Here is a 72,089-nt window from a genome sequence, read left to right as displayed (position 1 = left end):
TTGACACCACTGTGTGATTTCGGCATTTGAAAACAACAGGACGGGTACCAAGGTACTTGCTGACATGTAATGTTGGTCCACAATGCTTGTTATTAACAACCAATATTGGACTTCGTCAAGAGACATTCAAAAGATTTATAACTTTCGAATACTTACCAGTTAAAGATCTTATCATTTGGTCAAATGGAGCTCCATCCGGGTGAATTGTTTATGTTGTGGTATTATTTGGGCCGGAGGGCCTCCATGGCTCAGTTGGTTATCGCGTTAGCGCAGCGTAATTACCCAGGAGTTTCTCACCAATGCGACCAATCTGCGGATGGTCGTGGGTTTCCCCTGGGATGTGCCCGGTTTCCTCCCACCATAATGCCGGCCGCCGTCGTATAAGTGAAATATTATTGAATACGGCGTAAAACATCAATCAAACAAATAAATATAAGGGCTGATGACACACTGATTCCCTGAAGTTCTCTTAAGCGGTAACAGATTTGATTTGATTTGATTGGTGTTTAACGCCATACTCAAGAAAATTCTGGTTCACAACATGGTGACCCCAGGAGACATCCAACCTTTGCTTGTTTTTATGGTTTTGGAGTCTTGTCTTAAGAAAAAATCGCGAAAGAAAATGAAACTTATTGTTGTAGAGACCATAGGCTATGTAGACATTATTAATACCGTTTCTGAGCATGCGTATCCAATGACATTTTGTCGCCTTTCTTGCTTTGTTCAGAGTGTTTAAAATAAATGAAATTAAACAAGACGTACACCACTTTCGGAAAAGTTTTCGGGAAAATCTGAACGATGTGTAAACAGCACGTGATGTTGACCAATATAAAAAAATAAAAACTGGGCACAGTTTTATTACATTCAGCTATTTAGAGGTTAACTACTTCTCATTAGAGATTTTCATCTCACCAAAAATGAGTAAAAATATTACCATTTGAACATTTCCATTAACAGTCACAAAAAATGCACATCGAATCGTAATGTGTAAATAAACTTGCTTTTGTGCTCGAAACACTAATAACGCATGTCAATGCTTCCTGAATGCTCGTATTTCTACAATCTCTCCTATTGTCTATATATATTCTATATCTGAGATGATTATGTTTATAACTGCAGCTGTTACTTCATACTCTTCGGCCTAAATCTTAATTTACTTAGGCTGTATTATCAATATATCGATGTCTCCGCTAAGTAAATATATCCCTTCACTTTATCACTACTCAATCGAAAAACGTTTGTCCACAAGATAATCAGGCTCGGAAAGATCACAGTTTCCGTCCGCCATAGCTGATGTAAAAAAATATCCTTTCTTTAGTGAGGAGCGGGGGGGGGGGGGAGTCGAACGGCTTTCTTTTCCTGAATACATATTGGCTCCGGCGACATATGGTCCGAGCACTGGCACATCACGGACCTAGCGGGTGGATTGCACTTCGGTAAACAGTCAAAGGTGGGCATCGATTAGGGCTATTATGGTCAGCTCGCTAAGTAGTGCGCTGAGGCGAATATCAGAAGTTATATTCCCTCTCGGTTTAGTTTAGTTTGATGTGAGTACAAGTCCGGCTCATGCTGGCTTCCTCTCCGGTCGAGCCTGGGAAGGTCTGCCTGCAACCTGCGGATGGTCGTGGGTTTCCCGCGGGTTCTGACTTGTTTCCTCCCACCATAATGCTGGCCGCCGATGTATATGTGAAATATTCTTGAGTATGGTGTAAAACGCCAGTCAAATAAAATAAACAAATACTGTATTGTTTAAGAAGGCATTCGAAGTTGTAAATGAAGTTGAGGAATATGAACATAAGCGTTTATATGAAATGGAACATATTTGGGAGAACACCATTCAAATAAATAAAAAATCATCAAGACAACCAACAAGCTTCAGTAATCAACGGATAAAGAAACATATCTTAAATCTGAGTCGACGCCGTTATGAGTTGACAGTAACGCTTGAATAAATGATTTTAACCTTTAATAATGAGCAGCCCATTGATAAAGGTTATTTTATGTCTAGGTAGAAATTCCATAATAAGATTGACGCGGGTTCTTTTTCGAGTGACGTCGCCAACTTCAAAGCACCTGTCAATCTCCACGAGGAAGAGACAATTCATCAAACGACCGATCTGTATGAGTTCGATATTTGCGCTTCTCATCCACTCACTGACACACTAATGGTATACAGTAGCAAACAACAGAACGTCATTAGACTTCAGGCTTTTGGGATATTATTTTTTTCTCCTCAAATATTGGAAAACGTGATCTATTCATTCTAAAAGGTTTAATCTGATGACGTATACCGTTCTCTATCGATCTAGAAATAGCAATATATTTATCAGCTTATTCTTCAGCAGATCTATCGGATCTCAGCTGCAGCTTTATCACAAAGGGAAATGGCAGACTTGATAAGTGAGGCTACTTCAGTCGTTCCTTGTCTTGGGAGGAAATCTTAAGGCTCTCTGCAGACAGTTATTAATAACCGTTATATACTGCCATGCATGCAAACTCCACTGTTCAAATGTCGCATGCTATATATATATATAAAAAATCTAATTGTTTCTATGCCCTACATGGATAAACTTTCTTCATATCGTAGGATACTGGAGTGCGCTCTTATATTACGGTAATAAAATTTGGAAAATAAGATTAATACTTACACTGATTTATTAATGCATATCCTCTTGCCTACTGCATGTATCAGATCAGCTCTACTACATTGACGTCAACCATTATAAAGAATCAAAACCACAATGATATACAATCTGTGAATCTTGATTAATACACACGTATTGCACTGGCGCGCCGGGATTAGAGATAAATGTGTTTACTGGCATGGTTTCCTAAGATAATCAAGTTTAAAAAAAATTCGAGTGGTATATGTAGGCCTACAAACGGTGTGTTATTCTAGTGACGAGACGGTAAACACATTGGAAATCTATGGAAGAAAAGCACACTTTCTAAACGGTCATTGACCTCAGTATGTTACAGCGCTGAGTTGTTAGGGCATTCCTGGCGTTAGTTCAAACAAATGGCGCTGAATTCTTCTCCTATGAGACGTTGTCAGACTCTACCTGGTTCTTAACTACTCCATGCATGCGTCTAAATATCTGATATTCGGAAACTTTTCTAAAGCCTTTTATGGCTGAGTCACAGTGAGGATAGCACCTCGGCTCTGTCAGTTGTAAGTCAGTCGTCTCACCACTTGGACGGTTTGGTTAACGAGCCCATTGTATAGGTGTTAAGAATGTCTACATGTGACCATTCCCCAAGTCGGTGTCAAAATGGATGGGCTGGTGAAACGTTTACCCAAACACATAACCAGGAACTCGGTTAATCCTCAATTACAGAACCGATGAATAAAACATCCTGACAAGGCGAATCAAGCCATGCGCCCCACAGGCAGACGTCTGAATAGAGTGCAGATGAACATACGGGATATACGAGCGATTTCTGCACAGACTATATAGATCCACCTCGCCATTACCTGCCTATTATCACAGCTTATGATAGTTCATACTCGACTTGTATCATTATGCATAGCCGGGACAGAATAGAATTGGTAATAGTTCCTGTCAAACGAAATACAGCAGAAGTCACTGACAGTGTGCTCGATTACTAAGGTTTAAATAGCTCCACATTCTAAAGTTTCTCATGTAGAACAAGTAGAACTAAGAAATAAAATTCAAAAGCTGGATTTTATAATGAACTGTTACGAACGTGTACATGTACCAATGTATACTTGTATACAATGTATACAATGTATACTTGTATACAATGTATACAATGTATACTTGTATACAATGTATACAATGTATACTTGTATACAATGTATACAATGTATACTTGCTTGCTTCGTTTCTAAATAGTAATTGGCTTCATTGTTTCATTCAACCCCTTTTTCACATTCTTAACTGTTTTACTTTTCCAGGTGATTTATTACCTGTTAAATTAGTTCCGACTATATTTTAACACTGTGATCAATGACTGTGTCGGTGTGAAAGTAAATTTTGTTCTGAATTAGATTGCCAGCAGTAGTACAATGCCAACTCGTGCTGGGTTCTCCACAACATGGCCATATTCGACATATAACGAGTCGTTGTGAAGAGTCAGAAATCGCGTTTGATTGATGGGGTGCAGACGTTGCTTGTAATGTTAACGCTTTAGTATTTTTTCTTTCATCGTTCATTTCTTTCCCTGTACTTCATGCGAATTTTTGTCATAATTTTTGCGGGTTAGGAACCACAAGCTGTCTTCTTGTATATATGTTGTTGGGCTTGATGTTGCCTATCACCAAAAATACCTAGGCAATCTTCTCAAGATAGACACCAACATAGTACAATCCTTCCGAGCACCGGAAGAGAGGCACTGGTCACGAGTGTCACTCCACATGAAATCAGGCCTGCCATTACTTTGGCCACGGGTAATCAACCTAGTTCGGGTTACTATGTGATTTCAGTACTCATTCTAGAGGGATAGTCAACTTTAAGTCGGAGACAAACCAGTAAACAGGTTCCTGCGAGATTACTCGATAATCATAGGAGACAGAATGGCGTGGCGGTGTGAACTGTTTCGACCTTCCAGTCAGAGCCATTTGCTGACCACCTGTAAAATAACATCTATCTCAGAGAGCTGTTTCGCCCAAGCAATTGTTCGTCGTCGTCCTGAAACTTATACGTATACGAAGGACGTGATCAATATCGCTTCTTAGTGATATATCCAGTAAAGAGCAAGCTGTATTTCCAAAATAAGACAGGAGAGCTATCCTTAATATGTCTGTCACTTCTACATCATTCACCCTCGAGTGAAAAGCGGATTAAATGAAACGTAATATTATGGATGACGTAGTAAATGAAAACCAAATGTTTGTCTCTAAGACTCCAGTATTTTATTTGTCTTTGCACTTACAAGAAAGTATCAATTATTACGTAATCCAAAATTACGGCCACGTGGTTTCAAGTTGATAACTGCTGTTAAAGTATATGTTCGGATTTTTTTTTTTCACATTAATATCAGAGATGCAAGGTCCTACTAAGAGCGAAGGCAGAGCAATGTCAACTCCAAAGCGGCACAGTGTAGTATTTCGTACATCTGCTGTAAGAGGCGGTAATGGCTAAATGTGACACTTTCAAGAAATACTAGAAATATACACATTCAGGCAAACCGCATATGGAAACCACGAATTTATTTCGAAGTCGGTTTTCATCTATTGCAAAAAACTTTGTCTTTACATTCTTTCTTTTCCATTCCTCTTGGTGGCATTTAGTATAGCCCTAAGTATGGCCTAAACAGTGGTAAGTGGCTGGGTTTAATGTTACCTGGAGAGTTTACAGGAGGAAACGTGCAGGAAAAGGTTGTATCAGGCTTGTGGTTATTTGGAATCTCCTGTTTTAATATCTTCTCAAATACATTTCATCTTTTCACCTGCCGTTGCCCTATTCCAAAAGATGGCGTTTATTATCTGTGAAGAGAGCATTTATTTTAAAGTATTCTCTGATTAAACCGGAAGCTTCTGTCTGCGAACCAATCGTGATATCGAACCCGTGATAAAACCTGCTTGTTATATGTCAGGTCGTATGATATAGGCTAGGCAAATGCCTCGGGAGCTCAAAACACAATTCAAAAGGGTGATAAAAAGACTGTCAGATAAAGGTCGCAATAAAGTGTCAAGGTGGACACAAAACATCTGCCTTAAGGTTTCCGCGACACAGTTTTCAAAGGAAAGGTTACACAGCCGAAGGCTATCGGACAAAGTTACTAAACCTTGGCTCATATCGGTACATTTTGTCAATTATACAATACCTTATCCTTAACGGGAAGTTCGCTATATGGACGCATATACAATCGCAAATAGAACTAATGGCTACGGTTTTAGACACGTCCGAGTGGGGAAAATGTGTATCGGAGACAATAGTATCTTACATTAAATGCCACCACCATTTCTACGGATTCGGATCGCGCGAACAAAAGAAACTTGCCAGAAGACTAGGCCTTTATGACAACGAGACTGTGTAACTTCACTCTCCAATCAAAGAAGGGTGAATCTGTGAACAGATCCCATAACACTTTTATACATAAGCTATCCAGGTCGCTGGAAGGTGTCTGATTTTTTGTCATCACTCAGTCCTTCACGGTGACACTCTGTGGTTAACCAGTCCGCCGAAGAAGATATTCAACTTCCTTTCCACACGTTATATTATATAAATAAACATTCTAGTGAAAACGGAACATCTATTTTTCTAGGTTTTTAGTCGCCTATTGAGAAACTAACTGATGACCACGAACTTTTCGGAGAGCGCGTGTTAACAACCGAATGCCTAGCTTCTCCATATTCGTCCCTTTATCATATGTGCGAACACGCTCTTTCTATTACAGTAAATGGTCTGCTCATACAATCATTTACATTAAAGGTTTTCTAAACAACTTCCCAAGCAAATGGTCTAATATAAACGACTATATACATGCAGCAGGGAGAGCAAAACCAGAGCAGCTCCGCAGGGTGATAGTTGGCAAAGTGGGCACACGGACATGTAACCGGTGAAATCCGACCTCTTCCTGTTTCCATCAGTTAGGGTTTTCTTCTAACTGTTCACTTGAGTGTTCAAATAGTAGCAATTCATACGCCCCCTTGCACCATTACTAACGCGGAATTAGGTAACCAAATGCAGTGACTGATGTTCGCTGCAATTTATTAGATGTGACCGGTCAAGAATTACACACGATGCTGTGTTGCCATCACATTTAACTATTCAAAGGTACCAAGGGATTCCACAGTATACTACATAATCCTGGTTTATTCAGGAATATTATGTAGAACACAATTAAGGACGCACTGCACACAGAATGAAACCAGAGAAGTGACGACAGTGTGATAACTGGTAAATGGTCACATGTAACCGGTGAAATCGAACCTCTGGTCATTTTACCTCATTTAGGGTTTTATTATAAAATAAAATATTATTCTAGTGGCGCCAGGTGTTACAGTCATTTAAGTCCCTCAAAAACTACCTTGGTGTCGACTGGCAAGTCTATGCCTCGTCCATACCACCGCAAATTGAACCTTCAGACAAGTACTATCTTGGTACTGACTTCACATGGTTCACTTCTCATCTAAGGCCCCCCTGCGTTTATTTCCAGTCTTCATGGTGTCACTTCCATTTTTGTCTGCTTCACAGACTGAAGTAGATTCACAGTTAAGCAGTTACTGGTTAAGTCATCTAAATGGAGAAGATTCCGCTATTATTGCCTCGTCAATAACAAAAAATAGACTGCACTTTCTATTTTGAACTTCCATGAAGACTTACTGGTGAACGTAAAGCGATCAATATTTGGTCATACGGGAAAACTTGTTACCTGACCAATGTTGACATGCCTTGCTAAACCGTATAATGCGTAATGTTTCAAAAATACTCTCAAGGCTGAGAACAAGGTGGCCTTGGAGTTATTTTGGACGCCGTGAAATGTCAAGAGGAAGCTATATATCAGGTCTGCAAATTGTCGCAGAAATCTTCAAACAAGCCTCGCCAGAAAAAAACAGCACGTATTTAGTTTCAGTTTTAACTCAAGCTGTGTAATTTCAATCGATGACCCGTTTGAAGTTCCTAAGATCAACACAGAGTAATGCAATAACAGGCCGATCGTCTAGCAGGCTGGAAGCTTTTTGTTTTAAATACCATTTCTATATTTAACCGGTCAGGAAATGGTGGTCTACATGGTTTGCGTCTAAAGAGTCGGTCTCGCGCTATAGACGGCAGACCATTGGCAACGAGATTAGCTTCATCTTTACGCAAAACACACCAGGTGAATTAAGGGCTCTTTATCCATCAGTCTCTATCCCATTTCTACAATGTGAAATATTTTTGGATGCACAAAACAGCTAAATAAGCTTTGGACATAGTCTGTCACTTCTTATGCAGTCTTTCGTTGAAATATTTTTCGTTAATTTGAAACAAGTTCAAATCAGAAGTTATTTTTCTACTTTTCAGGAATCAACAGACAGTGTAACACGATGCCCCACAAAAGTCAATTCCACGAAGTTAGAAAAGAAAGGCTTGTCCTCTCATGGATCCAGAATACCCATGACGACCTGAAACAGGCCCTTGGCTGCCTGAAGAATTATACCGATTAGCTCGAGATCGACATAATGTCACCTATCGGAGAAATCAGCGCCATGCTGCTGAGCTATGACACTCATTAGTCTAATAAACAGTATACATTATTATGCATAACTGAAAAGTGACATTGGCAAACAGGAAATAATATCTTTATTAACATGCCTTAAATAAATGGAATAGACTGTTAGTTTCGTCATAGAATAACAACATGTTTATATAGAATTTCTTTATTTAATGAAATATTGTATCACACTTCCGAACTGACTACAAATTTCTGAGGTACTGGATGTAGTGCGGATTGTATTCACTAAGCTGAGTTATCAACGTGGAAACCAGCAGAGAACTGGCCTGGTTTTTTCGGGCGGTCACAAGATGGACAATGAACGGTGCCATTAGACCAAACGACCTCTCTCCCAACTCTTACTTTTAACTACGCCTTTATTCTCGTGTTCACTTTAAAGACACTTTCAAAAGGCTGAGGTTATACAATACATTTTCACACAGACAGAGATTCGTGGTGCAGACAAACTAAAGGTTGTCATTTGCTAATGAACACACTTGTTTTCCTGTCCACCATATCGGATAATTCGTTGGTTTTCGTCCTGGCAATAAACTTGGCAACTTTTACGTCCCACTTTCTCCACAGTCTGTCGTGTCCCACTTAGCACCGATTAAGATTTACATATGTTATATTCATGGGTGTGTAGCAGTGGTCTAAACTCCAGGTGTCGGAGCGTTCATGTCATTTATTTAACCGAGATCTGCTTACAAAACACGCACAAACGGAGAGTGCATGCAGAGTACAGCTTTGGTAGTAGACAAGGTATGCAACTCTAAGGTGCGAACAGGCTGAGAATCCATAACGCATAGAAATGGAATGAACAAGAAAAAATCCAAAATTAACGACTAAAGTTACGGTAGCATATACATGTACATGCACATGTACATGAGTATATCCCAAAGTTTGTATACAGTATTAGGGAATATATATTGCCTTCTTAAAAACGAATTTTGTATGTGCTGCACCCAATTACCTCCCTTAAAGTCGCTCTCCCGTTAAAAAGGTACGATTTTAGGCGTAAACTGTTGTTACGTAGGACCTCAGAAAATGGCTGATGGTAAGTTTCGGAATTCAAGCGGCATAAATCAGTTGAATATAATTAAGACGTGCAGCATAAGACCTAGCTTTAACACAAATTTTAAGTTTGTAAACGGATTTGAAAAGCCTGGGATAAAAGTTATGTATGTTTTAATCCATTGGAAGGTGATCTTAAAATCCTGGCCATAACTGAATGTAATAAACACCTTCAGCTGACTCTTAAGCTGAAAAACATTTACTTCATTTAAAATCTCTGCATATTTCTGCGACCCTCAAAGGCTGATATAATGTTTTTTCACATTATGTTATGTAGAAAATATTTGTCACTGTCGTCACATAACCTACATAGTGCATGCTTTAATAGACGAGGTCAAGAATCGCAAGGCCAATTCCCAGAACGACATTTAGCACAAACTACCAAAAAACGATGAAAGTATATAAAGTACGAAAACAAGACCAAGCCATACAAGGAGAAGCAGTCAACAATTTTGAATGATGTAGGAAAGACGCAAGGTATGTTCTAGGCGACTGAGTGAATCCAGTATTCAAACCGTGTACCATGCGAGAATATAAGTTAATAAAATAAAATATAATAATCGGTAATAAAATGTGCAAAATGTTGCGCTTTGGCCTCAACTGTTTGTTTTTTTTTTATCCAAAATGGCTACCCAATTCCACATGATGAGTATATCATCATTAGCCCTGGGTTAAGCGGAATTAGACACAATCATGAAGCAGTGCCAGAGATTCTGAACGCTCTGTCCACATTCACTGACAAGAGAATTATACTCACTGTAAAACTTAGAGTGAAAGAGTTTGGAGGAATAACCATGACACACAAGTTTTTGCAGTAATAACTTGTGACGTTGATTGAAATCGTCACATAACACACAGGATCTAACAGATCCTACAAGGCGAGATATGTACACGCCATATGGAGGATCTTTCGGCATATTACTGTCCAAGTAAGGTTAATTTACCATGCCAAATTTGAAAGTATCCCTCTTGTCGCACAGTCTGCGACAGAGGAAAGATATACCATTTGGAGAGGCTGTGGTTTCCTGTAAATCAGGTGAAGGTGGATATATATCTTTCACAGCCTTTGCAATATATTGATTGTTTAAAGCTAGCAGATCATCAATATAATTTGGTAAATGGGAAAGATCGGGCATGGTTCGACTTACTCCTTAATAGTTTCTGCATATAAACGTGTTCATACGAGAATAGGTATAGGTCAGCCATAAGGGGGCACACAATTGGTACCTATCGGAATACCTATACACTGTTGAAATATGGTTTCCCCGAATTTCACATATATGTTATTAATGAGAAACTCAAGCAACTCCATGAACAACGAAACATTCCATGAATGGTAACCCATGTATTTAGTTGAACTGAAGAAGGCTTTGTTGCCACTGGCGTTAATGCAGCGGTGACAAATTTGAAATTCATGAAATGAAATTCTGTCAATTACATCTGTGTGAGGAATTATAGTATAAAGAGTGGAGAAGTCCCAGTCAGAGATCTCCTACTGTAAGTGTATTTGAGCGTTTAGTTTTTCAGTGAGACGTTTTCAGTTTTTAAAGATCAACATACAGTTAACACCAGAATGTTTTTCAAAAACAGTGCTTTTTCCAAAATGACTGTACTTCTTGTAGTGCCTTCGTTAAGAAGGTAGATGGCTTTATGGCACAGCTCCTCGATCCTGCTTTGCATGGGGATTTATGCATTTTTGGAGACAGGGATAAGGAATCATGAATAAAGTCAGCATTTAACTTCACGCCTGTAATTTAAACCAATTTGAGGTGATCAAAATCTGAAATGAGCAAACCGATTTACCCTGAAAGGGATAAACCTCTTACACATCCAACGAACACTGACGCTGAGGTTAGTGTAAACCATCATGTGTCTGAAACAGTATCTCAAATGTAGTAATATATCAGAAGGAGTTTACGTCATATAACGTCCAAAACAATTTGTCTTCCAAAAATAGTAAAGCTTTTAAACTCCATAATGATTTATAACTGTATTTCACGCAACGATTTTTTGACAATGTACTTCCTGCATTCACATATCTGTGTGATGCAGAAGAAAGAAGTACCGTCCATGCAGATTCTGAACATTGTCAGTAAATCTCTTAACCTAGAAGAAACGACTAAATCTCATCCGCCTTACGGGAACTAGGCTAGTCATATCACCATAAAGTCAGTGGCCTGAAGGAAGCTATATAAAAAATCTAGAATGAGGTAAAGAATGGAAATGCAATCATCGGCAAAGGGGAAAGCCACTACGAACACATAATATGGCAGTAATTGTCATCCTGCTCACTCACCCACATAGCGTTCATCAGGCGGGAATACTGGCTGAAGATGCCAGGCATTCTCTTGGTATAGTGTTTGTTCAAGAAAAAACGATCAGTTCATTAATCAAGCTTATCTCTGACAAAACCCATGGCACTCTGACTCTATAATTGCCAAACCGGCTATTTGATCACCAGTGTGTTAAATGCAGTCCCGCACAGGAACAGTAACTGTGTAGACTGTACCCTTCAGATTAGCAGGTTTCATTTCTTGTGTGAAATCATAAAATGGTAGACCTTTACAGCAATTCCCCACTATAGCTACGAAGAAGTACAACCACGTGATCTTCAATTTGGAGAACTGTTAATTTATAGTTTAAATATAGAAAAGAACTTGGTGACAAAGCATGTTTAAGCACATCTCGGGGCATGTACGGGGCATTAAGAAACTTGAAGGGCTCTAGAATCTAGTTGTATGTCACCTGGCTTCTGATCATCCTTTCACTAAGAGTTCAGCAAACTGTACAACCATTTTCGCACGACAGTGTCATTAATTTATGTGGGCATGTCGATTTAAAATATTTTACAAAAGAACACACGAACAGTTTATAAACGTATCTGACTGGGATTTCTAAACTTACATATACTACCATTCATGTCAAGATTTAATAGATTTAGTTGATTAGTTGGTGTTTTGTTGAACTCATACACCTCGTATATGTTTTGAAGAGTTAAACATAAATATCCACCATCAAGAGACAACATACCTCGCCTAGATCTATATTTGTAGAAGAATCACAAGGGATTACTCTTGTGCAATGTCCCATAAGTACACGAGTTTGATATTGTCCTCGCAAAAAGGCTTCACTTTCAGCCATTTGTTATATACCGCCTACACTTCGGAATCCTACGACAATTGTGGACAGTACCGTGCATCTATGCCCCGCTTAATACCATTTTATGTGTTTCGTATTGTTATCTCTAGAGATGTCAACTGTTCGAACAGTCACATTTTTTAGCGACAAGAGTACTGCATCGCTTTGCAATTTTCACTTGTTGTTCGCACGAAAACGCGTACAATATGGCACACGTCCCGAAGGTATCTTATACCCGCATCATCCCGCTTTTTCTTCACAGAATGCTTTCATTTTATCTTCACTGAGTAATCAGTGAGTTCACAGAATGAAGGCACCTCTTTGCCCTGAGCACTAACGCCTGCCAAAGTGATACCTTTGTCCTTCCCTTCTCCCAATTTTCGCTTATCAAAGAGCACTTTAAAAAATAAACCAGGTTATTGGAGCATTGGCATGCTACGAGGTGGTTTGTTCATAACCAGCGGCCTGTGCATAGACTAACGGCCAAAGCCGGAAGTCCCGTGTGGCACAGCCCTTTCATTATGTCTATCGATGGATGAAGCCATATGACAAACCCTTCTAATATCTTCTGAAATGGTGAATAATTCAGTCGTCTATAAGTCGGGTGTCCATTGGGAGAACTCGGATTAATTAAACAAGTATGTGATTTGTATAGTTGAGATCAGTTCCTACTCAGACAGTTTCGACTCCATGCCCCATCTCACTGACCTGTTTCATTTTGCAAAAGGAGGAACGTGTGGCAAAACGTGTGACATCCTATATCTCCCCATGCCATGTAACAAAAGCTCCATGTATGAACAAAGTTAAGACGAAGTTCTTCCAATTAAAGTACTAGTATGAGCATAGAGAACAGCTCTACTTTACTCTTACCAATGTTGGAAGTACATTCAACAAAATCTTGCAGCTATGCATTAACGACGCTTTGAATATTTTCCTAGTCTTAGATGGCACAAATTCTCCATATAATCGGACGTCGTTGTGTAACAGATGGGCCATCAGCGGTCTTGTTTGACTGCTCGTCTATAGTCTTTTCTCTCTGTCTGTCTGTTAGTCTTGTAGTAATATATACATTCGTTGTGTCTTTCAAAGAGTTTTTGAACCATATCAGGATGTTACATATATATAGGGGCCTCCGTGGCTCAGTTGGTTAGCGCGTTAGCGCAGCGTGATGACTCAGGAGCCTCTCACCAATGCCGGCGCTGTGAGTTCAAGTCCAGCTCATGCTGGCTTCCTCTCCACCATAATGCTGGTCGCCGTCGTATAAGTGAAATATTCTTGAGTACGGCGTAAAAACACCAATCAAATAAATAAATAAATGTTACATATATGTTATCATGTAATATGTATTGCATTTTCAACATCAAGGAAAGGAATGTTTTGATTTGACTTGGTTTTCCCGTGCATTGTTTATTCCCTAATCTCATTATAGTCGACTTGATGTGTTTGATTGCTTTTAGGGTCATGTTGAAATTTTTTTTTACTTAAACTATGGCGGGAAGTTTTATTTGTGGATGAATGAATGGGAGTGCATGGGGTAAATTCCTTACCTTCCGAACTCTACTGATGAACTTCTTCTGGTGTGTTGTAAAGATACCCACTCCATGTTGGTTGAAGACAGGTTAGACTATGTAGACCGTTTATTTTCATCAAGGACCTATGAACAGTGAGAGTGGGGAAATCAACAAATTTTCTGACAAGGACGGAATTGAACCCGCGACCCCTAGTGTCCCACTGTAATGCTTTCCTTTGTAACAATTTCCTAACACTTTTCCCACATACTGTATCGAGCGAGGATAATGGTAATTCTGTTCAATTGTCAACATGACAGACACAACACCATACACATGAGGGAACCTCACTCTATTTGATCACTTTAGGTCAGTCCATACATTAGTGTGTTTAGTTATATAGCCAAAAACCTTTTTTTATTATAACAATATAATACCATTTAATGTACATTACGTTTTGAAGATTACAAAGGCTTTCCAGTTATCAGTTAGAAAGATATAAAGTTTCAACACAATGTATATATCCATACAAGCTCAATATTGTTATTAAGACCTGTTCCTAAAATTACCCCATTGCCTAACTCCAGGTGAGAGTATCATCACCATGCCAAATAGGCTTAACTGCTTTCAGGACCGGTAGTAACAGACCGATGTCAAAAAACAAACTTAATTTAACACGTGATTCAAGGGCATATATTTGTACCCTTATTTTTGTTTTACCCGGTTGACATTATGAGCGCTACACTGAGATAAAACCATTCTTGATCTGTGACCATAATATAATTTTTTTTAATGGTGGTTAAAACCAAAAATGAAGAGCCCGCTTTTACGAAACTTTGCAAACATTTTTGTGACTCTTCTTGTCAGTCATGTCGGCTTATAATGTGTCGTAAGCTTGTAGCTGATTTACTAAGTCTTATTAAAGAGACCCCAGAGCTTCGCAGGTACACTGTCGAAATCCAGTAAAAAGTTAACTGTGTGACAGAATAAACTTCTGCAGAAATTGCTATCATAAGTAGACTACAACGATTATTCAGCCATAGAATCTTCATCATTATGATTTTTTTTATGAATGTGATACTATAGTCGGATTCCACGTAATTTTTGATGAATCTGTCATGTCTTTTAGCTCCGGGCTCAACCATTCACCAAGCATCATTTTATAATAAGCGCAAAGCGAATCTAACACCCCAATGGCCAAAATATCATTTACGGCTTCATCGATGGAGTCTTTTACAGAGCGCAATAAAACAATAAACAACGTCATTGTGTTTGGCTTGGAAATTAAAGTTTTGTATAGAGTTGCTGATATCCACACGTACAGTAAACCTTTCGGGAATGTCAGAGAACCGCTGATGAATTTTCTGTAGCAACATAGTTGTCATGTTAGCCACTTATACCTTTCCGCTCTTTCTATGTTCAACACTTACGATTATCACACGGAAGCATCTGTAGTCAAAAGGGGTGCAGTCACATGTTGTCTTTGGCGATTACCTTGATGCCGATCAGAACACACTCAATAAAATGTCATATTATTCCCCACCTAAATGAACTAAGAATGGGAAAGTCCACAGTAAAACAGCCAGTTCCTATCTAGATGTTTAGACTACTAGTTTAATATCCACGCCTCTTTTTATCTGCAATTAGACGGCATGTGGATACTACATTAGTATCTACGCCTGTTTTTTTTTTTTATCTGACATTTGACGTCACAGAGTATGGTGTTGACTAGTGCGAATCAGCTTGACATGGTGGAGTTAATGTTGTCCTTCATGTAGTGTACAAACCCGCTGAACACCCTGCATGGATAGGCTGTGTATTACAGCCCCAAGCGGAACATCCGAACGACCATCTACACTTTGTACCATTACCTGTACGTCAGTGCCGAAATATTTATTCTACAGTTACACACATATATATATTAGTTAACTATCAGATTGTGTCTACTTTTAAACTACTATCAGTAGAGACGTGGGTTCGTGCTATAAATCAGCACCCAGGTGTTCCTTATGGGAAAGGTGTCCAAGTGTTTTTACAGTTTACCAGGTGTTACCAGAAATATCACAGCAGATGATGCATTTGACAAAACGCACTTGGCTCTTGCGCAAAGTAAACAGACATTAAACCATACCGCAGTCAAAACAGCGAGGGCTGGATGCAAACATGCGGCCTCATCCCCGCCAGATTGTGGCAGCAGTACAGTGCTTTGACGGTGTTAGCCAATGGTATTATAATTATTCATGTAGGTACACTTCCCAAAAGTCTAGGAGCATTTAAGTTTATTGTAATATGGAAGACTTTACAGAAAAGAAGGATAAGTGACATTAACATCAGATACATGAAATTTACTTACCCTTCCTGAGCGATGATGCGTGTATCTGGTGCATGTAAATTTCTGGGAGTTCTATATTCCGTATAGCACCTTCAGAAAGGCTACACCTCGTTAATCAAATGTCTACGACTCCTTTCACTGATGGTCGCGGTCCGCAATATTCACGGTTTATGCGAGATTCAAGACGCTCGAAATCAGAGCTATAAAGCTCCTTGATGATAGAAAATGGTATTGCCCTCCACCGCTGTCCACATCGATATTTCTAGTACAAGGAAAACATGTGACGTGTCTGGTTTATGGACTGATTATTTCTGTACCTGGCCTTAACATATATAGGTCTGATAGCGGGTATCCCGGGGACCGGAGGTATGTGGCTATCCACTTCATATCTGTAGTAGGGTCAGCGCCACTACACACATAGCCCGCTTATATACATGTGCATATTACATCCAACTGATACATATCGATGACACAGAACCACAAATGACACACATGACGGCAATAACACATTGCTCTTGATTTTCAGATTAATTTCATTTAATTTTCAGAACCTTGCAGATCAGATAAAAGCAAAAATAAAGAAAGCTACCTAGGAATTGCTAGGAAACCATCTGTTCACAACTGATCTTAGCGATTGGAAAAATTAATATCCATGGAGAATAATATGCAAGCAATGCCAGAGCCAACTTGTAGAGAACTGCCTTTCTAATATATATATATATATATATATATATATATATATATATATATATATATATATATATATATATATATCATTGCAGAATATCTGATTAAATCATCATCAAATGATCAATTACATCTGTTTCCAAAGTCAAAAAAAGGGGGGGGGGATCAAAATATTGTTCAGTTATAGGACCGTCTACATCACAGACCGACTGGATTCTGGGCGAGTGGAGAGGCCTACGTTAACACAAATCTAAAAGACAACGCTACCTTATTGGCCGCGAAGCTCCTTAGTTGCCCACTTCTCAATTTACATGGCGACGAAAACGACGAACGTATGGCGTCGAAACATGTTTTCGGATTACTTACGGTCTGTAGCATATCACCTACATACATCAAGAATCGCGAAAGAATCAAGGCAAGAATGTGGGAAAAGGCCTTTAAGAAGTCTGTCCGAGTCTGCGCGCTATTAAACCATCCAGGCGTACGACAACATTTACACTTTATTCACATCAAGTTCTAATTCTTTATGGGACCAGCGGTGCACAGACGAGCTAGACACCAAAACGAACCATGGAGTCCCAGCAGTAAGTGTTATTGCTGTAATAACATCAGGGCAGAAGTGAAAGCGGACTACATGGGGAGCTGCACCGCTCGGGACTCCATCGGAGCATCCAGTCAGCCCTGCGCCATTGGCAGAAACCCTTATTTATTATTCATACGTAAGAATCTCGCGGTGGGATTAGTTCGCCAAAAGCTTCCAGAATCTAACGTAGTATGCTCTCGCGAGCTGACCTTTATTTGAGATTCTAACGCTTTCTAATTTCATTAATCTTCCACAACTAGGGGTTTGGAGAGAACACGTCTGTCTGTATGATTTTGTGAGGTTATTGTCCCACGGTCACAGCTTGACAGCACGGATGGGAATCTCAAAGCAATCGCCGTAATGAACAACCCGATGTTAAGAGAAATCTCTGGGCAGAATTGTCTGCTAATGACTATGTATCCCTGCTCGACTGCACAACTTGATTAACCACAACCATCCACCTTTAATTATCGATAGAAACCGATCATCTTTCACCGTCTGATGATGACAAACACCGAGGCGCGGTTTGGAAATAAAGTTCAACCAAGTCAAAGAACACACAGATCGTGAAATTGATGCTGTACCCCTATCATACCCCAAACGAGTTATCAAACGTGTTATATCGTGTTACGTTACTCTACGTGATATGGTACATACTAGTGTACCTCAAATGTCAAGATTTCTGTAAAAAAAAAATTGTTCGTTTTTGTCTTGAAACATTCTCCATTCATTAATCACAATATTGATAATATAAATATATATATATATATATATATATATATATATATATATATATATATATATATATATATATATATATACAATTATGATTCTATGCACGTAGATAACAGATTAGTGAAAACCAGACTCGTGACAATGAGACTGTACTAACGTATCTTGATGTGCCACTTTAACTATAAGATATATTTTCAATTTTAGGTCTGGCATAAACATATTTATCACAAGGCATATTTAATATGAAATAATACATCTGCTGGCATAGCCTACTCTGGACAGTCGCAGTCATTACTATTTTACGCTTTTGTTTTAAATCACACGCATATTTTCGAATTAACGATGATAGTTCCAGTTTTATCTATTACACTTTCGTACAATGTGATCTATGTAGCATTTATACCGTCTTGCATATCCTTCGCTGTGTGGTGTATTCAGTCGTTTAAGTAAACTAGGCGGCATCCTTCAAGCACTTGACTCTGGTCACACTCCAGGGATGGCTGTCATGTGGTCAGTCCAATTAGGAGCTAATAACAGTAATTGGGTGTCATGAGGATCGTCATTGTCAGGGGAGTATTTACTGTAGGTCGATACCATGTGCTCCCACAATTCAAAAAGTCCTCAGTTCAGAATAAGCGTGTCCATTATAAAGATGCGTTTTGATGGCTGTTATTTTCTGAGGATGCCGAGTAATAGGCCTACAAGCGAGTTTGCAAAAGCGTGATGAGTCGGCCACATAACCTGGGAGAATTAAAGTGAAGCTTTAGTGATTGCCCCATTCAGAACTAAGCAAGACGTGCAGGCGAATTCCATCGTCACTTCGAGTGGCAATATACTATATAAACCTCCGTTAGAAAAAAAATATTGTTCACAGATAAATTTCTTTCAGCTATAATAATAAGGTATTTGTCATTGATAACACATCGGTTTCAAACTCTATAAGGGAAACATGGACACTTACACCATGTGCATTTCGTCTTGCAAAACGACACTCAACTCGCCTTTACAAAATTTGGTTGTAACCTTACACAAGTTAAGACACGAATAAATGCATGTATACATGTATATGTCTAGAAACTGTCCGGCAACAAAACGATACAGTAATACAGTGAAATAACTTATTGTCCATACAATGTTTTACGCGATCTCTTGGTGATTCGTTGACATGATCACATAGTACAGAACCTTTCCACAAGAGAAATACATCTACGAATGCATAAAGTAAAAAACAATTTCAGAAATTTACAGAATACCGTACTTTTAGATGCCGACAAAGAAATATAACAAAATTATAACAAATAAAAAGTTGTCTGAGATAGTAATTGATTTTCAACGTGGAACGTTAAAAATTATGCTAAACCACCATGGACCACGTTAGGCAGGAGGAATTAATTTAAATAAATATTAATTGAGGATTAATCAATTGTAAAGTACTTTTTGCGGAAAGCGAAAGCCACAAAATGCATATAGTTCATCGTTTCGTATTTTTAACGATAATGGGAATTTCCTCTGAACTTGTAAATAGTTTCGCAGATTTCACTTTTGTTTGATTTCTGAACCAGCTAAACTCAGTTTTAAGCAAATAACAGCCTTTCGTGTTTTTTTATTTTATTTTATTAATTTTGGAGACTGCATTAAGTAAATTGAATCTTCTTACGTGTGAATCATTAGGGAAATGTGAGGTGCCAAATAGAAGCTAAGAAACTGGAAGGATGCCATATTCACCTACACTAATGGCACTGTCGCTAATTATATTATAAGGTAATTTGGTATATACAGATAAATGTACTCTATGTACATGTATAATTGAGCATAGATTTAGTTGAGGAACGGGAGCTGCTTGTTAAAACCAGGAGCAGTTCGTGGTTTAATGGTTAAGGCGCTTGCCTCTTCTCTCTCTAACATACACGTGGTGTAGGATGAAACCTGATGTTAAAAGCGGGCAACGGTGCTTGTTTGGCAGCTTAAACAGTCTCACGTTTGTTGCGACAATTTGTTTGTCACACATGAAATGGTGTGCTTATTTGCACATGAAAGGCGGAAAACTTTGTTAATAACCTGCACAGGCTAATGATAAACTGCGGGCCCTCCGGGTTCCTCCAAACATGAAAACAGATCGTCATTTTATATGTGCAAATTTCATATTTTGCCTTCAACAACAATCCAGTAAATAAATAAATCTCAATAAAACGCTATGTTTGATATATATATATTGCACCAATGTTTGGTCAGAATTCTCCAACAAAGATGAAGTGTGCATAGGTCTGTAAAATCAAAAGGGGAATTTGATTTATTTATCTATTTATTTGATTGGGGTTTTACGCCGTCTCGAGAATATTTCACTTATACGACAGCGGCCAGCATCATGGTGGGAGGAAACCGCGCAGAGCCAGTGGAAAACTCATCCGGAGCAAATGGAGAAGACATGCGAAACTAGGAACATACCTATAAATCAAAATGAAAAATACAACTTCAGAACTAGTGCGACATCTCACGAAACTAGCTGTAAGCGCCGATTTCGTAAAAGTATTTGCTTGAATAAACCGAGATCTTACTTTTAGAATAAATAAATAAATAAATCAGAATTGATGAGTGAGGTTAATTTCAGGTGAGACAGTCTTCAATGGTGGACTGACGAGGTACAAGGTTATAGTTTACAGTTCATTGCATGCAAACAGAACAGTGAGGGACTACTTGAAAGGAAAAGACAACAACATAACCTTAGTTATTTCAGAAGAGATGTGGAAACAGACCTGAATGACTAAGGCCTTTCTTTGACCTTCATGAAAATCCAATGTTTTATCCGGAATTCTTGAGGCCATGGGATCCGCGTGAATGTTGGAGAGACCCGCAACATGATGTCGCGTCACTTATATACTACGCACATATTAGTCAAATCAGGTCTTTACGCATTATTAGAGAATAATCCGAGCAGAGCCCGGAGAAACCTACGGATAGAAATAACACATGCACCTGATTGGTTAAAACTGAAAACATGGCTATGACTTCGATTTCTCAATGTTTGAGATTTAGCTCACTCTGAACTGCGATATCACAAAAATAAAAATGCACGCTTTTAAAATTTTATGTGGGATACTACATGAATCGCTGCATACAGATACTTTCGGTCTAATGCTGTCTTTTCTATGGTGTATGTACTGGAGCGCCAGCTTGATTAGTCATGCAGCGATATTACGTATAAACACTTTCTCTTTATCCACTTCCTATCCGATTGTGACTTATGTAATACAGGTACTTATAGTTTACCTTTAATGAGATTCGTTATATGAATTTTGAAGTCTGGAAACAACGATAAATATGTTCGTCTTCCTTATCTTTTCATTTGATTCCTACCTTGCCGAGATTGGTGCTCAGATTGGTGGTACCTCGGATTCTTTGTTGATGAGTAAAGTGGTGATGAGGCTGTGAAGTTGTACCTAATATACCCAGCAGGCCCTTCTTCCATCGATCACTCCACAGCACACGGGCTTTAATGGCAATAGACGTGCTGGCCATCTTCGTACTCTGTACGTACTCTGCAACCAGACGTGTGAAATGTGAGGAAAACAGGGGTATAATAAAACTGATCGATGAAGGCTTGGCGTGGCGCACTGGACTGTCATTGGAATGGCAACTCTGAACTGTCTGATGGTCGAAGAATTAGGTATATATCAAGGATAAACCTGGGATGCCCGGGAACAGGATCTTAACTGATAAAGTATTTTTGTATATCAAAATTTCAGTTTTGTCCTTGTAACACCCACTATTTTATTTCTTTGGACAAAATTCAATCAAGAAATAACAATCCTTTATTGTGATGTGCATTTTATATTTTCTCGCCAGTAACTCTCCCCTTAAGTTTATCCCATAAGTTGGTTCCTGGAAAACTTCCCACCAAGGTGTAGTTATGTGTAGATGTTCTGAGTATAGCTGATGTGGTTACGTGGGCGTTATGTTATACACAAGGGGGGCTCACCAAAGTGTGAAAGCATAGAAGAATAAAACGGACCCGTATTTCTAGAAATCGTTTCATCGCTAGTTGTTATTTAAATAATCAACACTGCACTGGATGTGTGTTATGGATTCCCACATAGCATGCGATCCGAAAATAAATCTGTATTTTATTTCTTGTTTTCGGTCTTCCCAGGCTCAGCACCTCAAGTCGGCTGCAAAATTCCCGACGCTGAGGCAGTCTGGTAAACAGAAGATGGATCTTGGAAGGTTATTTTCAGCCACAGTAGAGCTCCGCATTGTGTGGCCGGAAAACCGGAATCTCTTCCAGCTACGTCCTTGCTTGACCCGTGACCTAACCAAGGACGCACAAGAGCCCTCATCAGGTGCCAGCAGCGGTCCTCCACGTCAATCAGTTCCTCAATAGCCTCCAACCCCAGGGTACTCTTCAGCTCTTCTACTTCTCTCCAAGGACCAGAGCTAACTGGTCGGTCAGATGTAACTATATGTCACTGGTTTCCGTCCGGGTCTGATAAACACCCGCCACCCGGAGACGCCGGTTCTCCACACACCCAGTGTAGCGAAATTAGAACATCTGAAGTCGTAGTCGATACTTCGGCCTATAGTGCTATCAACGGATGAATATTTGCAAGATTAACTTATGGGTGTCGGTAGGATGGAAGTATGTCTTACCATGGGGGAAAAATTATGTGTATTGTGGATATAATTTATGAATGTGTGTGTGTAGGATGAACGAATGAACGTCTGTAGAATGGGAGTGTGTACGATGTATGTTATTTGATGGACGTACGTTTCTATGAATCTATGATGGATGTGGATGCTTGAAGGATAAACCTTGATGAATGTCTGTAGGAAGGATAAATGAATGGATGCATGCCAAAATAAAAGTGTGTAGGATGCCCCTATGGATGTGTGTGGGGTACCCGTATGGATGTGGGTAGGGTGCCCGTATGGATGTGTGTAGCGTGCCCGTATGGATGTGTGTAGGGTGCCCGTATGAATGTGTGTAGGGTGCCCGTATGGATGTGTGTAGGATGCCCGTATGGATGTGTGTAGGGTGCCCGTATGGATGTGTGTAGCGTGCCCGTATGGATGTGTGTAGGATGCCCTTATGGATGTGTGTAGCGTGCCCGTATGGATGTGTCTAGGATGCCCGTATGGATGTGTCTAGGATGCCCGTATGGATGTGTCTAGGATGCCCGTATGGATGTGTGAAGGGTGCCTCGTTTGAACAAAAAATTTGACGTTTTTGATCTAGAGTGCAATTTAGCTGGGTTATTACTGTAAAGTATAATTCTAGTTTGGGATGGGAAGGTGAAATGTATTTTTATATTGCTATTGTAAACCACAAATGTACCTAAATGCATGCATGTTCAACTATTTCACTGCCAATGTAGACATCACCAGTACTGAACATGTGTTTATTATGATGTACTTTTCCTTAACTTTTTCTGAAGGGTATAGCATCCTATATCGGCAAGGAATTTACTGTATACCTTACTGAACTTACCTGGAACAAAAAATAAGTCGGTGACACATGTATTAACTTCTGAATTTGCCCCTGTGTACCAGTCATCCATATAACACCTTTTGTAAATGTTGCGGCGGCCATGTTTTCCATCGGCAACCCTGCTAGTCATGTGACTAGACTTGTAAAGTATTTTAGCCATCTTTTGACATTTTGCTTTGTTCTTGTTTATGCTCAATATCATAATGTAATTTTGGTTGTTATTGCCTGAGCTTATTTCATTGTATTTCAGGCAGATAATGCAAGGTACTACTTGTATAACTTTGCCTAGTAACACTGTTTTTGGAAGTTGCGTGGTCCTTCGGATAGCGTGAACATTCAAACTGGTAATCAAGTGCTTCCTATCAAAGTAGGTTTATAACATGTGTACAACAGGACGGAAATACCTTTTTGACAGTGTGTGTATCATATTAACTTTTAATAGTTATTATTTTAATCTTGTATTAATTATTGAAGTGTCATTAGATTCTCAGAGCATTCGATATCACTATGCTGTTCTGTGGCTATGGATTGATGTACTATTGAGTGGAAATATGAAGCTAATCAAAAGGTGCAACCCAATATTATCAGGGTACTTTCATCCTAGTATAGAAAGTATCTATGCACCGCAGGAAGATCCACGCGGTGTCTTCTCATATTCCTAGAATTTGTTACTGTTTACATAAGTAGTTCTTTCTCATCCCAATCCCGAGCCGGGCTTTGTATGTATACCTCAACCTGTGGTATGTGACACGCATCCCTAACGGCTTTGTATGCATACCTGAGCTTGTCGCATGTGACACGCATCCCGAGCCCGGCTTTGTACGCATACCTAAACCTGTGGAATTTGAGACACTTCCAGAGCTCGGCTTTGTATGTATACCTCCACCTGTGGCATGTGACACGCATCCCGAGCCCGGCTTTGTATGCATATTTCAACCAGTGGCTCCTGACACGCATCCCGAGCCTAACTTTGTATGTAAACCTCAACCTGTGGTATGTGACACGCATCCCTAACGGCTTTGTATGCATACCTAAACCTGTGGCATTTGAGACATTTCCAGAGCTCGGCTTTGTATGTATATCTCCACCTGTGGCATGTGACACGCATCCCGAGCCCGGCTTTGTATGCATATCTCAACCAGTGGCTCCTGACACGCATCCCGAGCCAAACTTTGTATGTAAACCTCAACCTGTCGCACGTGAGACGCATCCCGAGCCCGGTTTTGTACGCATACCTAAACCTGTGGCATTTGAGACATTTCCAGAGCTCGGCTTTGTATGTATATCTCCACCTGTGGCATGTGACACGCATCCCGAGCCCGGTTTTGTATGCATATCTCAACCAGTGGCTCCTGACACACATCCCGAGCCAAACTTTGTATGTATACCTCAACCTATCGCACGTGAGACGCATCCCGAGCCCAGTTTTATATACATACCTCAACTTGCCCATGTGAGACACATTCAGAGCTCGGCTTTGTATGAATACCTAAAACCTGTCACGTGAGACATATCTCGAGGCCGGCTTTATCTGTACACCGCTACCTGCCCGGATGCGTATGAGACACACCCCGAGACCGGCTTTGTATGTATACCTCAACCTGTGAAATGTGAGACATATCCAAGCCCGTCTTTGTTTGCATACCTGAACCTGCCCAATGTGAGATACATCCTGATCTCGTCTTTGTATGCCTACTTGAACCTGCCGCAAATGAGATGCTTCCCAATCCCGTCTTTGTATGTATACCTAGTCCTGTCGCAAATGAGGCATATCCCAAGCACGCTGAATGGATATTTTAGCCAGATGTTCGTCATGAAAACAGTGCACATTTTGTGGATGTTTGGGGCGAATTAAATGTACCAGTCATTTGTGAGATTGTGGGTTTCTAGTCAAAACATGTACCACAAACATGTAAGTATTCAGAAAGTTTCAGTTCAACACATGATAAGAAAAACTGTTTCTACCAAACTGTCTTCAATGCAAATTGAATGTGCATTTGTACATTTACTGCATTAGATGTAACAAAGGCTCATGAATCACACACATCCACATTTGTGTTGAACACATATATTGCTAACACCGGTATGTGGGCTTGCTTTGTCTGCGTCTTTTCTCTCCTTTATATTATATTTCACCAGTACTCAGCCCTCTTATCACAGAGCCTTTCTATATCCACACTGCACCCGCTAGGTTTACAGATTGTGTGGCCAAATAAAATATAAGTGTTTCCGTGCATTTCTTAGCCACTGTTTCTTTTCGTCATTTATACCAAAACAACATGAACAAGTAATCGCCTTAAGCATGGTTATACTGTAGTTTCACGCTCTACTAAAGCTTATTCATAATTCAGCACACAAATTACCTCCCCTTTTCTGACGCGTACGTGCCTTGGCAACCGCGGTGTTACTAACTCGTACAGAAGTAGGTAACACGTCTACAGAACAAACCTAGACACTCGGTAACGGCCGAACATACACAAGTCGCTGGATAATAGCTGTGATATTATAACCCCTATATGTCTCCTTAGGTTTCGGACGAAAACTCAATCTTTAATATGACTTCAATGGAACTATTCCCACCCACTGGGAATGTGCACAAAGCTGAACCCAAGGAGTGGGGAACCGGCGACTTCCGGGCTGATGCCAAAGAGAAAGTTTGGATTGCCAAACACCCATCCTGGCAGTACAGGTATGTTTGGCCGTTGTTGAACGGTTACCTGTAACTCAGGTGTGTACACCAGATGATGCATATTATAGTTTCTCCCCTAGTTACCTAGTTCTATTTTGCACCAAGTTTTCACCTGGAATGTTTGCATTAATGTTTGCACTGACATGTTTTCCGACATCCCTATCCAGAAAGCTTGAAAGATAATGTAAGAGCCATATATTTTATCAAACGCATGCAGTGTATATTGTAGGTTAACTGAAGACCCTAGTCGTTCGCCCAAAGTACAGTGTAAGGCGTATTGGTTATTTCCAAGGCAATAGGCAGCGGTTAGCCCCCTTTCAATTGATTTAAAAAATAATACATGTCCATAAAGCAACTTACTTAGCTATCACTTGGATGTATCAAGCAACAGATATTATTTATGGCAACAAAAACATTTGTCCCAGTTCGGAATTTGTTATCAAATAAACGTGTCAACAGTGTCACAAATCATACGAAATGGGGTTTCCCGGTTGGTAAATCTGTTACAAAAAGAATGTTTGCTTAAGATTCTAAACAAAGGGGCTTTCTCTTTAACACATCCGACCAAATGCGAATTCTCGCGAGCAAATCTGCCTATTAAATGAACATGTTCTTGGACACATTGATCAAAACTGACAGTGTTATGATAAACTGAATAAAAATTCTCAAATTCGTGTTTTTGTTTGCTAAAATGATTTGGCTTCATCGTTGTCAAACCTCAACATAGACAGATTGTCTCATCGAGGCATCGGAACAAATGGCTTCTTCGTTACGATTACCAAACAAAACGGACTTGACAAATTGTCAAATGGTCACCTGCCTGGAAAAGATCGATGGTTCACTCTGGACCAGTTTAACTATACACATAAACCTCACTGCCGTCATAATGAAACACTTTTAAGCATGGCGTTTAACACAAGTCAGATAAGTAAATAAATTGTATGGTTACTGATATTTTTCCCGCTGTAAGAAGATTAACTTACATGTAATCATACAAATTACACATTCAGTTTTTAGAATATTTACGCGATTTATTTGAAAAAGTATATTGGCTTCGACTGTTAATATTAAAGTGGCGACAAAATTTACGAAAACAACCCTTGCAAAGCTACGGCTGTTCACATGCACCTCCAGCCGTATGTATAGGAGTAAAATACCTAACTTTACATACATTTTAGACTAATGCATTTTTGTTTGATTCTGCATACACCTACACAGATATAAAACAAATTTGGTTTGTGTCATAACGACTAAAAAAATCCATAAATACTGGACGATAGACGAATCTTTGTACTCATGTTGATATCAACTTAACGACTTAATCGCGTCTACGCTGTGTTTACGCACACTGTGTCTACAGCAGTTTACGTACTCCACACCATGTACGCTAACAATGACCTGTATTCAGTATGATGACAAGGACAAAGAACAGTCCTGCATTATAATACAGAATGACGTTACATACACCCCCATGACACATTAATAAGGTCTCGTCCACCTGGTAGTTCCGGACAAGTGGCGAGCAAATTGGTTGGCCGCTAGCCACACACGTTCCTTCAAATCGCTTTACGTGTAAGTTCCAGTCGCTAATGAAAGCCAACTGAAAGTTACTTATTTTCTAAACCACAACACAAGAGAGACCACTTTATGTAATAGCTATAAAAGTTGATATAATTAGACATATCTTTTCACTGCCGTGGATCATTGAGCATGGCTAAATAAGAACATATTAAGCATTCATTTATCTCCATTCACGTTCTCTTTTAATTCCTTAATTTCAGTGGAGAAGCCAGTGAGCACAAGTACACGTTAACCCCTCTCAAACTAAGCAATGTGCGAATGACCGACCAGCTGTAAGTATAAGATAAGCACAACAGCCTGTTTAAGCTCCGTGTCGTTTTTTTGTTTGTAAATTGGGAACGCCGGAATTCAATTGGCGGAAGCGGGGGATCACTTTCAGATTGAACTAAAAGGAAATGTATATAATAGGTTACTTCCCCTGACTACAGAAACGTACGCACCATGTGTTTTACACTAACTGCTTGTAAACCCATTTTTGACCTGTGTGCAGGTTTTGAACAATAGCATACTCTAGCATGACATTCATCAGACCGTCTTTATTATGGTCGCACGAAATGTTAATTATCTACTTTTTTCTGCCACTGTGCATGATTGTATGCTTTAACCATTGCAGATTACCTGATCCTAAGGAGTGTACAATGGGGTAAGTCCAGTGTCTTGTGAAAGGCGATTTACCGTAATATACATAATAGAACTGCAAGCTCTGTAAAAATGATTTTGTTAATTCAAACAAAAACGTGTAAATTTATCTAAACATATCTAAACTTTTTTATCCAGTACAAAAGTGTATTTGTTCAAATCACCGTAAAGAAGAAGTTTAGAGAAAATCAACATTTCCACTGTTTGTTACCACTATTTCATTAACATCAAAACTTTTATTTCATTGTATGATTTATTATATTGAGTTTTCGCTATGGAATGACTGTAAATAAGTGACTTATTTTCCAGCATTTGTTGAGTCACTTATCTTTTTACCCTGCAGACCTTTGCTCATCAACAAGCCCTTTCCAGCTGAACACCCCTACAGCTCTCATATTCCCAGGAATGCTCTCATCCCAAAATTTGATTCTCCAGAGGATCCAAAACGAGGTGTCAAAGCTCGAAGCCTACCAATCAACAATGAGATGCCTGCATGTCCTTATGACGTCACGATCGTCAGTAAAACCAAAGGTGCATGTCTAACCCGCGGAACTATCTAAAATCCTTTGCGTCTATAACACTGCTGTGTGACAAGCTTTGAATGGTCTTTGAATTGGGCGTTACCAATAAATGTGTACAGGTATATGCCATGCTAAAAGAAATCAATCAACTATCGACAAATTGGTCTTGAATCACCATTAACATGAAAAGATATGCCCGATTCTAACTAGCATGTCTGTTTGGTCAACTCTTTGAAATGAAGTAACGAATAAGACTTGATAGGGGATCTAAAGACTTGGTTAATCATTGACACACACAGATGTCGCAAATGTAGATAAAACTAAAAATGAAAAAGCTAAGAATATAGACACAGCTCTTCGTAACGATACTCACAAAGTGTTTGCTTTTTTCAGGATTTGGATATCGCCATGAACTCCAGGCTTTACCAAGCGAATCTGAGAAGCGCCCCCTGGTGTGGCTAGGTGAAGACGGCTTTGATCAAGTACGATTAATTACTGCCATAGTTTATTTCCCATTTTCTTGAGATAATTTATGCAAGTCGGGATATACTGTATGGAAAATAAAATTAAACCGAAGAATTGTTGTCGAGGGTTGGCAATAGCTGAAAACACATAGTACACTGTTGTTGATTGATTGATTGATTGATTGATTGATTGATTGATTGATTTTTTGATATCCAGAGTAATAAATATAATATTTTAATAATACGTATTCGTCTTTGTCTCCGTCAGCTCGTTAAGACACATGGCGGGAGGCAGAGCTACTACCCTTATCCGCCAAAACTTGTGGCCCCGAACTTACAAGATCGACCAGTGGAAATGAAGATCTCAGAACGCACGGCCAACACTCTTCGGAACGTGGAGCGTAGCCAATGGCAAACCAGCTACGATCTGGCTCACACAGGGCTCGGCGACGCTAATCCTATGAGCCTTGACAACTACAAGGAGAAGATGGAGAAGTTCAAGACAGACGGCACAGAAGACGATAATCTGGTGAGGCCTTTTCGAAGGGCTTACGCCTGATTTGAAGTTTTCAGCCCAGCTTAAAACATACCTTATATACAGAAGGGCAGTTCTCTTCGTTGACTGTGTAAATATCTGTGTACATCCCATGAACCCATTTGGCACTTTGTAGATGGAAGTTTTCAAATCCTTGTCACTATTGAAATAACGCTTGCAGAGAAGAAACAAATGTTTGTATGACTTCATTCCGATAAAACTTAAGAATTCGGGGCAATGTTAGTCATTTTTTTTTTCAAATTTTTGAGAAATGTCAATAATGGAGCAGCCCTCAGAACGACATTTAAACTATGATGTTTGAATATAAAGCAATATTTAAGTAATAGGCCCTCACTGGCTTATTTCATTTACTGAAATAACAATGTTTGTCCGTTTCAACACTTAAACCTTATTTTTATCACATGAGTGAAATATTCTTTGTTACAACGCTAAACCCCTATCATATAAAGAATCATATAGTTGTGAGCAAAACAGAACCAAAGCTAAGACTTATATACGTAGCCAACTATTCAATATCGTCTTCGTACCTGTTGACAGTATCCTAGGTCCACCAACACGTTCGTCGCACCTCGTCCGATGGAAGGTCGCATAGCCAGACAACTAAGCTGTCTTCCTAAGCCACAGGGCAAGCAAGCGGAAACGGAAATGCCCAGTGAAAGGTTAGCCTTGTTAAGGGTTTTATTTTAGTTGTTTGACTAGTCTTGCGTTAAAATCCCCCTATACCCAACTATGGGGTAACTTCTATTGCAAAAGGATTCACAGTCCAAAATACCATGCAATATCAATTCCAATCAGATTTTTTTTAGAGAAATACCAAATACTTTCAGTAAACTTACAAAATGTTATTCATAATTTTCCAGAGTTTCAACTATCTTTATCGGAATTTTTTAGAATGTTAGTTATTCTTACTGGCATTATATTGTATACTTATTTATTTGATTGGTGTTTTACGCCGTACTCAAGAATATTTCACTTATACGACGGCGGAAAGCATTACGGGTGGTAGGAAACCGGTCAGAGCCCGGGGAAAACCCACGACCATCCGCAGGTTGATAACAGACCTTACCACGTATGGCCGGAGAGGAAGCCAGTAATACTACATATGTACACGACACTATAGAGATTATCAGCAACGTTGTCAAAAGAGCATAGCCTGACTGGGATTCCTGTTTGAATACGTTCAAATGATTTTTTCTCGTTTGCCTCCCTCCCTAGAAAAATGACACTGAATGAGATAGAGGAGGACCGCCTGTTGAACGGCAAGGAATACATTAACCTGCCTATAACGACATCTGAGGGGGCACTGACAACAAAACAGCCGTCTGAATGCGCATCGTTGTCTCAACGCAATTCAATGGTAAAATGCTACCAACCTCAAGAGGAAGAACCTGTTAACTACTTAGATAAATTTAAACAAGATCAAGCCCAGCGGTTCCAACAGATCGAGGCTCAGAATCGATGGAAAGTTCTAGAGAACCAGACACCGAAACATGACATCGAACTATTAAATGTAAAGTACAGTCACGTTAACGATGGCGATAAACCCAAGACCTTTTATGAGCACGAGGGAAAGTTTAATGAAGAAAGAGCGGGTTTGTACAAGACCAGTTTCGATCCTTATCGCCTTTACCATTCTATGAATCACCTAGAGACGTCAGGTCCTGAAATCATGAATACTATGTTCTCTCACGTTGACGCGATCAGTGTACCCAGCGATCTGAACGCCCAGATGCGGGACGATCTTCACGAGAGTGTCACAATTCCTGATAGATCACCAGGTGAAGAGTTCTCCCCACTAACCTCTCTGGCGAAGCAAAAACACTCTCAAAAAGAATGGCTACAGCCTTCCACAAAGAACTGCAGAGTGAAAGTCCAGGAAGGGGAGACAATTCTGACAGAGAGTACCAAAGGAGACTGCTACGATGTGCCCAAATTCCTCCAAGAGTATGACTTACCAAAGTATGCCAGGAATGACCCTGCTTGCCTCATGAGTAACGAAAACCAAAACCTGGACAATGTCCGTCTGACAGCCTCTCTCAAAGCGGATCTCAAAACTGTTCGCTTTGCAGACGACCTAAGACAGTCCCTTCCCGCGAGGCCAGTTAGCAGGACGGGGCAACCCAATACCATACAGTACACAAGCCGACATGCCCAGTGGAAGCGTGAAAACGAATGCCATGTTTCTAATGTGATCGTGCCTGTCCCCGGAATAACGGACATGGTCAGGAGAGAGAAAACCATGCCATGTTCGTCGGCTGTAGTTCGATTCTCCAATCCTCGTCCAATTTCAGCTCAAGGACGCCCCCGAAATGAATTCGCCAGTCTGTCAACGAACTTCGCGCCAACGAATCTTACAGCGAGCGTGACGGAATCGACCGCTTACAGTAACCAGTTTCCTGCGTACGACTTAAGAAAAGACGAGGACCCACGGTTCAAATGGCAGCCTGGCTGTGGGAAACCTCGACCACAAACCACCCTACTGAAACTCCAGGAAAGCTTCAGTAAGAGCCGCGTCCACAGCACTTTTCACCAGACATTCCACGAGTCCGCCCCTGACCTGAGGCACGGTATCCGAATGGGCAAGAAACATACATTTGATGGGATGAACGCCCAAACGTTACACGGTTAGCTACATTTCAGGAGTAGTCAAAAACATAAACAATGAATTAAATTTGTCTCCAACTTGGAAGACAGTGGAAATCTGAAAACGTTTTCCTTGGCAAGGAAAATTTGTTGGGTGTTTCATTCCCAATATCTTTTCGATTTTGCCATTTAGATTAAAACGCACGTAGTATAGTGATGCGTACACCATCTTGGACACACGACACAAGCGCTACAGTTTTATAAGATGAGTAATTTTAATGTACACTAAATGGTTAAATACTTTACATGCACCCATGGCAATAATTTTGAACAGTATTAGAGAGATGACAATTTATATTTTTGTACTTCAATCATATTTTAACTTTATATGTTGTTTTCACAATTCTGTTGAGAGCGAATACGTTTGGTTTCATTCTTTTACTTTCATTTTGGCAGTATTGTTGATGTAAGCATCACACAACTGGGCTTTCGTATGTGACTTTAAAAGAAGGTTCTTTTACTTTCGTATAATACGGAAAGGTCACCAAATAAAATTCGCTCATATATGTTAAGTCTATACTGGTGGCATTCATTTACTTTATGTCATACTGAAGGCACAAGTGTATGCAAGAACTGAGTTATTCCTCAGTCTGACTGAATATTCTACGGAGAACGATTTATCAGGAGAAGGTTCGGAGGCAACGCAGATCTGCCCATGCAGCAATTCTTGCCAATAGACGCTGCTGCATTGGGATATATATATATATATATATATATATATATATATATATATATATATATATATATATATATATATATATATATACACTTATTGGGAACCTTTTAATGATTATATCCAATGTAAGGCATCTGTATTATACAAAGCGTCATCCATCACATCATTGCGCTACATATAAATTCCTCCGTCTCAGTGCGATAAAACCGTTATCAGAAACAGAAGCATCATAGAGACATAATGGTCCGTATTTAATTATTTCCCCCGATTGTTGTTTAACGTCACACTCACCAATACGATGGTGGTCAGTATAATGGGTGGAGGAAACCGGAGTGACTTAGGTAAACCACTGACAATGGTCAAGTTTCCGATGAACCCACCTGTGACGGTACACGTGCACTCCACAATACCGGGAGACAAGCGGTTTCGAACAAACGAAAGTTCACTCGATCGTCACCAATTCCACACAAGCGATGAAAGCGGGGGATTCCATAAACTACCTCTCCTAGACTAGTTTGAACCCGCGCAGTGTGTCCCAACAATTTAAAGGGAAATGGCTTTGTGGAATCGTCACCAGGTACTAGTCACTAAAATGCTAATGTTTTAGTTCTAGGTAACTAATCTGTGGGCAAACCAGATGTTCGTATAATATACAAGATCACAGTGTCAGTTCATCGTTCCATTTCAGAATCGTGTGTAGCATGAAAAACATAATGCAGGATATTTTCGGTAAACTGACCAAAGGGCCATAACTTTGCTAAGTAGAATGCGACAAGCTTTTTTTTTAAAGGCGTCTATACTTCAAATGCAGTTCGTTTTTAAGATTTCGGGTAGAGGACGAATGTATATAGGACGAGGACGAATGTATTATGATGATGACAAGATGATCAGGCAAAACCTGGCGGGGTGGATGAAAGAATAAACGTATATTCATGCGAGGCGGTTTTGTCTCGTATCAACTCGAATTCGACTAAGTCTGATCAAAATACGACAAAAACAATTTTCTTGGAATTGTAGAACTTGTATAACTGTGCCTTAATAAATCGAACTCACCCCATTTTATTCCGCCAGCCGAAATCAACTCTCGTTGATACGCCAAACCACACCGAATCAACTCGACTTAAGCAGGTCTGATTTGCTTGATTCGATTGGACGAGTGGATGCAACATATCGTACAATGTAAACGCGACATAATACTTGTCCTCTTTTCTTTCTTCTAGTCGAGTTCGACTAAAACGAAAGAAACCCCATCCCCTACGTACTAAGCACATGTACTTGACAAACTCACCGATACAAAACTAAAGGTGCAACTGAACACTAATTTATACACAGGGTTTAAAAGCTCGATGTATTTGGCAAATAAAATTGCGATTTCAAACGCGAAAATTTTCGATATACAGAACGTAACAATCTTATGACATTCACGGTTATGGAAAGGCCACTGTTTCTTTTTTGTGCAATAAGATTAGCCGCTTGTTACATTAAGATTAAATGGTTTGTAGAGTGCAACTGTTGACTTTTTCAAACGCTGAGATTTGTCATGTCGACTGGATGAAAGGACATGCAACCTGCCATGTCAAGCCTTTCCACGTTCTATACAAATCGTTTGTCCTATTTCCATTCAACCAGTCGAATTCGACAGAATGCATCTTTTGTGGATTTGCGAATGCGTAGTACGGGACACCGTGAAGTTCACAAGCCTTGGGGATTTCAACGTCGCTTTTCATCATAATTTTTGTATGAAATCCCGGCGAGGTCTCCTTGCATGTAGCAGGCCTATCCCCGATACCAATAATTTCAAAGTGTTGCCACACGGTAAATGCCATTTCAAGGACATCAGGTAACATATCAAGTTTTGAAGTTTTAGGTCCTGTCAGGCCGTAGTGGGAATATCTGCGAGCAACATGCGGATGATCGTGGATTTCCTCCCACCATTATACTCATGACTATCGTATAAATGAAATATACGGCGTGAAACACCAATCAAATAAGTTTTAAGCAGATCGTGTCTGCACTCAGGCCAAGGTCCCGACGCAAACGCTTTAGTACCTTTAACATCTCAGTGCGATATAAGCAAAGGTTTAAGAGAACACTTGCTTTATATACAATCAAGTTTTATTTGTCTAAATTTATACAACAAGCTGTCGGACTCTAGTACCAAAAGTAATATAAACAGTTAAAACAACCAAGAATCGTGTTCATTAAAAATAACAACGTTGCTGTAACCCTGTAAATATGCTTAAAAAACTAGTTGGACTTGCATATACATTAAGGCAGCGTCGTGACAAGACAGGTACGGGGTGTGATGCAAACCTACAGCGACAACACATGCCAGAGCTACAGCATATAGTAATACCCGTTTTGTTCCAGATGACTTGGACAGGCGTGGCGAAGGCAGCGTCCATCGGTGACCAGAATTGCTCGAGGTGGTAAACCTCCTAGCCACAGGGGAGCGATGGTCGGGCTAGAGGAAGACACTAATTAGGAGAGCTACACACAACTTACAGTAAAAGGCACTTAGTGACTGCTGAATGTATAAAATATAAGCAGCGCAAACAATGATTGCTCTCTTGATTTACAAGCTGCAGGTCGATGTATGTTATGACGTAAGAGAACTGTTATCACTCGAACATTAAACTCTAAATGTTTTGCGTAAATTTAGATGATAATGGTATTGCTGAACTTCCCCTTAGGCGAAAACCTTTTCTGAAGTACTGGTATGAAAATCATTGTAGAACATATAATAAATATTTATGGTTCTGAGTATGGTTAAGACTGTATCTTAATTAAGAAATGAAATCAAACTTGCATAAACACAATCCTTCAACATTGTAGATGTGCCTTTCTAAGACACCATAGCTTTTCTTAATCCAATATATTATGCCAACATTATGAAACAGTTCTTGGCGAAAGAGAAAAAGCACTATGCCAACAACTACAGAGAATTAAATAACACAGAAACTAAACTTAAAACTAACAGAACATTTGAGGGACAAAATGTTGTTTGAAGTGGAATTCAATTTAAATCCTATAACTACAACGCACGCTGGGTTTCTTGCTGAAAACACCAAGTAATACAAGACTCTTCCGCCAGAAATACTGATAGGGTTTTTGTTCCAGAGTTCTCTCCCTTAACCTAATATAAGGCTATTGTCAACACCAAGAATCGGCGATTCTTTGCTTGGCTTACATTTGTTCATATTTCATGTGAGATAGAATATACAATTATACATGCAAAATGCTAGCCCAAGAAGGCATTACCGGAAGAAACATCTTCACGAAAAGTTCTTAGATTGTTTGATCGATCAGCAGTTTTTGTCCAATTCACAGCATAATACCAGCTATAATTTGTAACAGAGCTTACACAGTAGAGACAAAATGAGTAAAGGTGCGAGACAGAACCCTAATGTTGAGACATCAGAGTAGAGGAGAGACAGACATAGAGAGAACAGATATGACCTGGACAGGTCAGTTGATCAGGAGAGACAGGTAAATTGAGAGACACTGTTGTTTTGAGAAAAGACAGATAAGCAACAAAGCTAGATGAGCTATAAATACCTGAACAGGTGGGTTTGAGACCAGATAGTCAAGAGATCAAATATGAGGAGCTACAGGACTACAAAACTAATAAATAGTCTTCTAAATCACAAATTCATTATACAAAAGGAACACAGATGAGTGGCAGGTATACAGAAGAATTCCATCCCTGAGTTTGCGCAGTAAAACACCCAAGCCACTCGTCACTATGGTAGGCAGGGTGGTTTTTAATCCTGGACACATAAACAGCTCTAAATCACAAAGTATCACTCCTAAGTTTTGGCCTGTGCCCATTTTGGTAAAATCCTCCTGCGGGCATTTGTGAACCAGTAGTTGATTTGATTGATGGTAAGTCCTGTTTGTTTGATTAGCATTGCCTTCTCATCATCATTAGGGTAAGGGTTGTCTTTGTGGTTCCTTAACCAGTCCAACATCATGGCAACAGCCTGAAACAAAGAAAGTTTCTGTCATTTGGAGTGCCATACAAACCAGTTTAATATAAAACTCCATTAAAATATGTATACTAGTGACACAAGATAAAAGAAAATGTCACAGTGCATGTGCTAAAGGTTAGGGCAGATGTTGATGTGAGAACCTTGCCTGGTGTGGACCAATGATTGACTTTTAAGTTGCAGTACCTGTACAACTGTATCAATGTTTCAATAAAATTGAAAAATGTTAAAATAAAACAAAGTGTGGTTTGTTGCCAAAAATAATAATTGCTATTCTTTACAAGTCTTTTAAGTTTCTGAAAACATCGAAAACATAAGTTCATATATACATAACAACAATGTGGCATTCCTCTGTTTAATATGATCAAATTCCTATTAACCTGGACTAGACTTATTACACTATAACTTCAGACCACTACTCTCACACTATAAAGAGCTCAAATTAACAACACTGAAACATGACCCCTCATAGAGTACAAATAGTACTACACACTGTGCAAATTACACACCTCTTTGGGTAGACTTGGGTGTTTCTTGGATTCTGTTTTGTTGTGGCACGATGTGCTACTGATGGAAGAACCTGATTCACTAGCAGAGTCAGGCAAATCTCGCAGCACATGGAAGTGTGACATCATACCCCCCATATGATCCATCTTCTTCATCGGGGAGCTTAGGTAGCCAGTCGGAGGCGGCATCTGTTGAGGGGAAAACCATACAGGTGAACCATGGCTAAGGATGCATTTACACAGACATCTATTACTAAAATATCATTTAGTCTGTTCAGACAATTTACAGATTTACACTTAGAGAAACCCAGTTAGAACACAGGGAAGCCAAATGCTTTGCTAGATAACCATACCGACAAATTATCCCAGAATTATAATGGAAGAATGAGAAGTGCAATGCAATGACATCTGCAACAGCAAATATTACCTGAATTTTATATGACATGTATATTAGGGGTTAAAGAGAGTATTGCAGGTAGCCAGTTCCATGAATTCTGTGTTGTAGGCATGGGTTGAGCTGTTAGGAGGGAAGAACTGGACTCGTATACATTGCCTTAACATACCTTCTGGCACATTTACTCCAATAAATTGAATTAATGCTCTACAGATTTGTAATAACAGTGAACAGTAAACTTCCAGTATGCTACATTCACTTTCGCAACAAGCCGTCAGCAAATTTCGTTTTATTGATTTCCCTGCATGCCAGGTGTGGTTTAGTGCCCACATAATCAACTAAGCTTGTACACGGCTGAAATTGTATCCAGAACATGTGTGCTTATCAGTGGCTGGCTAAGCATTACTTCAATTAACACAATGTATTGATTATTTACACACAAAAATTAATGGCCGCAAACACATGATACACAATCCTTCACAAGGGCAACACACAGAAAAGCACTTTATAATGGAGAATCACTACAAATGAGCAATTCTGGAGAGTCCCCTGGTAAAAAACGACAAGACCTTTTTGCCAGATATAGCACTAAATGTCCACTCTACGTTAAAGTAGGGAGTTAGACTGTCCGTGTGCATGCTCTCAATGATAATATATTGAATGGTCAGAGTCTATTGTTCCGAATAACCACTCCTGCCACCGCAAATAAAGCTAGGCATTCTGTCCATTTAAACTCAGTCAGGCTGAGGTAGAAAACTGGTGGAGGCACAGCTGTGGATATTGTTGGTGAGTGCTGGGCCTTTGTTAGGGGGACAGGAGGTGGGAGGGAGTGGGACCAGACCCAGCTTAATACCCAGACCATGGGCTCATCCACCCAACCTTAGCCACCTACCCTAGCATTTCATTCCCCTAACAACATAGTTACTATCCACCCCAAATATCACTGCATTTTTTCTGACCAGCTTTCACAAAAATTAGCAGCTCTTAACAAGATGCCTATATTATATTATAGTTTACAAGCCACCCTGAGTGGAAAAGAAGCAGTTTAAGTTTTCAAAGCAAACAGGCCCTGTAGAGTTGGGTTGGTGTAGATTTCACCCAGATGTTAGCAGAAAAACCTGACCCTCTGTGACTGGTTTTAACCCCTGGGTTATGTACCATGGCAATGAATGAGCCTTCCCAGGGGCTGCTTCCAGTCCCAACTACCTACATGTACACCCTTCTTATCCTGTCATTATCTCTACACAAGAGGGGACACCATCTAGAATTTCACAGCCGTAACAACTGCAATTATTTGGCTTCCTTAAATGAAGAAGACTTTAGCCAATGCAATGACACACTACCACAGGAAGCACACAACCTCTTTTGCACAACAAACTTTCTTAGCGCCCCCACTTTTCCACTCCCTACAATTAATAGTTTTTACAGAGTAAAAGGTTATATAAAAAAAGTCTGTAGGCCAATACTGTGATTACCACTGAGCAGTTTAACACAGCACACAGTACCATCACTACTCCGAGAAAAAACTACCTCTGCACTCTGCTTCTATACTTCAGAACCATTTTCAAAAATGAAAAAGTGGTCAGTCATCACAAATCTGATGACAAAGGATAAACTAGATGTGTGTATTTCCTGAAAAGGTGTCACTACAGACTACATCTTAAGCCAGTGCACAAAGGCAGCATAAGATTGAGTGATTTACTTGCTGCCTGTATTCAAAACTACACCTGGCCAGCCAATATATGGTCTTAATGACAAAGCAGTCTAGGTGTTCATGGCATTGCCTGACAGCATTTAAATAACACCTCATTTTGAAATTCCTCACGTTGTGCAACTGGAAAATCATCCTGTAATGTGTGGTGTGATGAGATTATAACTTCCCTTCTGAATGACTACTAAATTTTCTGACTGAAAGATGTGTGTTGAATATGATTTCCAACAGTTTGACAACTTCATAAGGGTTGGTGGCAGAGGTGTCTTGGATTTGCCATAAGAGACTCCAGGGCGGGATACAGTTTCCCTGAGCTTGGGGTAAGCCTAAGCTTGTGTTGAATGAGCTTATCTTACAAAATACTTCTCCAAAGTGTCACAAAAATAGATAAAGGCCGTCTGGTAAGAAATATCAAGTAAACTGAACTAATGGCCTACATAGCTATGTGAAGTAATAATGATCTAACCCTGATCCTGCACCAGTGATATGTTAGAGTCGGGTCAAAGGTGAAGAGTCATAGGTCTTACCTCCATCGAGTGTTTATGGTCCTGGGCTGACATGCCTGCAGCACCTCCTGGTAAAGGAACAACACCTGACCCTTGACCTCCATTCATCATGGGGTTCACAACACCCATATCACCATGGTTACCTGCAGCTGGATGCTCTGGCTGTTGAAAAGTCAAATTTATTTATGGGATTAGTTGATGTAAACAATAGTGATAAAACACCAGATCTCATTCCACAGTTTACATTATATCCATTTGTCCACACCTGTGGGATTTACTTCATGAGAACTCAAGTTACCATCAGTTTCCTACAAGCCTTGAGCAATCTGTGGACTTCACAACTTTCCCTATAAACTTTATCCCAAAATCAAATTTATAATATTTCACTGTTTCAATGATTCCATTTCAAAGACCATGTTAGTACCGTAGTTAATTATCCATATCATGCATAAATAATTAAAGAATGGACAACAAGGAGTTGATATCTGTGCATTATTTTAGGTTTTTTTTCTTTTTAGTCAAGGCTAACTTGCAGGCTCAGAGAAAGGTCATCATGTTCTTACCTTACTCATACTGTTTCTCACAGCCCGATCAAACTTCTCACAAAACTCTTCAATAGCACTTAGAGATTTTGACGTGGTCTTTGTGTGTTTGTCTTGTTCTTGTCTAACTTTAATTTTCTCTGAAAAAAAAAAAAGAAACAGAGAGATTATAATTAAGCCAAACACTCCTGTACATGTGTATTAAATAAAGATGACAACTACCTGGGTATTTTGTATGATGCTGAACACAGACCTGCATTGCTAATCTTATGCAGATCACGTATATATGAATATCATATACTGATTATTGATGATTATCAACCATGATTTAGAAAAACTTGCTGACTTTTACAAATGAACTACATAACACAACATAAAAATGATTACTGGTTGAAGATATACCAGCTTCGATTTTAAAAAGTCAACCAAAAGCTTTGATAAATTTCACACATGTTAAATATAACATTTACCTTGAAAACAGATGTTATTTTATAAATACATATACACTGTTTATGCAAACAGTTAGCATCTTTTGCTGAACTGATAACAATTGGGCATTTACTTACAACAATTTTCATTGCCTATGAGAAATATGTAGTAATATACAAAAACACAGGAAAAACACATAATATTGAGCTGTAAAGTTTCCTGGATGCACAACACATTCAAAACTGTTCCTCTTTCAACAATGGCATTAATAGCTATGAGTACACATATTCTGCCCTTGTGCTAATTTGAGGCTCCACATACAATGGTTGCCATTTTTCATGCTTTCAGGCCAATCACACACATTACAAGCACAACATTTCATCCAGAATATGGACTTCATGTTTGGGGATAACTTTAAAAGTTACCTTTGTGACATGTGGTCTGAATACTTTCTTCACCCCCACATGTTTAATTGTTTACGAGTTACACTATTTAGACAAGACAAATCCATCATAATTTTAAAATTCATGATTGTAACTCAAAAATAAAATGCAGCAACTTAATCTAAAGCTTGGGGCAAGTCAAAATTTAATAATAACTCTAGCTTTCCTCAACTATTTTGCTAATTTATCTAACTGTGAACCAAACAACCTTTCATAACCTACAAGCAAAAGATTTGTCTATTTACCCTAGAACACATACCGATCATAATTCTAAATATAGTTGGTGATTCCACACAATAATGGCATGATTGCAGCAATGATAAAAATGTGTAGCTTCATCCACTCAAAACTTGCTATGTCAAAAAGAGCAAGAGTCTGTTGGGCTGATTTGAATGAAATTTTTTTTTCATTGTAATTGTTAAAACATGTCCTCAACATGGTATTTTAATAGATATACCAGTTTTCCCACCCCCTGAAGTATAAATACCAAACTCAGGGTGGGGCACAACAATGCAATTCTTTTGGATGTTTACAATGTGGTAAAAAAAGGCAACCGTTGGCACCATATGGTAATCTGTATTTTCAGCTATCTACATCTGGGTAGTCAGTATAGATCAGCAGTAGACCAAGGAAACTGTCAGCCTGGCTTGCTGGTTTCCACAGTCTGGACTGGGGCAGAAACTGATCCAGCCCTCTTCCCTGACCCCTGCCGGCTATAGCTTACATTTTATGTAAACAATATGCCTCTTACACTCTCTGTTCACTTAATTTTTTGGAGTCTCATTTTTTTAGCCAAGGCTGGAAATAGTATGGCCTAGTGTTAATGTAAAGTTATACCACGGACAGAAGAAAAGAGTTCCACTTAGAAGAACAAGTCAAGCACACTGCAGCCAAAGTGCTGAGTGCATGCGCTTAGAGCCATGTGCACCGAGCTGACATCTCCAATCTAACAAACAGTAAATCACCTGACTTTTTTATACATCAGTCTTAATTGGATGCACCCCTAAATCCTATCCTGTTAATCTGTGCATAAATCTTTGTCCTGGCCCTGAAGGCATGGTATGGGGGAGGAGTCGGGGAACCTAATGTACTGACTCACTGAGGGGAAACAACACAGGGCCTAGCACGCAAGGCCACCCCAGGTTATTCCCTACCTTAAAGGTAATGCTATAAGGCACTTGAACAAATGAATAAAACTAAACTTAGGTCATCATCAAACAATAAAAATATTTAGTGTCACAATTATTTCATGAATCAGTTACATCTGTCATTATCAAAAGTACTCTCCACTGCATTTCAAGAAAAATCATTCATGACTTTTCAAAGAAAAAAACTCATCCTTCCTGAAGATGTCTAAACACAGATAACCTGTATATCGCCTGGTTAAGTTTATTGAAACACAGAAAGTGCATTTTGTGGACTAGTTTTATGGCTCAGTACCCATTAGGACATAACAAATAACAGATTTTCCTTTCTTCCTGTCAAGACAATTTAATGTCCTGAATGACTGATTTAATGAAATACTTATGCAGACTAACTTCTCTAATGAAGAGTAACACTTAAAAAACACTGCACATTACAAACAACATGCAGGGATGAACTCCTCACATCTGAAATTTAGCCATGGTCACCACAGTTAAATACATATTCAGAACAACATTTCCACTTCATCCTGCAAGCATAATATTACATCACTTAATTATCAAAATGCACCATAGGTGTCCAAATGCAGAAAAGCACAAACAAGGTGCACTTCTTACCTATAAGGCACCATAGGTGTCCAAATGCAGAAAAGCACAAACAAGGTGCACTTCTTACCTATAAGGCACCATAGGTGTCCAAATGCAGAAAAGCACAAACAAGGTGCACTTCTTACCTATAAGGCACTGGTGGGCATATTTTAAGGCATCCATAATAACACTTTCCACTGCGTAGTTGTTTTGATAACTCCCATTTGGAGGGTTTCTTTGTAAGAAGTTCTGCAATAGTTTGTCAAAATCAGCAGGTAGATTTCTTATGAGCTGATAGGGGAAGGACGGGGAGTTGAAGTTCATATCAGCAATAATGAGATCACGCAGAAGGGGGAACAATGGATGTGATCGGAATGCATTGGACCTGTCTGTTATCAAATGCTGGATGAAGGACTGCTGGGATGATATCACTGGGGGTCGTCTTGCTGCATTCTTACAGTTACAGTTTGGCCCACACATATGACCAGGAGGGGGCGCACCATTAGGGACTGGCCCTTGTCCCATGGGCTGAGACATGCCCTGGGCACACATACCCTGAGGTTTGCCATAGCCCTGCCCCATTGGCTGAGGAGCCATATTGTTTCCTTGTTGCCAAGACTGATTGCCAACCCCACCCATGGGATTGTTAGACACAGGGTATTGAGATCCCCCTCCTGAGCACATAGTAGACATGTGATGCCCTGGGTGGGGCGTAGAAGTCATGTTTGGCTGCTGAACACCCATACCCCCACTACAACTACTGGCTTGAGGGGTGGCAGGCATCTGCATGTTCGACATTTGTCCTACGAAAGATGGGTCCATAGCACTGCCTTGCTGCATGGATCTGTTACCATAGTGCATAGGAGAGTCACAAGCCCCCTGAGTTTGTGGAGGCATTTGCATAGAAGTAGAGTTATTGGAGTTCAATGCGTACCCTCTTGCTGGAGAGGGCATGGATTGAGGGATATGCATATTGGAACCTTCCATGGAGGACATCATTGACATATTAGGGTTCTGCATGTCAGGAACTGGCCTACAGTTGTCATAGTTTGTGTTGGGAGCAATTTCCATATTGTGACCACCAGCCTGCTGAGGTATTCCACCATTCTGCACACCAGGATTATTCCTAATGTCATAAGGGTTTGCCACAGTTTGCCCATTGTTGCAAGGCACAGTATAAGGTGCCACGTCAGACTTCACATAAGGTGAACAACGTGGTAAGATTTTGGTAGATATGGATTTTTGTTCATTGTCATTGAAGTCCGTTTCAAAATTCCCAACAGGGTTGAAACTGTTGTCAAAGCAGTTTGTACTGTTCACCCCTGGTGAAGGGTAGGGTCTGTTCACCTGAGGATTGCCCTGGGGACGACACATCTGACCCATCTGTCCAGGATAAGCCTGATCATTGGGTTCAGTCTTTCCAAAATAGTCACACTCATTACCAAACTGATGTTGCTGCTGCTGCTGTTGTTGTTGTTGTTGCTGTGGGAAGCCACCATTTGGTCCCATGCCACCATTAGGACCCATACCACCCTGGGCAGCCCTATAGATGTTCATCTCCTGTGGGTGCTGTGCTTGAGGCATATACTGATTGAGGGCAGGGTTTGAGCCCATGGCTCGCCTCATCATATGCCCCTTGCCGCCTGTCACACCGCCACACATAACTGTGGTGCCAGTAGACGATGACGATGATGAGAAACTTCTGACAGATGCCGTATCTCCAGAGAAGTAACCCTGGTCTAATGGAGAGTCCAACGTTCTGCCCTGCTGGCTCATGTACTGCGAAGCTGCGTTAGGGTTGTTATAAAAACCCAGTTTCCCTTGATCATACTTATTTTGATTCATGTCATGATACGGGTGTTGCTGCATAGAAGCTTGGCAGTTGTTGTTGTTGTTGTTCATCCACCTTGAATTCTGAGTCTGGGGCATGTTTTGTGACTGTGGCATATTGAGAACATTCACCACTGGAGGAGAGGGACGACCCATCTTTTTGTATCCCGGGCTTTGTGGATAACCCTGAGGCATTCGTTGAGGAGAGGGACGCACCATTGACCCCTGAGGATTTTGAAGGTTCTGTCCTTGTTGCATTGGGTGGCGTGGGCCCAGATGATGTAAGGGAGGAGGCGCTCCAGAGGAAGGACTGCAGCACCTGGTGGCAGCCGAGACTGTCCCGTGAGGGGGCTGTATGTGGTGATGACCGTGTTGGCCTGTATGCAGATGACCATCTGAGGGCATCTGTGGGTGCTGCTGTTGTTGTTGTCCTGGTTGTTGTTGTTGATGGTGGTGGTGGTTTGCTGAGTCATGGCATAATCCAGCATGGTTCCCTGTTTTGGACGGAGTGCTAATCAAATTGTTGTCAATACTGGTTTGATGACGACTTGGCGACTGGAAACCGGCTGTGTTTGTATCAGAGGAAGAACAGGATTTACTTGGTGTCTTGGGCAGTTTAAATGTATTTGCACTAGAGCAGTCCTTCTGCGGACTCGACTGGGAACTTAGAGGAGCAGCATGGAACCGTTTGCTGACTGGACTGCCGGATGTACTGGAGCAGGCCGAATACCCAGTCGGTGGCAGACCTGGACTAGACGCTCGGTCCCCACCAGACTTTCCAATTCCTTTCGTTGGCGTGGCCATGCATCCATTGACTGAAAAGAGACCGGCAGTTGAGAAAGGATCGCAAATTTGGCCAGCATCGGTTGTTGGAACCTCCTGATCCATGAGGAATTCCACAATGTCCAGGTCCATGGTATCCTTAAAACCCACATCTGAGCAGATTTCATCCAGAAGTTCATTTGGAAGTCTTTCATTGTCGATTGGATTAAAAGGTGGTGGAGACCCTGGAGATCCCAAATTCTCAAAGGGAGACAAATCATTGGTGGCATCCGATGCTGAAGGGCTGGAGGGGGCATCCCGATACTCTGTTAACTGAAAAATACAACAATAGCTCACATACATAAAAGATTTAAAAAAAAAATATTATGCAATCTTTCCCTTTTTCTCACCGAGACGAAAGCTTTTATTCATTTTGCTGCCTACTACAACCCTTCAAAACACAGCAAATGCCATTAAAACATTATCACAACCGTCATGAATGAATAGTTCCACTGATTACCTGAACCATTATTTTGTGTAAGTTAGGGACAGTGAATACAGTCAGAAAATGTCCCAGGCTGGTCTACATAATAACAGCAGCAGGTGGTGGACATAAAAGCATTGAGATTGGAATGTGCACTCTGTTACCTGAACACTGTTTGGTTTTCATTACAGCCCTAATAATCAGTGGAGTCACAGCACCATTTATCGCCAGCCAATTCCTCTAAAAAGTACCAGTCTGTTCTCCCCAGGCCCCCAATGGCACTGGTATCTAGACTCCTAGTTTGCCTGGCAGGGTCTGATTCCCTCACACAAATCTACCATTGTGCAACTTCTCAGCTTTCATTCAGTTCTGCTGCCCCCAGACCAACCTTTCAGCTACATGGTCAATAGGCCTAGCTGTCTTTGTTTGATTTCCTCTAAGGACCAGCCTAATGGTTAGGTTTTGAGTTACAAAGCTTAGCTGTCCTCTGAACATTTAAACACCCCTCCGCACGAAAGCACAGGTAACGAGTTAAACTTTCACAACCGGCCCCCACAAATTATTAACTTGAACGAAGCTCTTCATTCATTTTCATGTCAAACTACAACAGACCTTAGTGTCATCAACACCCATGGAATGGCATTTTCCTAAAACAACCTCAAGCTCATTAGGATAGCACACCCACTGAAAATACCTGCTGAGGGTCACATGTACAAAAACAGAAGTTAAGAGCATAAATTATATCACTGTTAGCAGAAAAATGCTTACTAAAATTCCAATACTCTGTTCTTCAAGAAAAAAGGTGAAAAGATTATCTTATGCTTTGGCAGACATGATTAAGCAAACACTTACAGAAATCATGGCGTTTGTCCAATTCTAACACGGATAGAAGTTCAAGAAAACTTTTAGCATTTGAAGCACTGCTTTTTTTGTTAACACTTTGCCATCGGTTGGAATTTGAAGTTGAATTGCAGTTTCTCTGTACCATTATATGATTGAGTGCAAACTCCATAAAAGTTTTCTATATTTTCTTAAGCATTTTCAACACAGGTTTGTAACCATGACAAACATACATTTTTCTATACATAATTCACTTCCAGGAAACTGAAGGAAAGCTGACGAAGCTTTCAAATAGTACAATACAAAAGGCATCATGTGACTTCAGCGTGGTTTTGCATCCTACAATCAAATGGAAGAAAAAGTTTGTTGAACCTGTTGTTTTAAGAGCCTTCCAACATGCATTACAACTCTCACTTGAACAATAATCTGGAGTTTTCTTGTAATTTTTGTTGTTTTATTTTCAAGTGAGTCTTTGTGTGTAGAAACAGAATGCTGTGGTTGGAGCAAATATCAATTTTCCCATGAAGTATTGCTGTCCTGTGTCTCTTGGTGTACAACCCATATAACAGTCATGTTGGAAGGTTCTGATTGGTCCACCTGGAGGAAGGATGGCAGTTTGCTGAAAGATTGAACCCACTGCACTTGTTGACATCATGTTCCCCCAATATTTACATATTGTGTCATCTACATATTGATATTTTCTCGACCCACTTGACTGTTGTGTTGTCTTCTCCTGGTAGTGGAGTTTCTTCGTGGCCCTTGGCTGTGTGCAAACTCGTGAAAAGACGAATGCCCCTGGGAGGGACAATGCACACGTTTCTGCCCCTCAACATTTGAGGAAGGAAGTGGAGCAATATTTGGCTACAGTCTCCTACAAACAGGCAGTTTGAACAAGTTACGCCAGCAGCTGCGTGCTGAGCTGCACAGTGGCAGCGAGGCAGCGCAATGAGCATCCAATTTGACAGAGTAAAGAAACGCTTCGGGCGGATAGCCCCCCATGTAATAGGGGAAGTATTTGTTTAGGACTTGCTTATCCTTTGCACCTGTGCTGACTGAGTAAATCCTCTTCTCTCCACCTGGGGGCACTCACAGGCTATTTATGTCTTACAAAACCTTGTTCTGCACATCTTGTAACCTTCCAGCATACATCAAAGAAACTATGCAAATTAGTATCTGCACAGACTCCAACCCTTATTCCATAATTCCGAGTTCAATTATGAATAAAACATGATGGGTTTTCTGAATTTAAAATGTATTTAAATGGAATTCTTTACAGGAAAGCCCTTTCCTTAGCATATATAACCAGGACCAGAGATTTCTTGTTAATAACCCCCATGTGGAATGTCAGCCTTGTGTAATATTCCTCTGCATCACCTGTGACAGACACATGCTTATATAATGCACCTGTATTTAATGGTCAGATAAAAGGAATGACAAAAGATACAGTCCCCAGTTGTTACTACCAAGTATGGGTATAAGCTGGGGGAAGCAATACAAATTCATTTTCTAGTTCAGCCCTGAAATCTGACCAGAGTCTGAAATTTAATAGAACAAACCCGTTGACCAAAGGACTAAAGTCTACTGCCCGAAGAACACAAGTGGTTAGCCACCTGGTTATGGTCTTGACCCATGGGTCCACTCTACAGATTCTCTGTATGTTTATTCAGGACTAGGGACAGGGGCAGAGTAAATCCAACTCACATGTTGGCCCCTACTGTGAAACACTGACCCCTCCACTAACAGATGGAAGAATTCAAACATCAAACTGCAAGACAGCTACCATATTTATAGCATGGCTAGGGTGCCAATATAATCTGCTTGAAATTCAAAAGTAAAAATTTTAATCCGGTGTGAGAGTGCTGAAAACTTTCCTATGGCAAACCCATATAAACCAACATGACATGAAAATTTACCACTGGAAAACATAATTTTAATCACACAAACTGCTGCATTTAACCATTTAGTATATCATACACTTTTCATGTGTACATAGAAGGCATCCCAATGGAAACATTCCAATATCTGAGTATTTATTCTTTACGAGCCACAAGCACTTCCACAAGGATTTCTAAACTTTTAAAAACAATTACATTATTCTCCCTGGCTATTTAATTTAACTTTCAGTCAAAGCATTTAAGGCCACTTTACAGGTTTGACAAGGTTTTTGTTCATTTTCTAATGATATCCTAGAAGCAGCCTTTCTCCACGTTAATTAATTGTCAACGGTACCCTAACCAGGAGAATTGGTTGTACTGTCCGAATTTCAGCACATACAACATGTACAAGTAATTATGATAAGAGCTGTGTGTCCCACCCTCTCACCCTCACCTATAACAACTTCCAGGTCTTGATAGAGAACAATAGTCGACCGACAGGGACCAGACTCGGTCACAAACAGCCTGTAGGTAATTGACGTGTCCCTCAGTACAACTGAACAGTAGACCTGACAGGCCTTGGATTACAGACTAGTCTATCAAGAACACTTTTCCAGACTTAGAGCTATTCAGTGGCACCAGAGTTGCAAATGGCGACTCCTTTCAGATAAAGCTATCCATTAGTGAACAGACTGAGGGTTTGAACACTAATGTTTCTGCTGCCAAAAAATGGGACTAAAAATGCCACCAAACAATAAGACTGAGAGACAGTTTATGTTATATTTCAAGGTAAATACAGCCTGGAACACTAAGGTCTTCACCAATGGCCTTTGCGTGAGTATTGTTTAAGGGAGAGCCTGTTGAGAACATTAGGAATACAGTAGGTAGTAGCATAGCTGGGGGCTAAGCCCATGCAAGCTTCACCTGACAGCACTTGCCTGAGTACTTAAGGGGACCTAGCTATACACACAGAGCCTGGTTATGTCATGTCAGATAAAACAGTCAGGTTTCCCAACCTGAACCTAGGGCTACTCCTACTCAAGCAAGTTTGACAGGAGGGCATAAAAAACACAGCCCTATAAAAGCTGAAACAGTGAACAGCCTGTCTTTTAAACAGAGCTGTAAGCCAAACTTCCTTCACTTGTAGATATATACCCTATTTTTTCCAAAATTTGCGACACCTGGTCTGCTCATTTTGGCCAATATATATGCAATTTTTGCAGGTATATTGACTTTCTTTTTTCTCACATGGTTAGACCATCTAATGAACAACATTCTCATATCTTTACTTTTCCAAAAGGCTGGTAAAGAAATGAAACATTCTACATTCAACACTACTAATATCTGTCCCAAATTTTCTACATGTGTACATGCTTATTGCACAAGTGAACACAATAAACATGCACAATAGCTCAGTCAACCCTGCTTGAAAGGGGGCAGGCATAGGAGGCCTCAACAGTGTATCCTGATTGTTCCCTTGTGCAAGTATCTGATCATTCCACACCACAAACCCTGTATAGAGTTTTCTTACCATAATCCTTGTGCACAGAACTCCTATCAACAAAGTTATTAATAACTGTATCAGGGAGTCAGCTCACATTACATAAAGTTTTGGCTATGAATAGTGCCTATTTGTTGGGGGGGGGGGCAATTTTCTTTTATCTGGATGTACATACATGATAATCAAACTTTCAAGTGGATAATTTGAATGGTGTTTCTCCCAGGGCTAACTGGTGAGACTTGTTGCTGACCTATATTGTCCTCTCCACCCCTGAAGGTCGTCACTGACTGGGCACTGTCTGCAGGAATGTTTGCTGATGGGAGGAGGGCTGTGACCTTTCTAACTGTGCAAGACCAGTCAGTAGACAAGCACAAGTAAACACAACTTCCCAGCCTACATGCTCCTAAACACCCTAATCTCCAACCCGTTCCCTTGACAACCAAATTTCCTGGCTATTTCACAGAGGGATGCCAGCCACTGAAAAAGCACCTGGCTAAAGTAAACTCATTAGAGTAGAATTAGACAAGTGAAGAGGGTTGGACCAAGTTACTAGTTCAGGATATGGGGTGATTGTCCAGTGGGTCAGACGGAATCAGGCTAAAACTGGATACCGACCCACCCATTCTCAAGGGAGTTCCAATGCTCAGTAATCCACTGGACCTCCTTGCATCATCTGGTTCAGTCTAGGATGAATAGGGAATAAGCATTAGGCCTGAATTACTGTTCTGTTCCACAAACATCCCCTCCTAAAGCCAACTCAAGGAGCCTGCACTCCTCCCCCCTCCCCCACCACAAATTCTTCTCTTAGCGAATGAGTACCAAACCCAGAACAAACAAAGTCTGTTACAACATATGTCATTCACCAATCGTTTCTCTAAGGTATCTACCCAGTTCCAATCACAACTCATTCACATTGCCTTATTTACTCCACAACTCTTTAACTCTTGACTGCACAACAACACTACAGAAATTAATGCCATCTTAAGAAGCCTTAGATATTGCTCTTATCCACACTTCCTGTGGGTGATAAAGCCTAGCAGAAGCCTCCATTACCTAACTGTTGCATCAAACCTTGTATTAGTTGATCTTCAGGGCTAAACCTCCTGAGCCATGCCTGGCATGCTAGGAACATTGACAGAGGATGTGTTAAGGTGTTGTAAAAACACATCAGGGTCATCTCCCTCCTACACTCCTCTCCACCCACCCATACAAAGTCAATGTCAATAGGCCAGGGTGAGATCAGTACTCTGGCTTGATGACACATTTTGTCAACAGGGGCAACTTTCAACTTTTCAAAGCAGCAAAAATCAACATAGCCAAGGTCATTGGTTGAACAACTTGGTCAGTCAAGAACACAATTAGTTTTGTGAATGCTTTTAGGGCAATAACAAGTGTATGTACTTAAGTCTTATACCAATGGTCTTTCCATTTGGATGTATACTCCATGTTACTTTCAGTTATTCTGAAACCATGAAATTGTTTGAAGTACAATAAACATGATTCCTTCTCAAACCAATCTTGGCCAAAATTAGCATTCTTTGAAAGAACATCCCTTCTAACTTCATTTCACCTACCTTTTCTGTTTATTTCCTTACAACTTGTCAACCCGAATATCCGAATACCCGAGAATACCCCAATTTATCATCTGGATTTAGAGTACTGCCAAATCCCTGGCTTTTCTTAAATTATTGCTTTCCTTTTCCTCCAGCATCATGGATTTCACTTACACTTTTGTTTTCATTTTTCTCCGGCCTCACAGTTTTTAATTACATTACTTAATTACATTTTTCTCCTGCCTCCTCCTTTTACCTAAATGATTGTTTTTCTGTTTCTCCTGCTCCATGGATTTTACTTACATTGTTTTCCTTCCTCTTCTGCTTCAATGATTTTACTAACGTTATAGTTTCACTTTTTCTACGGCCCCCGAATTTTACTTACATTATTGTTTTCCTTTTTCTCCTGCTCCAACGGCTCATCTTCTGTGAGTAAAACGAATCCATCAGGAGTTTCAGATTTCCGACGTTTCAAAGGACCTGAGCGAGGCACTATCGAACTGCTCCTGTGAGTAATATCCGTCATTCTCCAAACAGAGGGTAATCTCTGACACAATCACAGCAGCTTCCTCTGAAAGTAGAAGCCACATAATGAGTCAAGAATAGTTCATTAAAATTCAAAGGAGTTTTTGATGTGTAGGTGTACGTTAAAAACAACACCGAAACAGTTGCAAGATCTAGGTTTTGGTATAGACATTCCATGCTCCACTGTACCTGCTGAATGAAAACTGTCCTTGATAGTTTACCTCATCTGTACTTTTACAACACACACTATATTTGGTTTTACACATGAAAGTTTCCCAGATTCCATACGTATTGATCTCAGTCAACATACTTTGTGCACCGAGACCAGTTTCTACTCAGAGTCCATTTTTGTTTCATGATAATGATAATGATAATGATAATTCACAAAAGCCAGTACCCGTGAATTGGTTGACAGGAGAGATCAAAAAGCTTAATGATAACAAGATAGTCAGACAAATATACAGACAAACTGCACTAATTCTTGAATATTTAGCTTGAGAGAGTGAGTGCTTGGGGTTTATCGTCGTTTAGTTTGACGATAACAATCTATCGACAATACTGATGACATGACATATCTGCAACTCTTGAAAGCATGTTGTATGTTCAACCAAAAATAATAAAACACTCAAGTTTGTTGCAACAGATGGTAATTATATCCAATCTCAAACAACTGAAGATTATTATAATGAAAGTTCCTATTTAGGGTTTGGCATCTTACTGAGAAATATGCACTAGTACCAGTCCATGGCAGTCAGGTATTTGAGTGGAAGGAACCAATACCCTTCCATTCCAATATCAGAATTATATTTTTTCTTACATCCATCAAGCTCTTCACAAAAGGTTACTGAGAGGAGTAGTATAGGAGGGATTTCAATTTAAATGTCATACACAAAGATAAAATTTATTTTCCAAGTTTATGTCTTATCTAAACATGCTGTTCGAGTGTGAAAAGCTTTGGCTGAAATAGACTGAAGGCTTTCCATGCATGTTGTATGAACCTACCAAACACCCATGGATATACATGTAGTAAGTTTGCAGGAAGTAATTATCAGTCAATCTAGGAAAATGTCTCCAGATGGGTGGGAATGCCTGGCTGGGTGTACCAGTTAGAAGCCTGGGGTGTGGGATGTAAGAGAAGGACGACCTCCTGGTGTCCCATAGACCTCCATGAAGAACTCCATAGTCAGGATTTACCAAGTATTTATAAATAAACCTAGAGATGGTAATTCTGCTGGTAGTTGTGTGTGGTCCTTGAGAGTTAAGGAACTACAGATACCCTGCAAACTCCGTCCACTTGTGTCTCCCCTCTCTCTCTCTCTCCCTCCCTGTACACCCCTGGCATCTCTCCCTCCACTTGTGTCCCACAGGGCGACTAGAACCCAGTAGAGGGCCAGCAGCTAACCCTACACCTAATTACAACACTCCATGAAGGCTTGTTCTACCTAGATGCACTAAATTACCCTGTAGAAAAACTGGACTTAATTTACCTCTGAACTCCTTGAAGACAAAAAATCCCCATGATATGAAGATTCTTAATGAACACCTAGCTCCGCATAGAAACTGTACCATATCACTGCAGCCTGGGGTTCTTGTTTTTCAACATATTAATTATGAGTGACTATCAAATATTACATCATGGTCTTCATCCAGGTCTTACATTTAGTACAAAACTGGCTGAAACTCTGCTCTGACTTTTCATTATTTAATAAATCAAATATACACACTGTGTTTTAAATTACTGTACATACCACTGAATTGAGATTAGAAACTTCAGGACTTCCCTTAACTAGAATGCCATAGTTTTGACTTTCACATCCCTGGAGTAAAATATCTTGACTTACATTCATGACAACTTCTGGAACCGGAGAAACACAGGCTGCCTCTCTCTAACACCATGACATCCAGTTGTACCAGGGCTATAGAGCCAACATGCCTCAACTGAGACATGGTGGGAGTGAAGGCCCAAGGGAGCTGCCAACTAAGTCAGGCAGAACTTTTAGTACCTAGCCACAATAGTGAAGGAATACCCTGGGGGATTTAATAGTCCTCTTATCTAAATCACCAGTAGATAGCACAGCACACTTCACTTCACTTGGAACCTTATTAACAAGCCTGCCTGTCTGTTCACCACCCCTGGCCCCTTTAGTTTGGTCCTGGCTCACAGAGGGCACCCACTGAGTACCCACACAGCCCACATGCTTCTACCCTCAGGTTTTGCAAGGCTGGGTTATCAACTCCACATTCCTAAGTGTCCAGAGGCCCCGAGACCCAGGGACAAGCCTGAAGTATCGGCTCTCACCCTGAATATATACACTGACAGACCTCTCCTTGTAATTCCAGCAGTCTTAACACAACAGTCGATGTTGTTCTTGCAGATCTTGTCAACTTTCATTTATTTCACTTATTAAAGGTGTGGTGCCTTTTTACATTACAGCTCCATGTTATCACAGAGCTATTCAAAACAACTTAAGTAATATAAAAACTTTAATGTTTGACTGATGTTTTTTTACCCAATATGAACCCAAGGTTTGTTAATGAATTTTTTTCATAAAATTTACAAGTAAATAACTTGCCTTATGGCACTATAAGCTGGGTAAGTTATGTACATGTAAGTTTTGTGAAATGGACCCAGACGTTAGTGCAAGGTTGACAGAATGCAATAGCTCCACACTGAAGTAATAGTGTCTATTTTACAACCTGCCTACGTCTTGCTAAAAATCACCGTAGTAGTACCCGGTGAACTGTCAATCTCATCTTCACTGACCAATGCGAATGACATGAATGGGTGATCAATCAACAAATAAACCACACATGAAAAAGGGTTTTAGCCCGAAGGGGCTGAGGTCATCAGTGGACAGGATTTTACTACTAACCTCTTCACAATCCTCTTCATTGAAAAATTTTCCCTCCATATGCCAGTGGGGTGTATCAATGGTACATACTCTTTAAACCAAAGCTAGACATTTCTAACCTTATCAACAGATCATCAAAATTTACAAACATCATTTAAAGTTAATTCTCTCCAGTCCTTCCAAGGCTAGTGTCATTGCTCTTTACATGCCAAGATGCATTTTTCATAAAGCCAGCATTTCTATATCACCTATGTTTATATTGTTCATCATTTACACGGACAGAGAAGCACATCAGCAAATCTTCAAAGTAAACTGCAAACTTTTGAGCCCAAATGTGTTTCATTATAAAAGGAACCATGAATGTTATACAAGAATAAATAAGACTAAACTGATGTGGACCACAGAATTTCCAATGGATAATGAACATGAAGTACAAATTTTTTAGAATACAGAGGAAAAGTATCTACAGCCTAGATGTGCATGTAGCGTGTACACACATGTAAGACAGTGCATGAACTTGAAAAGTGGAAGATATTTAAAGTTTAATTTACACTACAATTAAGGGAACGTCTAAGATTTGTCAGCCAGTACAAGATTGTCTTACAATGTTAATACTGTATTTAACTATGTCACTATAAAGAGAATGTGTATACATACAAAGGTAGAAGCATAATATACTGATAGGCATCATTCATCCAACCTGTCCTCTTGAGAACAAGTCTCCAATATAATACTGAATGTATAAAAGTCAGCTTATGTCACCATAAATATGACAGCAATCTCTCTAACAGCAGAGTAACAAAGAATGTTAATATAGTCGATTTCTGTCCCTGGCCAGACAGACAGACATTAAGAAATATATATATCACAATAGCGGCTAGACATCTTTGTTATGTTGCTCAATAAACCCTGTCAATGACAATCTTTAGTCTTCAGATAGCAAAGTAGAACAAACAGAACAGGCTAAACTTAGCAAGGTATGATCAATCAGTGCTCCCACTGAAGCACTATATAATGTACAAGTTACAACTAATTCCTGCTTCAATGCAGTCACTTTCTAGCTTACGTATTTACAAGCAACTACCATAATCCTTAATAGAAAAGACCACTCAAGACTAAAGGAAAGATCATTACAAACTCTAGATTTTTCACCATGCGCAATTCACTTCTGAATGTATCCTGATGTTCATTTGATGGAACCCATTGGTGGTATTAAACACAAGGTCACATCCATTTTTACTGTTTTTATACTCAGCTTTAGGATAGAAATTCTTCAGAATTTGATACCTATTCTGACATTAAATTAATACGATGAAAATATTAAAGTTTGATATAAGGTCACTGTCTTTAATCTTATTACTGTGGTGCAAAAGCGATTCATATACTATATCCTGATTCAGGCATTAAATTATAAAAATTAACCTTAAACTGTCCTTTGCACTAGTCTCTCCAACTTTCATGGTTACTTTCAAAGTTAATGGAGTGTTAGAAGAAGAGCAATAGTTCACTAACTTGCAATTTTTGTTCAGATTAGTTTTGCCAACTTATTAATAAGGTTTTCGATCTAGGTGAATAACAAAGTACCACAAATGAACAAACTGTACATTTTCATTTGGGAAAGGTCACTTTTCTGGCATATGATTATTTCAAATCTGTATTATTTTATGACCAGTCTCAGACAGTGTAAACTCTACAGGAAGAGCTTGTGGTCTGGTTTGAGGTGTAAGAGGGCTGTAACCAATGTAAATCTCTGAAGGGAGCAATCATCACTAATTATCTGCTAATGAAATACAACACTTAGCCATGATCTAATTACAGCAGTTCGTCTGGATGGGGCAGAGGGTGTCTCTCTTTCCATAGGCCCTCAGCAATGCGGACCCTGGCATTCCAGCACAGGTCTAAACAACACAGAGCAATATTCTAACAAGTTTCTTGATGGAAAATGACTCACATCCCCGACAAGTTTGCAGGTTCATGGGTTGCTGTCTGACATTGGATTTGATAGTCATGCACTTATTTAAACAAAGATGTGTGAAATGTGTTGTTTCTTTTTTTTATTCAGTCTGGTTTACCGACACCTACGGTAGAGGTAAGCAAATAAAGACAGCTGCAAAACGCCAAAAAAACTTGTTTGAAGTTTTTAATAATTCTTTTAAATATTGTAATTTAATTTAGCTTGCAGGCATTCTGTGTTCAGTATAATGCATTTTTTTCCTCAGGCTTTGGGTCACGCCTGTGAAAGGGTCTGCACAGATATGCCCCCAACACCTCCAAGCTAAAATGGGCACAAGGCGCGTGCTTTGAATCAGTCTGGAAAATTCCCTCACAAACCTGCCTCATGGTCCATTGTTCAGCTGTTGGAATTGTCCAGGAATATATTAGTGGAGATCAAAAGATGCTGTGCCGTGATCATCAATGGGCAGGAGTTAATTGCTGAGTTGGGCCATTGTTAGGGCCGGCAGTAACGTGGGGCTGGCCAGCTGTGCACCCACACCCTAAACCTCTCGCCCCTCGGGCAGCAAAGAAACATTTAGGGACAGAAGTTGAATCAAGCTTTTCAGACCGAGTCACAGAAAACAGGTAATGCTCTTGTAATATGCCCATGATCTAGAACACAGGCTCTTTTGATCAGAGAAGTAGCAAGATGTGATTATTGAAACACTAACAGTATACTTGGAATACATAAGGGTGATAACAGGTTTCTTGCCACTTGAAGGCTATCAGGGAAATCCCCCTCAGCACAAGAATGGACACTCAGTTCGAACAGAGGCTATAGTTCAGCAGGGTGTGTAAGGAAAAGGTATGCTATACTCACCAAAGAATAGGCTGACCATGCCTGGTGAAAAGTAAGCCAGGTAAAGACCTACATGACCATTCATTGCCAAGGTAACAGCTGCCTTTAAGTGTACAGACATATACTGTCCCAGTCAGTAAGCTATCTCTCTGGATTCAGGTGGCAGGAATCATTGACTGAATAGCTTTGGATGATACTGCAAAGTGGACATTTGTACCACTGGGATGTATCCAACAGCAAAGATGAATGAAAGAAAATTATATCACAAGAGGCACAGACACTTGCAAGGTGGCTGCAGTGGAGTGTGAAAAAACAGGGCGAGGGAGCAGCCTATCGCAGGCAGGGACGGTGATCAAAGGCAAGCTGATTGGTCAGGAGTATTGATCACTAACTGACTCCTCATTCAAACTGGGCACACCTGTCCCTGACTAGAACAAAGGCCTGGCTGAGGCCTGGTGAGCCAGTCAGCCAGCCCGTCTAACACCTCACATTAGTAGGCTGAGTGGTCAATTAATGGAGATTAGCAGAAATAATACCCATTAGGTGATCTAAAACAATTCCCTTGATCAATGAATTAAAATTTACACACATACACACCCAGACAGGACAGCTTACATTCCATCACAGGTGAGAATTGCTCCCACCCGAGGGGCAAGCTTACCACAGCTTCATACATAATCAGTTGACACAGGTAACACCTCCCCTTCCTCTCCAAGCTAAGCCCTCTTCTCTCAATCTTCCTTACATATACATGTCAGAAAGTAGGCCTACATGCTCACTACCAAACCAAAAAAAAAACACAGTTATAACACCTACAATGTCCATGTTTGTAGGTAAGCTTAAAAAACCCCTGAACTTCCACGACCTCTCAAGCGCTAGTTTGTATTTTAAACTGTGACAGATTATGGTATTTATTCAGCTAACACCCAAAGGGCTTGGTCTAAAGCATGTCAACGTGCACATTAACTCCAGCATATTCAGGCACATGCGTATGCAAATCTACAATTTGCACATGAAAAAGTTGTGAAAGTAAGTGAAGCATGAAAACAATACTTAATCCCCTTTACAGTGAGGAGTAAATGAGGCATGCCAGATGAGATAATCCCAGCTCTGCTCAACAGTTGTGTGTGTGAATGTGCGTGTGTGTCACCCTTCTACACTCAGCTTTACACCTGTCACCATAACCCAGACTTCCTACAACACTGACTTTATTGAACTTTTTATGCTCTGTTTAAACAAATTATGCTTCAGAAAAAAAAGAATATTTCTGGCAAACTTATAAACACTATATTTTTTGGACATCTGACTGTTTAGGCTATTACATGCACATACATGCATATTCACCAATAATGCACATAAAACTGTAATACATGCACAGTATAAATTTGTAAAGGCTCTGGATGTTTATCTTTTAACCCTACTGCACTTCATGAATCTTTATGCATGAAATTATAACTGCACTCTCTGACCTTTGCATTTTAGAAGAAGCCACATAATATGCCGATATAACATTATCATTTATTCAACTAAATGTGCCCGCAATACTGGGAAAACTGCATACATTAAATTTTATCCAAACCACACATTGTTTTTAGAAAGCTGAATGGTATAAGAACTTGAATAAAAGCTTCTGAGTGGGATTTTTCTTCTTCTGGAATTTTTCTACAAAATATTTAACACTTCAAACAAAAACTTTGAAATGTACTTATACCCTTTTAAAGTAACACTTAAGTGTTATCAATTAATTAAATATCAAGTGTTATTTTCAACATACTCTAATATATCGTAAGTATGAAACACTCCAAAGCATAATATAACATACACATTGTAAGAAATATGCCTCTGAATGTCGAGTAACAGAATTTCACCATTTTTTGGCAGGTATGAAGTCTGTACAACCAGCACACTATCCTAGCATAACAAGTAATGTGATTATGAAGTTGACAGAGACCCATTTAGACCAGGTAAGAAATAGGCAAAAAAATTTAGAACTAACTTTACAGTAACACCATACCACATCCTGATTCAGATGTTAAAACTGCAATAGCTGGAATAGTCTGACTGCAATAGTCTGACTGAACAGAGGGCCCCAAGGGCTGCCAATGGTACCATTATCAAACCAGCAGAAAAATGCCTTGCAAACATTACTATCTGTCCGCAGACTCAAGCCACTTTCCTCTGCACTACACAGAATTACAGTATTATAGCTGACATAAACACAATCCCATCACTAAAGATACAAAATTTTAATAGCAAAGAACATGCTGGAAAAGTTCAATGCTCCACTGCTGTTTGTTGTTTTCCTGAGTGAGTTCCAACCCAGATTTTCAGGTAAAGAGAAAAGTAAACCTAACACCTGTGCTTCGTTAGCTCGTTAGCCCAGGCATCCTGTGATCTGGCTAAAGGACATGGGGAGGAAGGATGAGAAATGAGGTTGAGAAAGTTGGGTGAGAAGAAGCCTGGCATTGTGTGAGGCCAGCACAGTAACATGAGCTGGAATGTGACAGCTCACCATCACATACCATTCAGGTTTGAGAAGGAGAAGAAGAGGCCCAGGAGGGTTCAAGCTCTCTCAATCAAACCTCTAACCAGTGAATACAGCAAAATCAGGTCAGATTCCTCTAATGTAAACCAAACAAACAAAAAATCATATCCACTTCGGAAAACTTTTCTTTTTGTCTAGATTTAAATAAAAAAATTTAAAAAATTTATATAGAAAAATAAAAATTCACAACTTCAGTTAGGTGTCATTCACACAAGCTATGTAACCACATTGTCTTGATCTAATAACAGTTCATAAAATACTCCCTGTTGAAGAGTCTGGCCATAGGAAACTTAAGCATTTTCACATGATTTTAAAACCATGAAAAGACAGAAATATCAAAACATCACACCAAGTTCATGCACATATTTTAAGCTTAACCTTCTCCATAAAATAGATATTTTTCATTGATTAAGGTCAAATAAGGTGTTGTTAACTTTGGCTGATATACCTTAAGTTGTATGGTTGAATGTCTATGTAGTAAATTATGCAACTTCTTTCAGCTTAATCAGGTAGTGATGTCATGAAGTGCATCACATACTGATTCATAAAAGCCAAAGGCAAAGGTCTTAATAAAATGTGCAGTAACATTATACACAGGTGCATGCCTAAACCCTCTCCACAAGGCAGGCAATGCAAAAAAAAAAACACACACAAAAAAAAAACAAAGATAAAAAAAAAACCTCCACCATCTTTCAAGAATATCATCCAAAGATAAGAGAAGCTAGAGGAGATATGCGTAGTGAGTTGGGTAATGCGCTTAACAGCGAGGATCATGTATGTAATCATGCAGACAGACTTCCTTTCAGTCCTGCTCTTATCTCACATCTTATATGAATTAATGAAGCCTTGTGCATAGTCTTAGCTTTACCCATCATACAAAGGCCAGCCACAAAGCCTAAGTTATAACCCACAGATGCGCGCATGTGGCTTCAGAGAATCTTGCTTCTCATAATACACTAAGTTTTTGATTTGTGGCCGTCAGGACTTCCAAGACAATTAACACCGTATATTGTAAGCACCCTAATTCTTCAACCTTTTACTTTCACTTTAGCAACCAATATTTTCAAACATTCTGAGAGAACTATGGGGTGCAGTGAAGTAATTTGCACAGTTTTATGAAGCCTTTAACAACACAAAAAATCATCATTTTCAATAATAATTATATGCATAAATTGCACCATAAGAAGTGCTTTAGTGGTTGAAAAAGTCAGACACCACATTTTACAGCAACCTGCCTATTCACCTGTCAAAATGCTCAACAGGTTTCCCACGAATATAAAAATAATAAATCAGATCAAAGTCTCAATCCCCCATGTTTTTGTCATACTGCCAGATCAAGGCTTCAGAGCCGTTCTGATTCCCTCCCCTAGATTCTGCATCAAGGTTTACACAGAGTAACTTAACAAGCATGCCAACTGGACAGCTTGGATTTTCTCTTTTGACAATCAGAATATAAAAGTCAGATCCAAAGTGAGCTTTAATAAGTGCAAGGCATTATTCTTCTGGTCACGTACTGGAAAAGTAAAATTAACTTCTTACGGTGACCAGCAGCTAAATCTATACAATGTAAGTGTTTGTCTGTCTGTCTGTCTGTCTGTATGTTTGCTGGTCAAAATTCTAATCTTTTAACATGGGCAATTCAATTTACATGGGGCCTAAGTGCAAGGTAACATGGACATTTTCTAACCAAAGATGTCATATTCATGCGATTTCCAGTTAAACCATTTTTATTACCCAGTCTGTTGTATGGGGAGGTGGGTTTTATGGAACAGCCAGTTCAAAACCTGACCCAGTAAATAAGCTTCATTCATGTATCACACTATTACAGTATTTCAACTATGACACTGTCAAAGTCTCTTGTCTCCAGGAACTACTGTTGTCACCTATGCCATTTGCTCTCACCCTCCACCAAGTCCAAATGGTCAAGGAGAGACAACTGTAATGTTATGTCAACAAACGGGTGGCTAATGCTGTAATAACTTGAGACTCCGGTCTTACAGTACTCAGGCGTAAGACAGAAAGTGCAATTACCACCTGCATACACAACACATACTTTCAGCAGATGCTAAACTAAGTCACTTAAAGCTAATTTGTCTAAATGTTAAGGTCCACATGAAGTAAGAAAAAATGAATCTTTCTTTTGGCTTATATATCACAGCCAACATGCTTAGCTCTCAATGAAGAGGAGATTGTGATAACTGTGGCATCAAAATATTTTAGGTTTTATGGTGAGACAGCATAAGGACTTCAGGCTGACCAGTAAACTCAGCATATCTTCTTCCATGCTCGGAACCCGGCTGGAAAGATTGGTTTTGTTCTTGCCCAAATGAGTTCACTCCAAATAAAATCCAGGTCCTCCCACTGCTCAATTAAATTTCAACATAAAAGTTGTAACAAATGCAATCTACAGCAAAAGCTGATTGTAAAGTAAATGGTCCATGTTAAAAGATACGTCAAAAACTTTACCAATCGACCAAGAGCATGGAATGGAGAGCTGCTTTGTCACAGCTAAAATCTCCACCATGTGTTTATTGGAATGACATTGTATATTGCTCCTAAGTATACACTGAATTAGACAATGGACTCTACACAGGACATTTACATAAAATATGCAGAAAGAAATCGGAGAGAATGCACAATATCTTAGATTCTCTTAAAATTATACAAACCCACAATAAAGGCATGCATGCTTTATACTTTCGACATATATATATTGTAGAAATTATGCAAGCATAAAAAAAATCAACTTCTTTGTAGATCTATTAGAAACTGACACAAGTTTAGGTTATTGTGGCCAGTAATGTAAAATCAAGCAAATAAAAACACAGCAACATACACTACACTAGCTAGCAAACCAAATTCGCATTTTTCATAATTTTGCAATACCAGAGAGCTTTCTTACAGACAAGTTTTATAGTTTGACTTCTATAGTTCGCATGAACAACTTTGTGGAAGAAATACCTACACTGGCGAATTTTGTCAAACGTGAAGCTGTTTGAAGACTTCTTGATGTATGGTGTAATAAAATCACTTAATTTGAGCTTCAAATAAGCATTTATAGATACATCAACACTGTGGCAATTCTGTATCACCATACATGAAACCTACCATGTGGAAACAATGGTTCAATCTTGTGAAAGCAACAAAGATTACTTATAAAACAAGGAATGAGATCCATTCATAAACAATGTTGAATGTAACAATGTAATACAATGTTGCAACGCTAAGCCTGCAACCACAACAATGAATGGGTCAACCTGACATGTGTTAACATTCATGCATTAAACACAATTTCTAACCTGTATCTTTTCTCTTTTGAGTTTTCCAGAAGAAGTTTCATTTTTTTTCCAACTCAATTCTAAATGTCCATATTCCTACACTTCAAAAAGGGTCAGCCACAAAACTGCTTGCCTCGCAAAACTGTCAGTGTTTATACATGAAGTGTTACTGTTACGGCATTTGGTTCACATCATACTAGTAGTACAGCATTACTGTAATTTGTTGTTTTGTTTTTTTTTTTTACACACAGGATCAATGTTCACTCTACTGCCACCACAGCTAAACAAAACCTTTGCTAGCTTAGCACGAGTCGTTTTCGTGACGGTGTGTTGTCCCCACTACAGTCTTACTTACCCGTTCAAACACCAGATCAGCATTGGAGCCAGGTTTTCCCCGTGTACTCGTCTTCCAGTATAGAGAAGACTAGTACAGAATTATCACTATCAGAAACTAGCAAACTAAAGCTCCTGTCATCTGAAGGACTTTACATCCCTGCCTGACTTGTTCCCGTGGCCCGTCTCTGCCTAACCCCGAGTGCTGAACGATAACACGTGAAGAGAACAGAGAATCGGCCGTTACCCTCCGCAGTTTTTCGAATCTCAGAGCCACGGCTCGGGCTTGTTCAACTTCTCCTACTCCGACATAGACTTCTACTTACATTAGCTCGAAAACTTGGGACTAAAACACATTTAGCGCTTCTGTGTCTCCGCCTTAGTAAACACACTCCGATAATATTTGTACAAAATATCTGGCAAAGAGAGCCTAGAAAGTCTATATGCACTGGCCGGTCTGGGCCCCCGAGTCCCCTCCGCTACAGGAGCCTTCACTGTGCTGGAATTTCACAGCTCGCCTGACCTAGATTTCCCCTTCACAAAGCATGGGCACAGGCCAGGCTGTACGCATACACTTACCGTCTCATGAACTTGCTTTACTCCTGCAGACTATACACCGCTCCACACTACTCTCTTTCGACAGAATAAACTTTTTTAACTCGCACAGCCAAGCTCGGCAACCAAGAGCACCCAAGCCAAGCTCATTCCCCTATACTGCGGTCATTAGCGGTGATTTCAAAGATGGCGGTAAAATTGGATTTAAGTGACGTAATTCGTCCATGCAGCGAGTGGTACACACGCGGCCAGCAGGGAGTCGCTAAACAGCACCAGAGATCGCCAGAACCGCGGGAAAACCACACTGACCTTTTGTTCCCGTATACGGTATACCATACAAGTAATGCTAGTAGTTACTGGAGAAATAACACATAAGACAAAAATTTCACTATGGCGCACGTGTATATCTTTTTTTTTTTTTTTTTTTTTGTTCTAGCTAATCTACATAATTTAGATGCATTTAGTGATACACTAGTATTTTAATATAGATTTATTTACACACCGAACATAAAAAACTGTTTAATGTTATCAGATTGTTCCAGTAACTGTGTAATAATATCCTACTCAGAATGTCCTCAATGCAAAAATGCGAGGCATTTAAAAAAAGCTTCCATTATATACATGCATGTATATATGCAGAACTAAAAGCGAATATAGCGACATTGTACAAGCAATGTGACTTTCGAGGTGGAAATGTCTGATTTAAAATTTGAATGCTACAGTCAAGCTTAGTTTTTTCATTCTTTCGATACAAGCAACGCGATGGACACATCCATGCAGAAACAACCTTACATGCCTTAATTTGTTCATTGCGTAACTTGCCTAGTTTAGACTCAACAGACCTTGCAACAAGCAAAGCCGCAGAGACGAAAGATATACAAGGCTCATTTAGCCCAAAGTTCGTGGGTTACGCTATGTTCCGTTTTGGCGTGGACCACTGGATACCAATTAGGCCTAACAACGCGTGCCTAGCCACGTAGATTTCGCCAGCCTTTCCCGTGTTTTGGCGTTGTCGGCTGTGTAGGTTTATTGTTTGATGTTTAGCACAAGTTGCGTTTCCTCGCTTGTTTTCTACAGGTATCGTGTTTCAGGACGAAGTTGCGCTGGGACAGAAATTAGATAAGAGAGGTGTTTTAGCCGCTGCCTGGCGTATGTCTCGCACGTGTGTCACACCTGGTCAGGTCCTTATATGACATCAAAGGGCCGCACGGAGCAGGTAGGCCCAGTAAGGCATTGGCGGATTATAATCAGCTGGGATCCGTCTATCTTAATCCCAGGTTACAGGGATTAAGTGGATTATCGCTTATAGCTGAAGATCAACCGCATTTTAGCTTATGTCCAGTATATCTGTTTTCTTTTCTTTTTTTTATTATTATTAATTTTAAATTAAGACGGCGGTCAGCACCCATGCAGCTGTCCGACTTAATTATAATGAGACATTAATCTTATCTTTACAGACAATATATGTCTTCGTCACGGAGTGCAATTGAAGCACTGCATGCAATTACATGACAGCTATACATGCAGCGAAGAGTCACCACAGAAATTCATCTAAAGCCTAAGCAAACAATAAACCTTTGACAGATTTCCTTTTGAGATAATGTGTTACCACATTAACACGTGCGGACTTTGCCGGATATGGTCTGCACACACCATGGCCATGCTTTTGGAATGTATGTCGATACATAATATAGATCTTGTACTGCACATTATGTATGAAATAATGTGCCACAGATAGGCCTATATATAAGAAATGGTGTAAAAATTTATCATAGGCCTCTATATATATATAAAGAAGTTCTCGATCAGCAACCTTTCATGCATGCAGCAGATGATCGTGGCCGTTCCCCCTGGGTTCTTCTGGATTTCCTCCCACCTTATTGCAGGCCGCCGTCATATACGTGAAATATTGTAGAGTACAGTGTAAACACGAAATAACCAAAACATGTGTAATGTACCGATAACATGCTGAAGATATTGATGATGTAGTGACTTTTTGTAGTAAATTACTACAAATTGATATTCTGTACAAGAGTGCCCTATTGTCACAAGGTGCAACTCCAAGAGTGGCTTTCTCTAATAGCGTGTATTTCTTTTTAGAAAAGAGACTTGGCAATTTTATTCTTTTGCCACAAAAAAACCCTGACACATGGGGTATTGAAAATAATGGCGAAAAAACCCTTCGAAAATGTATGTTACGAATTTCGCCAATACAAATCGCGTTCCTGATGTTATCTACTGCAAGCTTTTTTATGTTTTCTGTGATGGTGTATCATCTTTTCTGTGAGTATCCTTAATAATTCTTCAAAACTGAAAAAAATCTCATATAATCCAATCTACTTTGAAAAGAAAAAAAAATTATACATGGGCCATTTCCAATGCACTTGTACACTATAAAGGTGTAAATATATTCACCAATATGCAAATTAAATCGAATATGTATATTTAGATATTTTAGAAGTACAAATGATCAAACTATAATTAAGGCAATAATTTCATTTAATTGTTGGTGTTTTACGTCCCCCTATAACTTAAAGTTGATAAAGCTATAAATGTCAATAAAAATTAAGCTTTTTGTTACAGGTTTGTGTTATTACAAATTTTGGTGGACATTTCCCCCTTGTTGTAATTTACCAGAACTACTATATCGGCATTATATATATAAATATATAATATATATATCACGTGTATATAAAAAGCAACTGTCAGTGACGACGTACTTTAATGCGAATATACAGCCTCCAAAAATGATTAAAATGATGAAATAATGATGGGTGATGATAAAGCATAAGCCTGTAAAATATATGTGTTACAAAATACGTTATTACAAACTGGGTTTCAGATGTTAACGTAATAAATTATAATTTGTAACAAATGGACTTTTCGTCATTTTTCACTCACAATCCATCACCCAGTTTCAGCCTGCATAGTGCATGTATGACATTTCCAAGCGCCTTTTTAAAACGAATACGTTTTACACAAAAGACATTCTTAGAGTTGCAATTTGTAATATTACAAAAAGTAACCGTAATAGTGTCTTACTGTAACAAATAATATACGAATCTGCGTCGCTACAAGGTTATATACTGTGCAAATACCAAAATGTATTACAAGTATTTGGGCATAGAAATGTTTTATTGCTAGTTCCGTTGCAACAATATCCTGCAAAACCCATGCATGTGCATTGTTGTTCAGTTTGATTTATTTATGTGATTGGTATCTTAGTCAAGAACATTTCACGTGTACCACGGTGGCCAGTATTACGGTGGGAGGAATTGGGGCAGAGCCATGGGAAAATGCACGACCATCCGCAGCATTGTTGGTCAAAACAGGGTTTACCATATGACGGATGTGAACAGTAAACTTGTTTATGTAAAATGTCGCCGAAATAAAGTATACTTATATCCAGGAAACTACTGCTTTGTATATATGCACATAAGTTGCGCGTTAATATTATGTTAGTTTATTCAGAAAAAAAATGGCATGCAGTATGTCGTGAGTATATTGTTTATCTATGTAAATGATATACTTTATTATGCACTAAAACATGCCTAATGTAGGCTTATACATCGATACACCTTACAGTATATAAAATAACCATAGTTCGCCTTGCAAAATATTGTACTGTTCGTTTTTCACATATCCATTTACTGCCCTTACCGGACATTCCTCAAACCTTCTCACAATCTGACATATACATGTACTGCACGTTGGTGTTGTCTTTGCCTTTTGCGTAAGTCAAAATCCAAACATACCATGCATGGATAATAAGCACTGGTACCTACCTTCAGTAGCCAAACCTGTGAGAAAGCTGCCATAAAATCTTGACATATAGGCTGAGCGTCAAAATCTGGACCTGGAATGGGTGGGTATACTATAATTGTAACGCCAGAGAAACGCCACTCGGTGCCTCATCGCTACCTGAGACCGTGCGTCATCTGACCAAGAATCACAAACTTTCATCAATAAAACTCATACCTGCCCAGAATTCCCATCATGTTCATATACCAAGCATGCACTTGTACATCAGAAATAGCTAACATATACCATTTTCCAGCACAAAGTGCAACTTTCACAGTGTTCTCCGATTTTTGTCTGTACAAAGTTACTAACGTGGAAAGCAAAGACGACCACGTTGACCATATTGTTTTACGCATGCCGGTGTAAACCGATTCGAACCGCTCTCAATGACATGTAATACTATTTTCTAAGTGTGAACTCAATCGTTATCGAGTTATTGTCTAGAGAAACTTAACGAAGTACTCCGGACTATGTACTGCTGACGTTATCGGAGATTTGTCAGATAGGCCTACCTTGCAAAGGGCGGTATTCTCTCTCAGGCTTTGTCCGATCAGAAAACAAAACATGACTGTGGCTGCCTTACTGTTTTACGCAAATCGCCGACTACTAATTCAAACCCTCCTCTTTATTATGTCATATCAGCTTTAAGGGCAAGTTCGTTCAGTCATCGTTTCCGCAAGGGAATGATAAACAACGTAATTCCCAATGTCCCCCTTTACGGTTCTCATCGTTATAGACAAAAATACAACTCTCTTCCAAAATTTAACTTAAAATATATTATTTATTTATTTATTTGATTGGTGTTTTACGCCGTACTCAAGAATATTTCATTTATGCGACGGCGGCCAGCATTATGATGGGAGGAAACCGAACAGAGCCCGGGGGAAATCCACGACCATCCGCTGGTTTAAAATATGTTATATACCAACATGTATCCGTTATGTATAAGAAGCTTTTGGCAATTGACAATTATATCACTAAACTGGATAGGATTACCTAACAAGTGATACAGTTGTATATAGTTTTTTTTATTTATTTATTGATTTATTCATTCATATTTAATAGGAGGTAATAGGTGAAGAGAAAATCGGACAAAGCCTGAGAGAGAATACCGCCCTTTGCAAGGTAGGCCTATCTGACAAATCTCCGATAACGTCAGCAGTACATAGTCCGGAGTTCATGGAATCGACCGCATTGGCTTAGGTGCTGTCTTGTGCAGAGACAGAAACACTTAATATAACACCAAGAGAGCGATTTCATGTATACATGCGTCTCTCTCTCTCTCTCTCTCTATTATGTGTATCTGTGCTTGTTTTTGTATTAGGCCCTATATTCGTTAACTTTAACGGAATGTCTGGTGTCGGAATGATGCTATAGAATGCATTCTGTTATCATAACGTAATATTGAGTTACACATATTCAATACAATATATTAGTTAGTTCATAGACTGTGTGAGCTATAATCTGCCACAATAGCAGAATACATTCTAGAATCACTGAAACAACAGGCTTTCTGTTAAATTTAACAGATTATTTTTTTTTTTACACTAACCGGCAATAATCGCAGCAGGTCGCTTAGCTTGGGTTCGTGTTTTCCTCATTATTTCCTCGCTAGAATTGTGCATTGCTATACTTGCCGGGAAAGATTGTTCATGCAGAACGTTTGTTGAATTCGAGTATTGATTCATCATTGCAGACAAATGTTCCACGACCAATTTGAGACACTAACAACTCCAATTTGAATGCACGGTCAATTAGTTTTGCCGAGCATTCCAGTAGGCCGGGTATTCAACACCCGGGGCCCGGATCAGTGGACAACAATCCTCCATTTTAGCTCAGAAATTATACGGCTGGCATTTCTGGTGTCTTCTGTATGGCACTGCACGAACCAGTCAGTGATTTGGCAGTATTCGTTGGCACAATAGCATAAGCAAATTTACTGGACAGAACATTATTTTGTCAGTAAGCTACACTAGCGGAGCGTCGTCCAAGGGAATTGGGCAAGGGACATAACTCTTAGTGCTACATGATTAGATAATCGCAATAAAATGTATTTATTTATTTATTTGATTGGTGTTTTACGGCGTACTCAAAAATATTTCACTTATACGACGGCGGCCAGTATTATGGTGGGTGGAAACTGGGCAGAAATCGGGGGAAACCCACAACCATCCTAGCTGTCAGACCTTCCCACGTACCGCCGGAGAGGAAGCCAGCATGAGCTGGACTTGAACTCACAGCGACCGCATTGGTGAGAGACTCCTGGGTCATTAAACAGCGCTAGCGCGCTAACGAAATGAGCCAATAAAATGTATTAGAAGTATCCTAGATTTTGTCAGAATTCAGCTAATCATCCGAAACCTATACAGTCTAGTATGTATAAAAGTTCAGTACTCTGCACCTGGAATATCATGCACAGGCCACCATAAAGCACTAAAAAGACACACTCCGGTCCAAATCCAGCCTTCATGATATGCTCCAAATTTCCCTTTGCCAGCACGACAGCCAAATACAAAGTTCCAACCTATTCACACTTTTCTGCTTTTTCTCTTTTAGTGCTGCATCTTCAGATGAACAGTTCTCTTGGTGATCACTAGATTCTGTGTTTTACGCCATGACTTTGGTTTATTGTGCGGCTTTTCTTTCTGAAGACACTCCAATTCCGCTATAGAGTCTGCGGTGTGGCTTTGACATGCAGATGGATGCCAACCCGGCCTACTCTATATTACGCTTATATATGTAATGTGCAATATGTTTGACTTGGGTGAAAATAATTATTTTAGGAACCAAAGTGAATTTTGGACTTAACTTTGCACCGACGTCTACATGCCATACAATAAG

The 72,089-nt window shown here is 39.7% G+C and overlaps 3 protein-coding genes across 7 annotated transcripts in view; 1 reads left to right on the top strand and 2 right to left on the bottom strand.

The window, feature by feature from the left end:
* Positions 1-16,475, bottom strand: part of LOC135461724 (dual 3',5'-cyclic-AMP and -GMP phosphodiesterase 11A-like) — a 79,327-nt gene extending 62,852 nt beyond the window's left edge. For 2 of the 3 annotated variants that reach the window (XM_064738924.1, XM_064738926.1), the window contains exons 1-2: positions 16,237-16,475; positions 13,923-14,029 (exon numbers count right to left, since the gene is read on the bottom strand). The gene's annotated coding sequence lies outside the window, so the exon portion shown is untranslated. Of the gene's footprint in view, positions 1-13,922; positions 14,030-15,313; positions 15,353-16,236 lie in introns of those variants that run through there. The other variant, XM_064738925.1, reaches the window with a different exon arrangement.
* A 9,697-nt stretch (positions 16,476-26,172) lies between these two features.
* Positions 26,173-33,145, top strand: LOC135461614 (uncharacterized). The gene is made up of 8 exons (XM_064738789.1): positions 26,173-26,391; positions 28,173-28,244; positions 28,586-28,615; positions 28,955-29,142; positions 29,526-29,614; positions 29,865-30,125; positions 30,690-30,811; positions 31,368-33,145. The coding sequence occupies exons 1-8, from the start codon at positions 26,258-26,260 to the stop codon at positions 32,779-32,781; spliced, it is 2,310 nt and encodes a 769-aa protein (XP_064594859.1). The 5' UTR covers positions 26,173-26,257; the 3' UTR covers positions 32,782-33,145.
* A 2,472-nt stretch (positions 33,146-35,617) lies between these two features.
* On the bottom strand, positions 35,618-65,601 carry LOC135475171 (uncharacterized). Of its 3 annotated transcripts, none has more exons than XM_064754971.1 (7): positions 65,472-65,601; positions 52,951-53,136; positions 43,868-46,646; positions 41,141-41,259; positions 40,599-40,739; positions 37,970-38,155; positions 35,618-37,454 (listed from the first exon to the last, which is right to left on the bottom strand). In XM_064754971.1, the coding sequence occupies exons 2-7, from the start codon at positions 53,089-53,091 to the stop codon at positions 37,281-37,283; spliced, it is 3,540 nt and encodes a 1,179-aa protein (XP_064611041.1). In that variant the 5' UTR covers positions 53,092-53,136; positions 65,472-65,601; the 3' UTR covers positions 35,618-37,280. The 3 variants fall into 3 exon arrangements, with proteins under 3 accessions (XP_064611041.1, XP_064611033.1, XP_064611049.1); XM_064754963.1 differs by lacking the exon at positions 65,472-65,601 and adding an exon at positions 64,915-65,349; XM_064754979.1 differs by lacking the exon at positions 65,472-65,601 and adding an exon at positions 65,219-65,270.
* Positions 65,602-72,089: the final 6,488 nt, after the last annotated feature.

The sequence above is a fragment of the Liolophura sinensis genome, chromosome 1 (genome assembly GCF_032854445.1).
Source record: "Liolophura sinensis isolate JHLJ2023 chromosome 1, CUHK_Ljap_v2, whole genome shotgun sequence".
NCBI classification, from domain to species: domain Eukaryota; kingdom Metazoa; phylum Mollusca; class Polyplacophora; order Chitonida; family Chitonidae; genus Liolophura; species Liolophura sinensis.
Note: the sequence above shows the minus strand (reverse complement) of the source record. Positions and strands in the feature narration are given on the sequence as shown.

Excerpts from the sequence above, each read along its gene's own strand:
- LOC135461614 (XM_064738789.1), top strand. The coding sequence starts at position 26,258 with ATGACTTCAATGGAACTATTCCCACCCACTGGGAATGTGCACAAAGCT. Across the intron at positions 28,616-28,954 it reads CCTAAGGAGTGTACAATGGG|ACCTTTGCTCATCAACAAGC; the intron begins GTAAGTCCAGTG and ends TTTACCCTGCAG. Across the intron at positions 30,126-30,689 it reads GCACAGAAGACGATAATCTG|TATCCTAGGTCCACCAACAC; the intron begins GTGAGGCCTTTT and ends ACCTGTTGACAG.
- LOC135475171 (XM_064754971.1), bottom strand. The coding sequence starts at position 53,091 with ATGACGGATATTACTCACAGGAGCAGTTCGATAGTGCCTCGCTCAGGT. Across the intron at positions 41,260-43,867 it reads TGCCCACCAGTGCCTTATAG|AGAAAATTAAAGTTAGACAA; the intron begins GTAAGAAGTGCA and ends TTTTTTTTTCAG. Across the intron at positions 40,740-41,140 it reads TGAGAAACAGTATGAGTAAG|CCAGAGCATCCAGCTGCAGG; the intron begins GTAAGAACATGA and ends ACTTTTCAACAG.